Source organism: Zea mays, chromosome 1 (assembly GCF_902167145.1).
Source record: "Zea mays cultivar B73 chromosome 1, Zm-B73-REFERENCE-NAM-5.0, whole genome shotgun sequence".
Classification (NCBI taxonomy): Eukaryota; Viridiplantae; Streptophyta; class Magnoliopsida; order Poales; family Poaceae; genus Zea; species Zea mays.
Window position 1 is genome coordinate 191,135,007 of NC_050096.1, and position 72,089 is coordinate 191,207,095.

A 72,089-nucleotide genomic window follows, 5' to 3' on the forward strand; every position below is an offset into this window, starting at 1 on the left:
AACTTCACAAATCTCTAGTTACTAAGTTGCTCCATAGTTCGGCCTACCATCCTCAAACAAGTGGACAAACTGAGAGAGTAAATCAAATACTTGAAGACATGTTGCGGGCATGTGTCCTAGAATTTCCGTAGAAATGGGATGACTGTCTGCCCTTGGCAGAATTTTCGTATAATAACAGCTATCAAGAGAGCATCAAGATGACACCATTTGAAGCCATGTACGGACGACGGTGTTGGACACCCTTAAACTGGTCTGAACCTAGAGAACGGTGGTATTTCAGGCGCGATTTAGTCAAAGAAACGGAAGCAAAGGTTCAACGGATAAGGCACCACTTGAAAGAAGCTCAAGCTCGGCAGAAAAGTTATGCAGACAAACGACGCCGACCCTTGTTCTTTCAAGTCAATGATTATGTGTACCTAAAAGTATCACCAACAAAGGGTGTAATCCGTTTTGGGGTAAGAGGAAAGCTTGCACCCCGATACATTGGTCTGTTCCCTATTCTTGAACAATGTGGACCCATGGCATACCGACTCCAACTACCAGAAACATTGTCTTCAGTGCATAATGTGTTCAATGTATCTCAACTGAAGAAGTGCCTTTGGGTTCCGGATCGAACCATTGATGTAGAGGATGTTGTCTTACAACCACACTTGACCTATTCAGAACATCCTATTCGAGTCTTGGACCAGAAGGACCGGATCACCCGAAAAAAGACTCTTAAGTTCTATAAGATACAGTGGAATCAACATACTGAAGATGAAGCTACATGGGAGACTCAAGACTTCTTAGAAAAGAATTTCCCTAGCTTTTTAGCTTCATGTAACTTGTAAGATATGTACATTGGATTGTAAAGGAGAAATAAACCCCATACCACCCCCTGCCTTGTAAGACAATTAAGGAAATAAAGATGTGACGTGTTTCCTTTTCCATTACTTACCCTAGGACCTTAAATCTCGGGACAAGATTCTTTTATGGGGGAAAGGATCTAACACCCCTAGTGTTACTGGCACTAAAACTTGAGCATAACATCATGAGCATTGGCGTATCATGTGTTTGTTACACCTAGAGTGCATTCACTAGGTACAAATTTCAAACAAGTTGTAATGATGTGACTTGATGTGTGGTTAACCCTAGGGCAGGGTACTTAACCCCAAATTAGGGCTTATAGATGAAAATGAAGCCAAAATGAGTAAAGATCTCATAAGCCCTGATAAATGTTCATAAGATATCACCTTTGATGAACTTTAGTGGCACTAGAACCCTAAAGTACTCAAAACCCTAAAAAGACCCCTAGAAAACCCTAAATTGGAACCCTAGGGGGGTAATTGTAAATCCTAGGTATTTTTGGACCAAAGTGTAAATATCAAAGTAAAATAGCACCTCAAACCCACTATCTGTCATATTGGATAATTTGCAAGTTGAATAGTGGAATTTGGGCCTATTTGCAAAAAGCACCCCATAAGCCATATATCCCTAAGTCTGAAATTCATTGAATAGGGTCAACTTTGGAGCTCTATATCTCCCAATTCATAAGGAAGTTGCCCTAGGTCAACACATCAACTTTGTAGAGCTATGTTAGGAGTACAACTTTGCTTAAGTGAATAAGCCCTGGTGTTGTACAAAAATAGGAGATAAAAAGGTTTGAAGTCTGGCTATCAGACCACCCTAAAACTGAATCGGGACTGACAGTAAGGTCAGATGAACTTTGGAGTCAGATTTGAGTTTAAACCAGTGATTTTTTGATTGGGGATGCTATAGCAAAATTGAAGATGAATTGTAGACCAACAACTTTGTTACAGGTGGATTAACAAGTTGTTATATAGGAATCAGAGATCTAAGCTTAGCAAAACACTCGGTCAGGCGCTCTGATGAGAAGTCTGATGGTACAGTATCTGAAAAATATCCCAGGTGCACTGAACCTCGCCGTCGGCGATCCCCCTCCTGGATTCACGCCGGCCGTCGTGATTCATGCCTTGTATGTATGGATTACGCTCGATGATAAAAAGATCTCGCCGCGGATGAACTCGAGACACTGTGGCCGCTCTGTCGCTCGCCCACTTGCGCCAGCGACGTGGCCAAGCGACCGTCGTCGAGGTATGCGTCGTTCGCCATGATCACGACACGCTATGACCCTTTAACCACGTCGTAGTGAATTGCCTTAGCATGTCTATTCGTCGCCGGTGGCCTTGCCACGGTGAAGGCCACGGTATCACCTGCGCTAGTGACTTTCCTTCTCTCCAACCGTCGCGCGTCTTCTCCAAATTAGCCACCACCGCTCATGAATCCTATAAATTGCCGCCCCAGTGAACTCCGCTAGGTAATTACGCATCCAATGCACCGGTCCTTACCTCGGATTATCCACTAGAGCCTCCCAATTTCTCTCTTCCCCTAATTCGGTTCTCCGCGCCGCCGCGTGTAAGCTCGCCGTGGCCAACACTCTACAGGTCCGTTCACGCCCTCTGTTCCCTCATTTTTCAGTACCCTTATGTGCCCTTGATGCTTCTTGACCCGGCCAATTAAGCTAGAACGTGTAAGATCACCAGGAACGCCTCGGTTCATCCGTAGTTTGCGCCATCACCTGGACAGAGAGATTCCGACCCAAATTGGTGCAATTTGTTGAGGGGAAATGGTCGTTAGGGATTGGATTAGGTGTCAGCCATACCTGAGCGCCGGTCGTTGCGTTATTCGGCTGGTACAGGCTCGTTGGAGCCACTGCTCCGCCGTTCAGCATCGTGGACATGGCGTTGTGAAGGAATAGAAGTGCGAGGGTCTCGATGCAATTGTCAGTGACTCATGGAAATAGTGCTATGGACTCTATTCAAGTTGTTTAAATCACCAGGGGCCTTTGCGCAAAGTCATCAGCGCAGGCGCGTGCGGGGGCGCATTTTCGCCTGTCATGGGCCGGCTCAGACCAGATTGAGTCCATTACTGTTTATACTTTCTCTTTTTCTTTTTCTGCTAGGGTTAGAGAATTCATGGAAAATTGTAGAAAAATAATAAAAATATGAGACCAATTTTGCTGGACTCCTAAATTTCTCTAGTATTTAATAAAAATAGTTCCAAGATTTTTAGCCTAAACTAAGAATTATTCAGTATTTAAAAGTGGTTAAACATATACCTTTGGAATTTTAGAAAATACTTGGTAACTCCAAAAATCACAAAACCTTTTTAGATAAGTCCAATATGGTACTTAGAACACTTGGGTAAAGTTTGACATGTTTTGGACATTGTTTGATTCCTAAACCCAAAACCCTAGCCTGCTAGGTAATAATTGCCTTAAGGAAATATGATACTAACTCTAAAAACCCTAGTTTCCCTAGTGCACCGTGAAGGAATTTTGTATTCAAGACATAACTTGATATACCCTTATTATATTGCATTTTCATAAGCATCACATGAGCATTCATGGTTATATATGGTTATGTATAGAGAACGAGAAAGAAGTAGTGGTTGAAGAAGAAGAAGAAGCTACACCACCACCTGAGAATCCACCTGCCAAGAACTGTTCTTATTTTGATATCTGTGGAACAGAGCCTGAATCGCCTACAAAACAAGGCAAGCCCCGGTGCATTTGCCACCTCCTTGCTGTTTTCAAAGTTTTATCACTTGATATGATGCATTAGGTGATAGGAGTTGCGAGCTAAACTGTGACACCCGGTTCCAGGGGGCAGAACCGAGCGCATAGCATATGTGTGCCAGGATCCATTTCCACACATATGTTGACGTCACAAGTGTAATATATCAAAAGACAATGCAATAAAGGCGTAAAGAGAGTAGAATACATTATTACATCATCTGAAACATTGTATCTTTAACAAGTATCACATCAAAGTAAAGCGGAAATAAATAACATGGGCAATCTCCCACTGGAAGATGACCGGCGTATCGTTAGACTTAGAATTCATCGTCATCAAAATCTCCATCAAAGTCTCCAGCATCGCCCTCTGATCAAAATATTAGCAAGGGTGAGCTCACTTATGGTCGGTGTTAGACTACCCGTCTAGGGTTTGTGTTATTCCCCTTGTAATGACCATTATACCCCCTGTGTAATGGGTCTGGCCCAGTTACTCACTCTATTAATATCACTCCCAACCCTGGTTAGGGTATGGTTCCTATTCTAATATGGTATCAGCTTTGGTTTAGGTTTAGGTCCTCTCCCTGCCCAGCCGCCAGGGGCTTCTCCCTGCCCTGCCGCCGCCGGCCCCCTGCCCAGCCGCCGCCGGCCCAGGGCCTTCTTCCCCAGCCACCGGAGCTCCCTGCGCCGGCCTCTCCTCCCCCTCCCTCCCTGCTGCGCCACCGGTTCCGCGCGCGCCTGCCCCTGCGCAGCCGCCGCCGGCCCCCTGCTCCCTCTCTCCGGCCGCGACCACGTCCGCGCCCAGGCCGCCAGGTGCCAGCCGCGACCGCGCCAGGCCGCAGGACCCGGCCGCGCCAGCGCCAGGCCGCCGCCGCTCGGGTGCTTCCTGCCCAGGCCACCGCGCTGCCTGCCGGACCGCGCCCGGACGCAGAGCCCACCGCCGCCCTCTGGCCGGCCACAGCCGCGGCCTCGCCCGGTCGACGCAGGACGCCGCCGCGCCCTCCCCGATTCGCCGCGCCGCCCTCTGGCCAGACGCAGCCACGCCCGGTCAACGCCCCGCCAGGTCGCCGTGCCTTCAGCAGGTCCCCGCCCGACTGCAGCACTCCTCTGCCCTGCTGCGTACACGCCCGATGGACGCACCTGCCGCCGCCACGGCCGGATTCACCGTCGGGGACATCACCGGCCCAAGCACACACCCCCCCATCGCCCCTGCTGCACCCAGCAGCGAGCTCACCCATGGGGGGCCCCCTACATCGCCGGCCTTGGTCCGATCCACGCCTCCTCCCCGCTGCCCCTGCGTCGCAGCTCCCCACCGGGCTTTCCCGCCTTCGCTTCACCGACCTGGAGTCACCGTGTCGCGCCCTCCACCGACTCCCCGCTCGTCGGCACCCTCGCCACGATCCAGGCCGCTGTGACGGCCTCGCGGGAGCGCGAGCGCGCTGCCTCCCTCGCCCTGGAGCGTGAGCGTGCCCTGGGCGCCACTCTGACCACCCAGATGGCCACCACGCAGCGCCTCCTCGGTCGTCCGCCACTCGCCGATGCGGAGCCCCCAGCGGACCCCCACTCCTCCGACCTCGACGCCGACCTCATCGCTGCTCTCCACGCTCAAGCCGCCGGCCTGCACAACATCCGGGCCCTCGTGTCCGTGGTGTTGGATCCAGCATCTTCCCACTACCCCCGGTGGCGAGGACAGGTCCTTCTCACGCTGCGGCGGTTCGTCCTCGACGATCACGTCCTCATCGACCACGACGCTCCTCCGCCTCGCTCCTGGTGCCTCATGGACAGCGTTGTCCTCTTGTGGCTCCACGGCACCATCACCGTTGAGCTGCAGGACATCATCCGCGATCAGGCGGACACTGCACGCCAGGCGTGGCTCGCTCTCGAGGACCAGTTCCTCAGGAATCGGGATGCGCGGGCGCTCCACCTCGACGCCCAGTTCCACCTGTTCTCTCAGGGGGACCTCTCCGTGGGAGAATACTGCCGCCAGATGAAGGGACTGGCTGACTCTCTCCACGATCTCGGCGAGCCAGTTGCCGATCGTACCCTGGTGCTGAACCTCCTGCGTGGCCTCAACCCCCGCTACGGCCACCTGAAGGCTCTCATCAAGAGGAGCGTGCCCTTCCCCACCTTCCACGCCGTGCGGAACGAGCTTCTCCTCGAGGAGCTCACCATGGCGAATGAGGCACCCACCCCTGCCTCGGCCCTCTACAGCGCTCCTGCCAGTGGTCAGCCGCCTTCAGGGGGCCAGGCCACCCGTCCTCCGTCGACCGGGGCTCCCACCCGCCCCCACCTGCCGTCCCGGCGGCCCCTCGTCCGACTTCCACGACCGACGGGGGTCGTCGCTCCCGCAAGGGCGGCCGTGGGAGCGGCGGCTCCTCTCGTGGCGGTCCCTCCGGCCGGGGTGGCGGCCACGCGTGGCCGTCATTCTACAACCCCTGGACCGGGACCATCGCCATGTGGCCGGGCCAGGCACCGAGTACCCCCCGTCCTCCGGCGCCAGCCCTCCTGACTACACCTCACTACGACGCACCTCCTTATGGTGTTCCCGTCGTGCCCCAGGCTCCGCCCGCGCTCCTGCCCTCGGGGACCCACACCTCGACGCCTTGGTCCCCACCGGCCGGTGGTTGGGACAGCGCCTCCCTCGCTGCTGCCTTCACCACCATGGCGATGACCCCACCCCCCTCCGACTGGGTGATCGACTCCGGTGCCTCGTACCACACCACTCCCACGGCAGGCACGCTCTCTCGCTCTCATCCCCCCTCCCCTCTCACCCATCCTCGATCATCGTTGGAAACGGTTCCACTCTGCCAGTCACCTCAGTAGGTGCCTCGGTTCTCCCTGGGCCGTTCTACCTCAACGATGTTCTCGTAGCTCCCCACATCACTCACAATCTTCTTTCTATTCGTCGATTCACCACTGACAACTCCTGTTCCATTGAGTTTGACCCCTCTGGTTTTTCTGTGAAGGATCTGGCCACCAGGACCCTTCTCGCCCGCTGTGACAGCCCGGGGCCTCTCTACACGCTCCAGCCCTCCACCGCCGGCGTGTCTCCACCTCCTGCCCTGGTCTCCACCACCTCCTCCACCACATGGCATCGACGTCTCGGCCATCCTGGACCCGACGTCATGACCAAGATTACCAGTAGTCTAGATCTTTCATGTAGTAGGGGACATTTTGAGGGTCTCTGTCATGCTTGTCAGTTAGGCCGACATACTCGTCTCCCATTTACTACTTCTTCTTCTCGGGCTGAGCAGGCTTTTGACCTGACTCATTGTGATCTTTGGACCTCCCCTGTACTCAGTCTTTCTGGCTATAAATATTATTTGGTGATTTTGGATGATTTTTCCCATTTTCTCTGGACCTTCCCGCTTCGGTTGAAGTCGGACACATTCACCACCCTCACACACTTCTTCACCTGGGTATCCACTCAGTTTCATCGCCCGGTCCGTGCTCTGCAGTGTGACAATGGCAGCGAGTTTGATAACAACGCCTCTCGCTCCTTCTTCCTCACTCATGGCGTCCAGTTGCGTCTCTCGTGCCCCTACACTTCTGCACAGAACGGCCGAGCCGAACGCATGATCTGCACCACCACTAATATGCTCCGCTGCCTCCTCTTCCAGGCGTCTCTCCCTGCCAGCTACTGGGCAGAGGCCCTGCACACTGCCACCCACCTCCTCAACCGTCTTCCCTCGAAGGCGGTACGCCACCCTACCCCCCACTTCGCCCTATACGGCACAACCCCTTCCTATGACCACCTTCGCGTGTTCGGCTGTGCCTGCTACCCTAACACTTCCGCTATCGCTCCCCATAAACTTTCTCCTCGCTCCACCCGCTGTCTATTCCTTGGCTACTCCCCTGACCACAAGGGGTACCAGTGTCTGGACCTCACCTCCCACCGCATCATCATCTCTCATCATGTCATCTTTGACGAAGATGTGTTTCCCCTTGCTGGCTCCACCCCACCCACCGATCTTGACTCCCTCCTCGAGTCCGATCCGATTCCCCCCCCCCACCTTCGGCTCCCTGTCTTGCGCCGTTACCTGCTCCTCGTGCGGCCCCCACGACCTCTTCCGCGCCACGCGCGGCCCCGTCGACCCCGCCTGCACCACGCGCGGCCCCGTCGACCCCGCCTGCGCCACGCGCGGCCCCGTCGACTCCGGTTCGATTCACCAACCCCGCCCTCGTCTACCATCGCCGCGGCCACGCCACTACCTCGGTGCCCCCCGACTCGGGCCCGTCGACGAGCGCGGCCCGATTCGCCGACCCCACCGTCGTCTATCACCGCCGTGAGCCGGCCCCACCAGCCGCTCCCGACGTTCCGGCGGCTCACTCCGAGTCGTCCGTATACCACCCGGTCGCCATCCTCCGCGACCCCAGGCACGTCCACCCGATGGTGACTCGGCGCGCTGCTGGCGTTCTCCGCCCCGTCGACCGGCTCATCCTGGCAACCGCTACGACTAGCACTCCACCCGACGCTTCCCCGGTACCCTCCTCCGTTCGCACTGCCCTCGCCGACCCACATTGGCGTCGCGCTATGGAGGAGGAGTACGCGGCCCTCTTGGCCAACCACACCTGGGACCTGGTGCCGCGTCCACCAGGCACCAACGTGGTCACCGGCAAGTGGCTATTTCGCCACAAGCTAACCTCGGACGGCTCCCTCGACCGCTACAAGGCCCGTTGGGTCCTTCGGGGCTTCACCCAGCGCCCCGGAGTGGACTACGACGAGACCTTCAGCCCTGTCGTCAAGTTCGCCACTGTTCGCGCCGTCCTCTCCCTCGCCCTCTCCCGCGACTGGGCGATCCATCAGCTCGATGTCAAGAATGCCTTCCTCCATGGCACTCTGACGGAGACTGTCTACTGCAGCCAGCCCACTGGCTTCGTCGACGCTGACCGTCCGGACCTGGTTTGCCGGCTGAACCGGTCCCTGTACGGCCTCAAGCAGGCGCCACGGGCTTGGTACAGTCGCTTCGCCTCCTACCTGGCCTCCGTCGGCTTCGTCGAGGCCAAGTCGGACACGTCCCTGTTCATCTACCGGCGCGGCGACGACACCGTCTACCTCCTGCTCTACGTCGACGACATTGTGCTCACGACATCCACCGCCGACCTCCTACACCGCACGATCGTCGCCCTTCAGCGGGAGTTCGCGATGAAGGACCTGGGGCCCCTCCACCATGTCCTCGGCATCACCGCCGAACGTTGGCCTCAGGGTCTCTTCCTCCACCAGCGCCAGTACGCCATCGACATCCTGGAGCGGGCTGGCATGTCTGACTGCAAGCCCTACTCCACGCCTGTCGACACTCAGGCGAAGCTCTCTGAGGACGACGGGCCTCCGGTCGCCGACGCGACGGCATACCGGAGCCTCACCGGCGCGCTCCAGTACCTCACGTTCTCCAGGCCCGACATCGCCTACGTCGTCCAGCAGGTGTGCCTGCATATGCACACTCCGCGGGAGCCCCATCTCACTGCGCTCAAGCGGATTCTACGCTACCTCCGCGGCTCCCTCGACTACGGCCTCCTACTCCGCCCATCCCCGACGTCGGAGCTCGTGGTCTACACCGACGCTGACTGGGCTGGCTGTCCCGACACGCGCCGGTCCACCTCCGGCTACGCCGTCTTCCTGGGCGCCAACCTCGTCTCTTGGGCCGCCAAGAGGCAGCCCGTCGTCTCTCGCTCCAGCGCTGAGGCCGAGTACCGTGTCGTGGCCAACGGCGTGGCCGAGGCCTCCTGGCTGCGCCAGCTCCTCCACGAGCTTCACAGTCCCCTCCTGCGCGCCACCCTCGTCTACTGCGACAACGTCAGCGCGGTCTACCTCTCCACCAACCCCGTGCAGCATCAGCGCACGAAGCATGTGGAGATCGACCTGCACTTCGTCCGCGAGCGTGTCGCTGCCGGTGACGTCCGCGTTCTCAGCGTCCCCACCACGCTTCAGTTTGCCGACATCTTCACCAAGGGGTTACTGTCGAGTGTCTTTTTAGACTTTCGATCCAGTCTCAACATCTGTACAGGATAGAGTTGTGACTGCGGGGGGTGTTAGACTACCCGTCTAGGGTTTGTGTTATTCCCCTTGTAATGACCGTTATACCCCCTGTGTAATGGGCCTGGCCCAGTTACTCACTCTATTAATATCACTCCCAACCCTGGTTAGGGTATGGTTCCTATTCTAATAGTCGGGGCTCAGCAAGAGGGGGAAAAATTAATGCAGGTATAACAAGGTGAGGCTAAGGTTGAGCAGTAAGCATTTTTGTTGGTCAATATTTTATTAACAACACCTATCTTACTAATAAGTGTGAATCCCAAATATCCCATTTTAACAAAGGAATATGAATATAACAAAAAATACTTAAGTGAAACCACTTAAGCAAATCATTGGCAGACTATCAGATCTCAATTTAATTCCATCTTCAAGTTCAATTATCATGTGAGGAGTCCAGGTCGCTCATAACCAGGAGCACGGTTGATATATCAGTTTTACACTCTGCAGAGGTGGTACAACTTTACCCACAAGCCATGTATCTCATCTAGCCCGGGTTGATCGGACTCTTAAACACTGCCGAGGTGAATGGCTAGAGATCCACTATGAGGCTTTCACAAATTACACTTAATACGAAGCAACCCGCTAAGGTTTCTAAAGCCGATGGTGGTGACCCCCTGGGTGAGGTACCTTAGCCAAGAATACGTCCCCATGATAACATGGGCTGCCAACACCACCGCTCCCCCTCTTGCCCATATTTCAGGTAAGGTTGCCAGGCACTAAGCATATAAAGCTAATTACCAAAGCCAGAGCCATGATAACACTCATGGTTGCACTGTTATCCTGGGTGGTCACTCCATGTTCCAATTAATATGTAATAATATTGTTTTAACCATCGGGTTAATGTCATAATTGCTAATTAAATTTTTAGAACATTAATACCAATTAATGAGTGACATCAAAAATCATTAAGTTGAGCAGTAGCACAAATTTGCAAAGCTTAGTAATTTCTCAGGGTAAACAAGGAATACAGTTGGTAAATCTAGAAAATCCTTAATTAGGTAATACCCATCAAATTATGCAGTATATCAAAAAGTAAACATTATTATATGCAATGAATGGGTACAAAAAGAATATGTAGAGGGAGAATCCACTTGCCTTGCTCAAAAGCGTCTTGCGGATCGTCCTCGAACGAATTCGGATCCTCTACCACACAATCAGCTTCTAATAACGTCGTACGTTGCCATACAAAGAGAAAACATACACAAATAAATAAACATGCACCATTACATAAACATACACCATTACATACACATTAACACATCGCACTTATCACACCTTAAATACGTCCTAAACGCGTAAATACTTATTAATTCAATTATAGCTATTATTGTGAGTCCTAAATGGTGAATTTATGAGTGGGTGCTATAAATACAGTTTTAACTAGTATTAATATGTTTTAACATCGTCAATTAAAATAAAAGATAGTTATTGTCTTTAATACTAATAAATCGACTAGTAAATTTTATTCTTTTTATTCCTAACTTGAATTGTTGAGTATGGCTAAAAACGAATCTATTATTATTAATATTCTAAAAATCCATATAAATTACTAATTGGACTTTTTATAACATAACCGGGGTTATTTTGACCTAAACAGGTATTTTACTAACTCTAAGAATTTAAGTGCTATACTTGCGAACATATTTATTTGGCTAGTAAATATCTACTTTCCATACTACCGGTGGTATTTTCTCCTTTCTTTCTAAAAGAAAAAATATTAATAATATAATCGGATATAAATCATCTAAAATCCTATAACGTTTATATGACATGAATCCTATACTATTTTCTAAATCCATTAAAATGCACCTATGACTATAATTCTCCAAATAGTTTCTAAAGTTCCTTGTGGCCAAATTTAACTACAACATTTCCTATCTAGTGTTTTTATCACCAATGTGTGACTACTAAATTCTCGTCATATTTCTCTAATCCAAAAATAAACGCATCGACTAACATGAACAATCACGGTGTACTACATATCTATCAAAAAATCCATAACGCGCTCGTATGAATTTTGGATCACACATGTTCGTATTACAACAACATAAATATACAATTCATGAATCGAATCAAAAGTATTTTATAAAATACACAAATTAATTTGGGTCATCTTCAACCTTGGGTTCGTACGTGTGACGGGAAGGACTCAACGGGGTTTCGGCCGGGTGGAGAAGAGCGGGGGTTCGGTCTTCGGATGGCGGGTGCATGGCTCCAGCGATGAACGGCGAACTCTGGCGACGAACGGCGAGCTCCAGCGACCACAGCGAACTCCGGTGATGAACGGCGAGTGAGAGAGTGTGAGGAATGAGAGAGAGCTCGGGTAGGGGAGAAAGAGAGGAGAGGGCGCTCAGTTTTATAGGGAGCAGGAGGGAGAAGGAGAGTCGGCCAGGGAGAGAAGAACGGTCGGCGTCTTCAAGACCATTGATGCGTCAGTTTCTCTCCATGGTGTTAATGGCGAGCAAATGGGAGAGGGAGAAGAAACGGTCGCGTGAAGCTCCTTAATGTCAAGGACGAACGGACGGCGGGGCAGGCGCGCGGTCGGTCGGGGTCGCGGACGTCGGACACGGACGGGCTCGTGCAGGTGCGGTCGCGTCCCTGGCGGCGCGCAAGCAGGGCAGGAGCGGCGCGCCCAGGCGCGAGACCGGCGGATGGGGCGGCTTGGCCACGGTGGGGCCGGCTGGCTGCCAGGGGTCGCGGGCTTGGGGTAGGGCGGCTTGGCCGCGGTGGGGCCGGCCGGTGCAGGGCGCGCGGCTTCGCGCTGTCGGGGCGGCTTCCAGGCGCGCGTGAGGGAGAGCAAGGGAGAGAAGAGAGAAGGAGGGAGAGAGAGAGAATAGGGGGAGAGGGAGAGACTGCAGGGAGCGGCGGTGGCTAGGAGAGCCTGGCGTGCGCGCGACTAGGGTTTGGGGTGGCTGGGCCCCTAGTGGGCCGGTTAGGTTAGGTCTTTCTTTTTTTTAATTACGAAATGAATTTTGAAAGAGCTCAAAAATTTCATAAAAATTCACCAAAATTATTTATAAATAAAATACTTGTTTTTAGACTAATAACTATTATATTATTTAATTATTATATTAATTACTAGGATTTTCTTTTAAAAAGAATTGCTAAAAAAACATCTGATCATCAATCATGCGCATACAGAGAAAAATGATTCCAAGTGCAAATAAATAATTAAACAATTAAAAAAATTATTATCCTAATTACCATAATGACTAAATTCATTATTTTTAGTTGATGGCTTTTATGGTGTTACAAACCTACCCCTCTTAAAAGAATCTCGTCCTCGAGATTAAGAAACTTTCGAGAATAACTGGGGGAATTCTGCTCTGAGTTCATCTTCTCTCTCCCAAGTGGCCTCATCTTCCGAATGATGACTCCGCTGAACCTTGCACATGTTAATGACTTTACTCCATGTAATTATGCGAGATGTTTCTAGAATTCTGACTGGGTACTCCGAATAAGTCAAATCCTCATTGACATTCAGTTCTTCCATGGGTAACTGTTCCTCCGGTACTCTTAAGCACTTCTTAAGTTGTGACACGTGAAATACGTCATGCACATCCGATAATCTATCGGGTAGCTCTAACTGGTAGGTTACTTCACCTTTTCTTTCCAAAATCTTGAATGGGCCGATATAGCGAGGAGATAATTTTCCCTTAACCTTAAACCTTTTCATTCCTCTCATCGGTGAAACTTTAAGGTATACGAAGTCTCCTACTTCAAACATCAACTCTCTTCTTCTATTATCAGCATAGCTTTTCTGTCTTGACTGTGCTGTCTTCAAATTTTCTCTGATAATCTGCACTTGCTTTTCCGCCTCTTGGAGAATTTTTGGACCAAATACTTGACTTTCTCTAGTCTGATTCCAATAAAGCGGTGTTCTACACTTTCGTCCATATAGTGCTTCCAATGGTGCCATCTTTAGACTTGCCTGATAACTTTTGTTATACAAGAATTCTGCATAAGGCAAACTTTTATCCTAGCTTCTACCATGCTTTAGAGCGCAAGCTCTTAGCATATCTTCCAACACTTGGTTTGTCCTTTCCGTTTGCCCATCCGTTTGCGGATGATAAGCTGAACTAAATTTTAGCTTGGTATCCATGGACTCATGTAGTCTTTTACAAAAGCGCGAGGTAAATTGGGTTCCTCGATCTGATACGATCTTCTTCGGTACTCCATGTAGACAAACAATCCTTGACATGTATAACTCTGCTAACTGGGCTCCAGAGTATGTTGTCTTCACAGGTATAAAGTGTGCCACTTTAGTCAACCTGTCTACTATGACCCATATTGAATCATAGCCATCCCGAGTACGGGGTAGTCCAACTATGAAATCCATACTTATTTCTTCCCATTTCCATTCAGGTACCTTGAGAGGTTGTAGTAATCCTACTGGTCTTTGGTGTTCGGCTTTAACTCGCTGACACACGTCACATAATGCAACATGAGTAGCAACATCTCTTTTCAATCCGTACCACCAATACTTTTCCTTAAGATCCTGGTACATCTTTGTACTTCCAGGGTGAATAGAGTAAGCTGAATCATGAGCTTCTCTCAAAATAAGTTGATGCAGGTGTTCGATTTCTAGTACGCAGATTCTCTTCTTAAACCATACTATGCCTTGATCATCTTTCGTGAAATCTGGGGCTTTTCCCAAACCAATCAAAATTTTAATTTCCTTAATTTTCTCATCGGACTCTTGTCCTTTACGAATCTCTTCTTCCAAAGTAGATTCAACTTCCATAACCGTTGCTTCTACATTATTGAGCATACCAAGGTTGAATTGTTCCATTTCCCAGCACAATTCCTGTGACATCAAATGAGTAGTGATGTTGTTCACTTGACCCTTACGGCTCAAAGCATCAGCCACTACATTTGCTTTTCCTGGGTGATATTGTATTTACAAATCATAGTCCTTAATCAACTCAAGCCATCTTCTCTGTCTCAGGTTGAGTTCTTTCTGAGTGAATATGTATTTCAAGCTTTTGTGATCCGTGAAGATTTTGCACTTGTTTCCAATCATATAGTGTCTCCAAATATTCAAAGCATGCACTACGGTAGCTAGTTCCAGATCATGCGTAGGATAATTCTTCTCATGCTTTCTCAACTGCCTTGAGACATAAGCTATCACTTTTCCTTCTTACATTAGCACACATCAAAGTCCACGGTGTGATGCATCGCAATACACATCAAATCCCTTGTGGATGTCTGGCATTAACAATATTGGTGCAGTGGTTAACCTTTTCTTGAGTTCTTCAAAACAATTCTGACAAGCTTCATCCCACTTGAACTCTTTACCTTTCTCCAATAGAGAGGTAAGAGGTTTCACCAACTTGGAAAAACCTTCAATAAATCTTCTATAGTATCCTGTCAATCCAAGAAAACTTCTGATCTTGGACGCATCCTTTGGTTGCTTCCAATCCAGTATCTCACTTATCTTTCCTGGGTCCACTTTAATTCCACCATCGGTAACGGTATGCCCTAAGAAAGCAACTTCCTTAAGCCAAAAATCACACTTTGAGAACTTTGCATATAGCTGGTTGTCACGAAGCTTTTGTAAGACTAGCCTTAGATGATCTTCATGTGTTTCTTCATTCGGAGAGTATATCAGTATGTCGTCAATGAATACGACCACAAACTGATCCAGATATTCCATGAATACTTTATTCATCAAGTTCATAAAGTATGTTGGTGCATTAGTCAGTCCAAACGACATGACCAAAAACTCATATAATCCATATCTCGTCGTGAAGGCTGTCTTGGGTACATCTTCTGCTCGAACTTTTAACTGGTGATATCCCGATCTTAGATCTATCTTCGAGAATATCTTAGCTCCCTTCATCTGATCAAATAAATCTTCAATCCAAGGTAATGGGTATTTATTCTTGATGGTTACTTCATTCAAACTTCTATAATCAACACACATTCTCCTCGAACCATCCTTCTTGTTCACAAATAGAACTGGGGCTCCCCAAGGGGATGAACTTGGGCGAATGAAACCTTTTTCTATTAATTCTTATATTTGTTTCTTCAGTTCTACTAAATCCTTGACATCCATTCTATAAGGTCTTTTCGAGATAGGTGCGGTTCTGGGTAATAATTCAATAGAAAACTCTATATCACGGTCAGGTGGCATACCTGGTAATTCCTCCGGAAATACATCTGAGTACTCACACACTACCTTGATATTTTCCAAGGGCTTTTCTTCCAAGTGATTGATCACTGTCTTTCCTTTTGCATCTGTTGACTTATCTATGCTAACTTGGATTCTTTCACCTTGGGGGCTTGTCAACTTAATTGTTCCGTTGGCACACTGTATCACTCCATCACAGCTCTTCAACCAATTGCATCCAAGAATCACATCAATACCATTGGATCCTAGGACCACTGGGTTGACTGAAAAATCTATTCCTTGAATCTTGATATTAACATGGGGGCATGAGTGTGTGGCCTTCATGTCACCTCCCGGTGAACTAATGTGTAACATCTTCTTAAGGGGGTACTTAGGTATGTTGTGCTTTTCCACAAATGACTCAGTTATAAATGAATGTGATGCTCTAGAGTCAAATAAAACTGATACAGGTATGGAGTTAACAAGGAACATACCATACACTATGTCGGCATCCTCAGGTACTGATTCTGCGGTGACATGATTGACCCTTCCTCTACTCTGGTTCTGCAGAGTCTTGATCTGTGCAGATCCACGAGCGGTGGTGTTCTGGTCATTTCTCTAGTTATTGCTTTTCTGGGGTGTCTACTGGTTGCGCCTTGAGCAGTTGTTAGCATAGTGGCCTAGCTCACCGCACTTGAAACAGCCATTGGGTTGGACTGGTGCGTTGTTGCTTCTGGCCTGCGTATTAACGGTGCCACCTTGACGATTCTGTGAACTCCCGCCAGACCTCTGGTTGGTCTGGGAGTTGCTCCTTTGTTGGTTCTGATTTTGATTATTTCTCTGGCCTTGCTGTCCAAAGAGTTGCATTTGATAATTGTTTCCGCCTTGATTTCCAGAGCGGAACTATGAACCTTGAGCGTTGTTCGGGCGGGTGTTCCTGCTAGACTGACCTTGAAACTTCCTTTTATGGTCAGATAATTCCCTTCTTTTACTTTCAAGGCCAATTACCTTGTTCAGCAGTGTCTGGAAATTGAGGAAGGTATGACTCTGAAGTTGATAATTCAGAGGTCCAATCAATCCTTCCAAGAAACGCTCTTGGCGCTTCTCATCTGTGTCCACTTCTTCTGGTGTGTAGCGTGAAAGCTGAGTAAAGCGATCACGATACTCACTGACCGACATATTCCCTTGAGTAAGGGAAAGGAATTCCTTCTTCTTCAACTTCATAATTCCCGAAGGAATGTGATGAGCGCAGAAGTTCGTTTGGAACTCCTGCCAAGTTATAGTATCCGCGTTGGGATGTGCCGCTGTGAAGGCATCCCACCAGTCAGACGCGGCTCCCTCGAGTCTTCCCAACGCGTACAAGACCTTCTCCCGGTCGTTGCACTGGGTGATGTCAAGCTTCTTTCCAATGACTTTGAGCCAGTCATCGGCATCCAGAGGATCAACCGCATGGGAGAATGTTGGCGGATGATGACTCATAAAATCCTGGTGCTTATCTCTGGCCAGGGGTGCATTCTGTTGTTGCTGCTGATGCTGTTGATTCAGCTGGTTCTACTAAATCTGCTGAACAGTTGCAGTAAGACCCTGCAGGAACTGCATCTGGGCGGCGATGAACTGCTCCATGTTGGGATTCGGTGGTGGTGGTGGTATCTGTTGACCACGCTGGTTCCGGTTGTTGTTGGGTCCTTGACGAGCATTCACCATCTGATTGGTTAGGAAGTGAAATCCTTAAAAAAGTGAGGAGTAGAAAAGATTCTAGAGGGGAGTATCCTAAGTTTATTATTTTTTATATGCTCTTATGGCCATCATTCCATAAGACCATTACACTCAAACAAAAATCCAACTCAAACATGTCAATCAACACCATCACATGGTTGTTATTTATTAATAAGATAACTTAAAAAGAGTATCATCATCTGACGCGAAGACTAACTTATTACATCATAACTTAAAATTCTTAAAGCAGCCTAGTGACGGATCCGGGCTCCCCATAGCGTAGCCTCTTGCGGGGAGGAGACAACACCATGGCGGGGACCTAGGCTTTGGGCGGATCCAGTCCTTGAAGTTGGGCTTCCAGGGCTCCTAGCATGGGCATTCTCCAGCTCCAAGTGCACCCTAGAGAGATCCAGGGTGGCACTGTCTAGGTCAGTGTTGAGACCGGCCACTACACCAGCTAGGGTGTTGAGGTGATCCTCACCAGCTTCACCTGGGACGATGCTGGTCTGGCTTCCTCCACTTAGACGCAGAGGAAGATGCCTGAACCTCATGTCCTGTAGCTGCTGCCGGTAGGTACGGCTAAGAGACCACATGGTCTGTCTGGCAGCGTCGCTGAACGAGGCAGCGTAGGTGGATAGCGGTGTTAGGGACTCATGAGCAGACAGAGTCCTGAATCCCCTATCCCCTACATCCATCACCCTGACATGGATGCGAGTGATGTAGTAGCAAGCCCGGGGAGGCTCGCTCACTCTCCTTGTTTCGTACAGGGGGTGGACATAGGTGCCTAGCGCGTGCAGCACGTCTTGCAGCAGGTTGGGGAAGTGCCCCGTCTCGAACATTGATGTGTAATGTTTGACAACTGGACCAAACCCCATGAAGTAGTCCTGTTGGGCATAGTTAGCTTCCTCGTTGACGTGTTCGTCTCCTCCTTCTTCATCGTCATCATCCTTGTCATCATCGTCCCCAGAGTCATCGGGGTCGTCGCCTCTGGGTGCAGGTGCTTGGATGGCTGGTGCAGGCAGTGCCGATGTCGATGACCTAGCTGCAAAGGCCAGGGACTCTGCCAACGGGGTGGGCGTCGGTAGCTGTTCCTCCGAGCTGTCCTCCAGGATGACTCCATTCTTCACTCGGACGTGAGGGAGGTCCACTGGAACTTCCTTGACTACCACTGGGTAGACTTGGATTTGCCAGGGCGAAGGGGCGTAGCTGGTGTTGACATGGGTAGTTTGGAGGGTACGAACCATCTACAAGAGAAATGTCAACTCAGTTGAAATTTTAAAGAGGTAAGGCTGATAAAATAATTTATAAGAATGAAATTAGCAAGTTTTGAACAAACTAGGCTTTCCATTTCTAACTAGTCTAACGACCTAGGGTCAGCATAGCTTTGATACCACTTCTATCACACCCGGTTCCAGGGGGCAGAACCGAGCGTATAGCACATGTGTGCTAGGATCCATTTCCACACATATGTTGACGTCACAAGTGTAATATATCAAAAGACAATGCAATAAAGGCGTAAAGAGAGTAGAATACTTTATTACATCATCTGAAACATTATATCTTTAACAAGTATCACATCAAAGTAAAGCGGAAATAAATAACATGGGCAATCTCCCACAGGAAGATGACCGGCGTATCGTTAGACTTAGAATTCATCGTCGTCAAAATCTCCATCAAAGTCTCCAGCATCACCCTTTGATCAAAATATTAGCAAGGGTGAGCTCACTTATGGTCGGGGCTCAGCAAGTGGGGGAAAAATTAATGCGGGTATAACAAGGTGAGGCTAAGGTTGAGCAGTAAGCATTTTAGTTGGTCAATATTTTATTAACAACACCTGTCTTACTAATAAGTGTGAATCCCAAATATCCCATTTTAACAAAGCAATATGAATATAACAAAAACACTTAAGTGAAACCACTTAAGCAAATCATTGGCAGATCATCGGATCTCAATTTAATTCCGTCTTCAAGTTCAATTATCATGTGAGGAGTCCAGGTCGCTCATAACCGGGAGCACGGCTGATATATCAGTTTTACACTCTGCATAAGTGGTACAACTTTACTCACAAGCCATGTATCCCATCTAGCCCGGGTTGATCGGACCCTTAAACACTGCCGAGGTGAATGGCTAGGGATCCATTATGAGGCTTTCACAAATTACACTTAATACGAAGCAACCCGCTAAGATTTCTAAAGCCGATGGTGGTGACCCCCTGGGTGAGGTACCTTAGCCAAGAATACGTCCATATGATAACATGGGCTGCCAACACCACCGCTCCCCCTCTTGCCCATATTTCAGGTAAGGTTGCCAGGCACTAAGCATATAAAGCTAATTACCAAAGCCAGAGCCATGATAGCACTCGTGGTTGCACTGTTATCCTGGGTGGTCACTCCATGTTCCAATTAATATGTAATAATGTTGTTTTAACCATCGGGTTAATGTCATAATTGCCAATTAAATTTTTGGAACATTAATACCAATTAATGAGTGACATCAAAAATCATTAAGTTGAGCGGTAGCACAAATTTGCAAAGCTTAGTAATTTTCCAGGGTAAACAAGGAATACAGTTGGTAAATCTAGGAAATCCTTAATTAGGTAATACCCATCAAATTATGTAGTATATCAAAAAGTAAACATTATTATATGCAATGAATGGGTACAAAAAGAATATGCAGAGGGAGAATCCACTTGCCTTGCTCAAAAGCGTCTTGCGGATCGTCCTCGAACGAATTCGGATCCTCTACCACACAATCAGCTTCTAATAACGTTGTACGTTGCCATACAAAGAGAAAACATACACCAATAAATAAACATGCACCATTACATAAACATACACCATTACATACACATTAACACATCGCACTTATCACATCTTAAATACGTCCTAAACGCGTAAATACTTATTAATTCAATTATAGCTATTATTGTGAGTCCTAAAAGGTGAATTTATGAGTGGGTGCTATAAATACAATTTTAACTAGTATTAATATGTTTTAACATCATCAATGAAAATAAATGATAGTTATTGTCTTTAATACTAGTAAATCGACTATTAATTTTTATTCTTTTTATTCCTAACTTGAATTGTTGAGTATGGCTAGAAATGAATCTATTAATATTAATATTCTAAAAATCCATATAAATTACTAATTGGACTTTTTATAACATAAGCGGGGTTATTTTGACCTAAACAGGTATTTTACTAACTCTAAGAATTTAAGTGATATACTTGCGAACATGTTTATTTGGCTAGTAAAAATCTACTGGTATTTTCTCCTTTCTTTCTAAAAGAAAAATATTAATAATATAATCGGATATAAATCATCTAAAATCCTATAACGTTTATATGACATGAATCCTATACTATTTTTTAAATCCATTAAAATGCACCTATGACTATAATTCTCCAAATAGTTTCTAAAGTTCCTTGTGGCCAAATTTAACTACAACATTTCCTATCTAGTGTTTTTATCACCAACGTGTGACTACTAAATTATCGTCATATTTCTCTAATCCAAAAATCAATGCATCGACTAACATGAACAATCACGGTGTACTACATATCTACCCAAAATTCCATAACACGCTCGTATGAATTTCGGATCACACATGTTCATATTACAACAACATAAATATACAATTCATGAATCGAATCAAAAGTATTTTATAAAATACACAAATTAATTTGGGTCGTCTTCAACCTTGGGTTCGTACGTGTGATGGGGAGGACTCGACGGGGTTTCGATCGGGTGGAGAAGAGCGGGGGTTCGGTCTTCGGATGGCGGGTGCGTGGCTCCAGCGATGAACGGCGAACTCCGGTGACGAACGGCGAGCTCCGGCGACCACGGCGAACTCCGGTGACGAATGGCGAGCGAGAGAGTGCGAGGAATGAGAGAGAGCTCGGGTAGGGGAGAAAGAGAGGAGAGGGCGCTCGGTTTTATAGGGAATAGAAGGGAGAAGGAGAGTCGGCTAGGGAGAGAAGAACGGTTGGCGTCTTCAAGACCATTGATGCGTCGGTTTCTCTCCATGGCTTTAATGGAGAGCAAATGGGAGAGGGAGAAGAAACGGTCACGTGAAGCTCCTTAATGTCATGGATGAACGGATGGCGGGGCAGGCGCGCGGTCGGTCGGGGTCACGGACGTCGGACACGGCCGAGCTCGTGCAGGTGCGGTCGCGTCCCTGGCGGCGCGCAAGCAGGGCAGGAGCGGCGCGCCCAAGCGTGGGACCGGTGAGTGGGGCAGCTCGGCCGCGGTGGGGCCGGCCAGCTGCCTGGGGTCACGGGCTTGGGGTAGGGCGGCTTGGCCGTGGTGGGGCCGGCCAGTGCAGGGCGCGCGGCTTCACGCCGTCGGGGCGGCTTCCAGGCACGCGTGAGGGAGAGCAAGGGAGAGAAGAGAGAAGGAGGGAGAGAGAGAGAATAGGGGGAGAGGGAGAGACTGCAGAGAGCGGCGGCAGTTAGGAGAGCCTGGCGCGCGCGACTAGGGTTTGGGGTGGTTGGGCCCCTAGTGGGCCGGTTAGGTTAGGTCTTTCTTTTTTTAAAATTTCGAAATGAATTTTGAAAGAGCTCAAAAAATTCATAAAAATTCACCAAAATTATTTATAAATAAAATACTTGTTTTAAGCTAATAACTGTTATATTATTTAATTATTATATTAATTACTAGGATTTTCTTTTAAAAAGAATTGCTAAAAAACATCCGATCATCAATCATGCGCATACAGAGAAAAATGATTCCAAGTGCAAATAAATAATTAAACCATTAAAAAAATTATTATCCTAATTACCATAATGACTAAATTCATTATTTTTAGTTGATGGCTTTTATGGTGTTACATAAACCAATTGATGCATTTCCTTCCTTGGAACTGTTTACCATTCCTTGATTACCTGTTTTATTAAAAGGTTTTCTAATGCTTAGTCTTGCTTTAGCAAACAAAAAAGTTTTGTTTTAAACCAAAGGTGATGCTTCAAAGGGAAGGGGATGTTTTCAAAAAGAAAAACTTGATGGTGGATCCATCATGGCCGTGATGGGTTCAGCATCAGAAAACATGTACCTCTGCCAGGTACCGAACTTTGGGTTTAAATGATAAAGCTGAGACCGGACGAGTGACTTGCACTAGAAGAGAGTCTCGGTGTAGTGCCTCCGTCTGAGTCGGTTAAGGACCGTGTCGATGTAGGTTTGATGATCGAGGACCTTTTAACTAGTCACATGCCTCGTCATGGGTAAGCTTTGCCTCGGGTAGACTAATACCAGAAAGGCCAACACGCAATGGGAGTGGAGAGATGGCGAGAGTAGCATGTACCCTCCGTGGCAAGAGGCTGGACGGTGGTGTATCTGTGCTCTCGGTTGGCGTGAACACGGTCTGGTCTTAAGAAACCCGGTGGCGAGTTGACATATGCAAGGGTTAAGTGATACATATGTCGTGTGATTGGAGATCCCCAGCTGGGTATTAATCGATTCGTATCGCTGTTACTTCTCGGACATGAAGACTTGGTCACTGACTTACATGTAGCATTCTAGTGAACTAAAAGGGGTGATAAAAGATGGCTAGTATAGGCCAAGTGCTTGAACTAGGGTAGAAGGAACTCTAGATTTAGTTAATGACTTAACTTGCTAATAAAACTGGATTTTTAAGGATCCACTATTAGTAAGAATTTTTGCAAACAGAGTCTTGATATTTGATCAACCTTACCTTGACTCCCTCAAGCCAGCATATCCTTGAGAGTCTTTTATTTTGACGGGTAAGACTTGCGAAAGTACACTTCGTACTCAGGGTTTTCGAACCCATGTTGTTGTAGGTGAGGAAACAACAGACTTTTGTTGTTTTTGTTCTAAGGTGGTGCCCAAGGAAGAATCACAGTAGTAAATTCGCGGGAGGAAGTTGGCCTCCCACTTGAAAAACAATATACTTTTATGCGGGAGGGGTTTTTGCCTCCCAAGTCTGTAATAATACTTATGCACTCATAGACCCTGGTTTTGTAATAACTATAATACTCTTTCTCTATATTTGAATAATTGTAAACTAAGTTATTGTAATTGCTTCCGCTTATTCGTTCCTCCAATGTGTTGTAATATCTGCGTGACGGGTGAAGCGCTCTTGGGCGAGGAAATAAGGATACTGAAAGTCGCCTAGAGGGGGGTGAATAGGGCGAATCTGAAATTTACAAAGTTTAAGCACAACTACAAGCCGGGGTTAGCGTTAGAATTAAAATCGAGTCCAAGAGAGAGGGCAAAAACAAACCACAAGTAAATAAAGAATGTGACACGATGATTTGTTTTACTGAGGTTCGGTTCTTGCAAACCTACTCCCCGTTGAGGTGGTCACAAAGACCGGGTCTCTTTCAACCTTTTCCCTCTCTCAATTGGTCACTTAGACCGAGTGAGCTTCTCTTCTCAATCAAACGGGACACAAAGTCCCTGCAAGGATCACCACACAATTGGTGTCTCTTGCCTCGGTTACAATTGAGATGAACACAAGAAAGAATGAGAAGGAAAAGAAGCAATCCAAGCGCAAGAGCTCAAATGAACACAAGTCACTCTCTCTCACTAGTCACTATTGATTGGAATTGAACTAGAGACTTGGGAGAGGATTTGATCTCTTTTGTGTGTCTTGTATTGAATGCTATAGCTCTTGTAATGTGTTGGAAGGTGGAAAACTTGGATGCCATGAATGGTGGAGTGGTTGGGGTATTTATAGCCCCAACCACCAAACTAGCCGTTTGGTGGAGGCTGCTGTCGAATGGCGCACCGACAGTCCGGTGCGCCACCAGACACTGTCCGGTGTGCCAGCCACGTCACCCGACCGTTAGGGTTCGACCGTTGGAGCTTCTGTCTTCTGGGCCACCGGACATGTTCTGTAGACTGTCTGATGCGCCTTCTAGCGCTGCTCTGACTCTGGCGCGCAATGTAGCACATTGAATGCGGATGCAGACGACCGTTGGCGCTGAAGTAGCCGTTGCTCCGCTGGCACATCGGACAGTCCGGTGAATTTTAGCGGAGTGGCTCCCAGAATTCCCGAGACTGGCGAGTTTGGAGTTGGAGTTCCCTGGTGCACTGGACACTGTCCGGTGGTGCACCGGACACTGTCCGGTAGCACACCGGACAGTCCGGTGCGCCAGACCAGGGTTGCCTTCGGTTATCTTTTGCTCCTTTTGTTTGAACCCTTTCTTTTGACTTGTATTGGTTTATTGTGAACCTTTGGCACCTGTAAAACTTATAATCTAGAGCAAACTAGTTAGTCCAATTATTTGTGTTGGGCAATTCAACCACCAAAATCAATTAGGAAAAGGTGTAAGCCTATTTCGCTTTCAGATACAGATACCGAACTTGTCAAGTAATTATGTGCATCTACAGGGTTGTCCAAGGTCCGCAGGACAAGGACAGCTATAGGTGGGCCTAATAACTTGGGAGGTTCCGTCACAGGATGCGTCTCGGAGAATTCCAAGTATGAGGTTTCGCGTGGTCCTTGTGGAGGATCTCTCCTAACATGCTGTTGGAACTGATTACCCGCCATCTCATGTAGGAAGTGGGTATTATCTGCAGTAGCATTGACCAAGGCAGCGATAGCCTCAACCAGTGTCGGTGGTACAGGCGGTGGGTTGGGAGTTTCTTCCCGACCACGGGAAGTCCCTGCACCGTCTGCGCGTGAGTCCGTGATGGCATCTGAGGCAAAGAAACATTTGGGAAAAATATAACATGCCAGTACATACCATCATATTACATTACCAAAATGTAATTATACAGACTCCAGCATACAACCCGACTTCATTACTTATCTTACATAAGTATTATACCTAAACTATACTATTCTAGTCTTCATCGTCTTTGGTTGCTTCACTGTCTGCTGCAGGAGACCGCTCGTCAGCCAGGTTCATAGAAGGAGGGGGCTTAAAAAGGTCCAACTCCCCCTCAGGTCCTGCATTTGCTGTTCCCGAGGGTCCAGCTTCCATTGCAGTAGCGTCGGAAGGCACGTCCGGGTGCAGTCGAGCATACAGCACATGAACTTCTTCATGTAATGTATTACAATATGCTTGTAGGTTATCGATGGCCGCGTCAAGCTCATCCACATGGGCTCGAGCTTTTGCTTCGCGGTGCCAAGCGATCAAACGTGAGTTAATGGCCCAGTCGATGGCCGAATCTCGCTCTAAGATCTCAAACCTCAAGCGACTGACTTCAGCTGACAGTTCAGCTATACGCTGACTGTCCTGCTCTTGTGCCTTGTTCCGATGGCGTAGCTCTGATTGGAGTTACTCCACTTTAGCTTCCAGATCTCCAATAGGGTCATTGGAGTCACTACTGCTCCCTTCATGTCTGGGGGCTAACTGATGACGAGGCACGCCAAAGGGTCTAGTAGATTTGCGTGTAGTTTTCCTTATACATGTCATATCTCCATAAAAGGGGAAGATTTATTGTGACACCCCAGGTGTGTATTTCGTGTTACGTCGGGAGATTTATCCTGATCTCGGATGCTCAGTGAAAATTTCTATTTCTTGCTCGCGTATGTCTCTGACAATCCAGACTATTTATTCTCATTTCACCGGATTCGGAGTTATTCGGTCTCACAGAAGGCCGAATTTGGAACCTACTAAAACTTTTTATTCTTGGCACGAATGCAAACTCGGTAATCAATCTCGAACTATAAATCTCGTCTAAAGCTCATTTAATCATACGCTCGGCAGTTGCTAGTCGAACTGTGTCCGAATCCAATTTCTCGATGTTCGATCTATGTCCAAAAATTAATCCAAGTTTGTACTCTCAAGTGGAATCTCCAATGTGTTGTCCCCTAATAAATTTTTATCTAACTCGGCTTAAAATCTCTGTGTCCAATCTAAATTCGAAAATCAACATCGTCAATGATTTTTATTAATCCGACTCGTTTTATTTCGATGCCGAATCCGAAGCCGATCGCTCTCGATTCATTTTATTCCTACTTATGCGCGAGAATTTAATTTCCAAGCGACACCCAAATAAAATGTTTCGGTTCATTTTATTCCGTAGCCTTTCGTTCGTCTGGATATCAGTTTGCTTTGTTCCCTGTGTTGGTCTTAGCCAACGAGTGAGCGCTACGCAAATCGGCTAACAGATGACCACTCCTCTCCAACCAATAAATTGTCACCGTCCTAATAGGCAAATCATACGGGAGCTCTTGTCTCAGAGAAATAAAATAAAGATTACTTAGCTCCTAAACAATCAGCCATTTTCTCTTTAAATAGTTCACCAGCATCTATTTTCTTTTCTCCCGCACGCCACGGCCTACTCTGGCTAGCAGCCAATGCCTGGCCACCAGCTACGCCAACCAATGGCTGCATGTCGCACCTGCTCGCCAGTAGCTGCAGCCGGCCAGTGGGTAAGCCGCCCCTTTTCGACCAATGTCGTGTGCTGCTAACCCCTTTTATCTCCCTTCTCTGCTCCTTCTGCTGACCTACGCATGGTGAGCCCAGGACACTAGCGTAGGCTCCGTCTTCCCCACCGTCTCTTCTTCTTCCCCCAAGCTCGTCCATGGCCACCTCCCCGCCATCTCCCTCAGCACACGCCGAGCTCCCCTCCGATCTGTTCAGAGCAGGGAGCAGCAGCTCCCATTCCCCAGCAACATATTCCTCGCCGGCGCCCCCTGCTCGGAGCCTCCCATAGCGCAATCACCCATGGTTGAGGTTCCCCCTGCTTGGCCTCGCTTCCGTGGGCGCTAGCAGCAGAAGCTCCCAAGCACAGAGCCATTCTTCCCCAAGGCGCGGGTGCCATTTCTCCCATGGCCGAGCTCACCACCTGCCAGGACAAGCCGGACCCCTCTGCTCCTCCATGGCTGTGAGCTCGACGTCCTCTTCTTCCTCCTTCGATGGGCAGCTCGGCTCCCTCTGCTCCATTCCCCCACTCGGCACCCAACTTTCTACAGGAGCTTGCCAATGCTCTCCTCCCCCCACTCAGCACTCCTCTTCCCTTTCCTCTGTCATGGGCGCATGTAGCCCTAAGCTCCATGGTCAGATCCCCGTCTCCCCCATCGACGCTAGGTATTCGAACCTGCACCCTGTCAACTTCCCCAGGGCAAAGACTCGGTGCCCCCTTCTCTGTCCCTACTCCTCCCTCTATGGATATTCCCATGGCACAGTTCCCCAACTGGCTTTCTACCTCCGCTAAGCAGCAATTGTTCCCTGCTCACGAGCTCGCCGTCGGGACTCCTAAGTCACTGCATGCCCCTGCCCAAGCTCCAAATCCATGGCCACAATCCTCATCGGAAGCGACGCTAGCCACGAGCCTCACTGCTCCTTGTGCATAGTTGCTGTTGTCCATCGCCTTGAAGTTCCTCCGTCATCGTGCTGCTTCTTCGCCGCTCCTCCATAGCACGCCCTCCCCGACAGAACACCGTCGATCTCCATTTTGGACTGTTGTGGCCATGTGAATGGGGTGTTCGACGAAATGCTAAGTAGGGCAGCGAGTCGTGGAGAGCATCATCGATCTTGATGTTCTCGTCATTTTCTCATGCAACCCCGCCGCCCATGCAGCTCCAGCACGCCGATGCCGTCTCCTAGCTCGTCCCTGCCGTGTCCATCGCTGTCCCATGCCTCGCTGTGCTGCGCTAGCCGCAGTAGCACACTGCCCCTATGTCTTACCCTTGTCATGCTTGCGTGTTGTTCGACAAAATGCCCAGCAGCAGCATCTCGGTGTCTAGTGTCATCGCTTTTGGTGCCCTGCTCCATTCCTGCCCGTTGACGCTATCCTTCCTGTTGTTTTGCCACACAAAACAGCAGCCGCAACAGCTCCTCCGTGGCGCGTGCTCCACCTTGTTGCGTCGTGGTGCCCGTTGTGCTCCTTTGGCTTTGCTCTGCTCTCCGGTACACGTTGGCGCGTTCATCTCCATGCCATGTGTGCAGCGGTATCGACCGAGTTGTTTATGGTAAGCCGATTTGTTGTTTCGGGTAGTGTTCGATTAACGGATATAATATATTTTGGTAATCACAATGATTCTTTATGTGTTGCACAAATGCGTCGTGGTTATATTAAATCGTGGTTAAACGCCTTGTCATAAAATAGTGTGTTGGTTGTCGCAACTTTTAATGTGTAGGGTATGCTTAGTGTTCCAAGCAGTGGCCAATAAGTAGTCTACATTATTTTGTATTATATATATAAATTTGTTGGCGAAAGTATGCACAGAGTTTGCCATTGAACAAGTGTGCTGGAGTATGTTACATCAAGTGTTGCGCCAGGTGGATGGAAATGTTCCGAATAAATGTTGCAATATGGTTGTATTCGTGACAAGGAGGTGTAGGTTTTACTCGACTAGAAGTTTGGTTGATGTGGCTAGGCATTGCTTTGACTTGTGTGGTGAGGTGATGACATGCCAAAGTAGTCATCGCTTCCTCTATGTTTATAAGTCGAGCCGTGACGATACACATTATGTGTTCGTTAAATTATGCTTTGCATATAGTGTATGGCTGTGCTCACGATTTCGATTAGACACATCGGGTGGTCAAGTAGGTTCGTGATACAAGTTGTGTAATGGAGTTAGTTTGTTTTAGAATGATTATTGAAATGCTCAGTTCATATGATAAACATGTATGTGTTCACGATTTGGGAAGTAAGTGCATGGTGGTTGCGAGTTGGAGATTAGTGGTTTACGATTCGTATGATTTGGTTGAAGTGCGAATATACACGTAAATACGTATGTTTATAAAAAAATGTTGTAGTGTATGTTGTGTCTTGGATTGCGATAATAATGGGCTAGTCGACGTGTATGTTATTTAGCGAGCTATGTAGTTGCTCTAGTTAGCCGAATTGTTAGACGGCTTTGGTTAAGCTCGTGATCATGATGATTGGCTTGTTGTAGTCTAAATGTGCATGGTTATGGTCGCGGATGAAAGGTAGTAGTGTTTATGTGATGTCTAAGTTAAAATGCAAATTAGTGTGTGAAGGGCGCATCGATAAACGTATATGTACCGGGTAAGATTATTGCGGTAGATGCGTTGTTAATTGTGAATGGAAATTCTAGGCACGAAATAACTTGGTAAAAAGTTGGTAAGTCTACTTGTGGGTCCTAACTTGATTGTTTTAACTTTAACAAATGGTAAAGTGTTAGAATGGTTCAAGTCTCTAGAACGCGGCGATTCTTGAAGTAATTAGGAGCTGAATTTTTATTAGTTGCTGTTTTGAGCTGCACGCACTGTTTTCATCGTGCTGTATGTTTGATGGAGTAAATTATGTTTTCTGTAGAAAAGCCATATAGAAAAGTTGTAGATAACTTTATTATATTACTTGTGTTAAAATCTGACAGCCATAAGTCTGACCGTTTAGAAGTTACGCATTTTACAAATTCAGTAACTGAATCTGTCCAATTTCAGTACAGATTTCAGAGATTGAATTGTTTGCTTAAGTTAATGTTACAATCTGTTCATGGTCGTCATAAGAAAGTTGTAGATGTTTTTCTTATCTTTGTTGTGCTAAAAGTTCATAACCATAGGACTGATAGTTTAAGAGTTATGAATTTTACAAACTGGTTGCTATGTTCTGTCCACTGTCAGAACAGATTTTGAAAACTGAATTGTTTGACTTGGTTAAACATAAAATCTCTTCTTGGTGATTATAAAAGTTGTGTAGTACTTTTGCTAGGCTTTCCAAAAAGTCTTGGATCACTCTTTTTGGGGATTTTAAGGTTAAGTTATGGATATTTAAAATGTCAAGACTGAATCTGTCCAGTTCTAGATAGCAAAGCCTTCTTAGTGTATTTTACCCTTGACACATATTAAACCAGCCAGGGATGTTTATAAATAATTTGTAGAACATTTAATTATATTTCTATAAAGTCTAGGATCACTTTGTTTGGATGTCTGAATCTTTAGTTGTGAATTTTCGAAGTTGTAAGTCTGAATCTGTCCAAATCTGGACAGAGCTGTCGTGTTATCACTTTTTGACCTTGCTAAGTGTTGAATCATATTGAGATGATAATACCAAAGTTGTAGAGAACTTCTTAAGCTTTCCAGAAAATCCTAGTTTTCTATTTTTGGATTAATATTTGAAGAGTTATGATTAAAACAAGTAACTGATGTGTTGCTGTCCAAAAATCTGCAAGTGCTTATTTGATTGTTTAGTTCACCATTTTTGCTAAAAATGTTTGGTTAGCTCTTAATTAATGTAGACTTGCCATGGCTAAGTTTGAGATAACGTATGTGTCCTGTTTTATATGTTTCTTTCTCTAGTTGATTGTGATGTCGTATTTGTGTTGCGTAAGTATCTAAAATGGTGTTGTCTTTTTAATAGTGAACGCTAATAACGTACAACTAGCTAGCGCTTGCGTATAGTCGTTGCAGTGTCTTACTAATTAGTGTTTAGTTCGCTATCATGCATTGGAATATCTTGTGATATTTTTCATTGAGTTCATACATATGCATATTGCATCTTATTAGGACCGAGAGATGACGATCGAGCAAGTGATGTGGTGCCAACCACAAGAGGCAATTGGTGGACGGCCTAGAGAATAATGGACTTAACCAGTGGATGCTCGCCAAGCGAGTATCCCCTAGCAAACACTATCTAGTGTTGAATTCTAGGCAAGCCCCGGTTTTATGCATAACCGTTTATATATGCTATTTTACTACACTTAATGTTTGTAGGCTTATACCGTGCACTTAAGTATAGGAGTTGGTTGAAACCCTAGTTGCATGAACCCAGGATTCCTTTTGAGATGGATACTAGTATGCTAGGTCGAGTAGCTGCTATGCTAAATCAGGATCTCGGTAGAAGTCGAGTGATTTTTCTTGCACTCGCGCGAGGTCAGGAATTGGTTGTATCCATTTTGATAACAGAATGATGATGGTCTGTGGACACGGATCCATAGGGATGCGCTGTCTACGAGACGAAATTGGAATAAGGATTAACGTGCGGATACCTGTGTCAAGCGTTTGAACGTACTAAACACATGTCGGGAAATATGGTAACCGGTAAACCTAGTACCTGAGTGAAGCCGGGCACGGACTTTTCTCCTCACTTGTCCTGTGACGTGGTCTCCCATTCTAGATCTGATGGGTACAAGTGCGGTCACTGCACGGCGGCAGCCGAGATCAGTGGAGCATTGTACGCCAAGGCGGTGAGCCCTGGCCGCGAACGGGGGATCGATGGGGACGGTTGATATGTGTGGGGACAGAGTGCCCTGACATGTCGTGTGTTTAGGTTTACCTTGCAAGGTTAAAACTCGATTCAAATCGTCTGCTTCTCGCAGCTAATGAGACTGTTTGATCCATGGTACTGCATTGAGTAATAAGTGGAAATGAGGTTACTTTCAAAAGATGTTGATTGACTAAATTGCTTGATACCATGTATGGATAGTTAGGTGCTCATCTAGTCTAAATTATTATTCTAGAACTTGAAAAGCTAAAACTTGTTTTTAGACTCAGCTAGTGCTTTTGGCAAACCAAACCCCTCAGCCAAACAGCTTCATGGTCTAGAGGTAGAGGAGTAGACTCCTCACATCGGGTAAGTCTAGCTGAGTATTAGTATACTCAGCCTTGCTTGTGGCATAATTTTTGTAGGTACTTCCTTGATTTGGTTGATGGTGTGACTTGGCTTTCATCCCTGCCACTAGGATAGATGGTCGAGTGGGTTACTGCTTCCACAGGAGAGGACCAGGAGGAGTAGCGTGGCCAGGCTTCGCCATGTTACTCGGTTTTCTCCGTTAGTTATTTCCGCTGCATTAAAATTTATGGTTACTATTTCTAAAACTCCAATAATGTAATCACTATTGATACTTCTTAAATTTGTGGTATTATGCTTTATTGTATTTCTCTGTGCCTCACCTTCGAGTTAGCTAGTGGTATTCGATCCTGGATAAGTGGCTTTATCAGACTAGATCCGAGGGACTGACGGGTTATTCCGGTTTAAGTGTGTTGCTGCCTTTAAAGGTGCGACTTGGGCATTTAAGCTGGAATAATTCGGGCGGTTGCGCCACAGCTGGTATCGGAGCAAATACCATTATAGAGAAGTCAATAAGTCAGGAATACCAACTTTTTAAAAGTAAAACTTGCTTAGAAACCAATGTTGGATAGATCGTCGGGACGATAAGGATAGACCTAGGACGTGAAGCCTCAGGAATAGATGGGTAGCTAGGTGGCTATTTATATAGGCCAGTAAGGCTACTACTATTATTAATAAGGCTGCTGTAGAAGCACCCGGAAAAAGTAGTTAGGTCTAAGAAGACGACTAGAATGAGCATGCATCATGATTGTCGCATCATTGTCTCTTGTGCACCAACATACTTCTCTCGCCTTTATTCCAATAATAAGAAATTGTGAATAATGTGCTGTATTGCTATGAACTGAAAAAAATGTCTTATCCTGTGTGTCATGATAGTCTTGACTAGGTTGTGTTATGTACTTCTCTTGTCTTGCTACCTAGGAAATGTTTTAGTTGTTCGACCCTTTTTGCCCCCCAACCAGCAAATATATATATATATAATGTTGTTTGTTTCGCTCATGAAAAGACCCTCGTCCAAACAACCTTGAGTTTAGCAAGTGAAACCTCTTAAAAAATCCTGCTTGTGTTGGTATTTTCTAGCCCTTGAATCTTTTACACTTGAATTTACACCTACACAACTTGTAGATTCCCATAGCTTGACCCCTAAATCGACTAAAGCTTCCTTGTGCACTTGTTATGTCAAAAAAAATGTTGTTTGGTGTCTAGTTGCGCAAACCCTATTAAGGCCATGTTTCTTTCCATAGATCCTATCCCGAACCTTCATAACCTTTTTGGTGCTCATCCTAATCGATCTCATGCGACTACCTCTCTTTTCACCTGGATCTGGAAATCTTTTTCTTATGAATCATGTTGTGGCTTTATCATCCGAATCTCTAGATCCTTCATTGATTCTGCCCCATTATCTGGTTATCTGCTATAACCTGTTCTCAAGTACCGGATGTCGATCAATCTAATCTCTCATTTCTGATCGTTCTCATACCCCCTTCTCTGCGGATCATGACGTTGTTTTATCGATTTTATCTCTAAGCAGTGTATCCATTTGGTTCAATGGATTATGCTGTTGACTTTAGTTCTCTCATGTCTTAGCAAGTTGCCAATCTTGATCTCATTGTTGGTTCCCCTCATATCCACTCTCATATAAATCTCTGACCTGATAATCTCCGTGTCAATCATAAAATAATTCTCTGAGTTGAAGAAAATTCTCATGTGATGCTCTTTTGCCAACAATCTTTACTTCAACTTCAATCACATTTTCTGAGCCATATTCTCATGGGCTCCATCTATCTGTGCTATGTGGATTTCTCATTGTTTGTGTTTGGTAATGGTATTATGGCTAACGACTGATGGTGCCGCGACAAAACCGAGAGCCTCCTATGGTGCACACATCGTTGAGCTGCTTGGCACGCGCTAGTATCGCGGTTAATAGTCGTGATCCATTATGGAACTACACCGGTGTGCTGTGTTTTGTGAACATTCTCTCAGAGTGATCATGGCATTTTGTCTCAATATGTCATGGTATTCGGTCCAAATCTATCTGTCGTATCGTGTCACATACCATCTCATGGATTTGCATCTATCATCAGCCTAGGAGTTACATGCTTCTCCACCCTTGAAGATCTTTGTCCGAATCTCGGGACGAGATACTTTTAAGGGGGGAAGGCTGTGACACCCCAGGTGTCTATTTCGTGTTACGTCGGGAGATTTATCCTAATCTCGGATGCTCAGTGAAAATTTATATTTCTCGCTTGCGTATGTCTCTGACTATCCAGACTATTTATTCTCATTTCACCGGATTCAGAGTTATTCAGTCTCACAAAAGGCCGAATTTGGAACCTACTAAAACTTTTTATTCTTGGCACGAATGCAAACTCAGTAATCAATCACGAACTATAAATCTCGTCTAAAGCTCATTTAATCATACGCTCAACAGTTGCTAGTCGAACTGTGTCTGAATCCAATTTCTCGATGTTCGATCTATGTCCAAAAATTAATCCGAGTTCGTACTCTCAAGTGGAATCTCCAATGTGTTGTCCCCTAATAAAGTTTTATCCAACTCGGCTTAAAATCTCTATGTCCAATCTAAATTCGGAAATCAACATCGGAAATGATTTTTTTTAATCCAACTCGTTTTATTTCGATGTCGAATCCGAAGCCGACCGACCTCGATTCATTTTATTCCTACTTATGCGCGAGAATTTAATTTCTAAGCGACACCCAAATAAAATGTTTTGGTTCATTTTATTCTGTAGCCTTTCGTTCGTCCGGACGTCAGTTCGCTTCGTTCCCTGTGTCGGTCTCAGCCAACGAGTGAGCGCTGCGCAAATCGGCTAACAGATGACCACTCCTCTCCAACCATAAAATTATCACCGTCCTAATAGGCAAATCATACGGGAGCTCTTGTCTCAGAGAAATAAAATAAAGATTACTTAGCTCCTAAACAATCAGCCCTTTTTCTCTTTAAATAGTTCACCAGCATCTGTTTTCTTTTCTCCCACACGCCATGGCCTGCTCTAGCTAGCAGCCAATGCCTGGCCACCGGCTACGCTAGCCAATGGCTGCATGCCGCACCTGCTCGCCAGTAGCTGCAGCCGGCCAGTGGGTAATGCCACCCCTTTTCGACCAATGTCGTGTGCTGCTAACCCCTTTTATCTCCCTTCTGCTGACCTACGCACTGTGAGCCCAGGACACTAGCGTAGGCTCTTTCTTCCCCACCGTCTCTTCTTCTTCCCCCAAGCTCGTCCATGGCCACATCCCCGCCATCTCCCTCAGCACACGCTGAGCTCCCCTCCGATCTGTTCAGAGCAGGGAGTAGCAGCTCCCATTCCCCAGCAACACTTCCTCGTCGGTGCCCCCTGCTCAGAGCCTCCCATGGCGTAATCACCCATGGCCGAGGTTCCCCCTGCTTGGCCTCGCTTCCATGGGCGCTAGCAGCAGAAGCTCCCAAGCACAGATCCATTCTTCCCCAAGGCGCGGGCGCCATTTCTCCCATGGCCGAGCTCACCACCTGCCAGGACAAGCCGGACCCCTCTGCTCCTCCATGGTTGTGAGCTCGACGTCCCCTTCTTCCTCCTCTAATGGGCAGCTCGGCTCCCTCTACTCCATTCCCCCACTCGGCACCCAACTTTCTACATGAGCTTGCCAACGCTCTCCTCCCCCCACTCAGCACTCCTGTTCCCATTCCTCTATCATGGGCGCATGCAGTCGTAAGCTCCATGGTCAGATCCCCATCTCCCCCATCGAAGCTAGGTATTCGAACCTGCACCCTGTCAACTTCCCTAGGGCAAAGACTCGGCGCCCCCTTCTCTGTCCCTACTCCTCCCTCTATGGATATTCCCATGGCGCAGTTCCCCAGCCGGCTTACTGCCTCCGGCAAGCAGCAATTGTTCCCTACTCGCGAGCTCACCGTCGGGACTCCCAAGTCGCTGCATGCCCCTGCCCAAGCTCCAAATCCATGGCCGAAATCCTCACCGGAAGCGACGCTAGCCGCAAGCCTCACTGCTGTTGTCCATCGCCTTGAAGTTCCTCCGTCATCGTGCTACTTCTTTGCCGCTCCTCCATAGCACGCCCTCCCCGATAGCTCACCATTGATCTCCATTTTGGACTGTTGTGGCCATGTGAATGGGGTGTTCGATGAAATGCTAAGTAGGGCAGCGTGTCATGGAGAGCATCATCGATCTTGATGTGCTCGTCATTTTCTTGTGCAACCCCGCCGCGCATGCAGCTCCACCATGCCGATGTCGTCTCCCAGCTCGTCCCTGCCGTGTCCATCATTGTCCCATGCCTCGCTGTGCTGCGCTAGCCACAGCAGCACACTGCCCCTATGTCTTACCCTTGTCGTGCTTGCGTGTTGTTCAACAAAATGCCCAGCAGCAGCATCCCGGTGTCTAGTGTCATCGCTTTTGGTGCCCTGCTCCATTCCTGCCCGTTGACGCTATCCTTCCGATTTTTTTGCCACATAAAACAACAGCCGCAACAGCTCCTCCGTGGCGCGTGCTCCACCTTGTTGCGTCATGGTCCCCGTCGTGCTCCTTCGGCTTCGCTCTGCTCTCCGGTACATGTTGGCACGTTCATCTCCACGCCATGTGTGCAGCGGTATCGACCGAGTTGTTTATGGTAAGCCGATTTGTTGTTTCAGGTAGTGTTCAATTAACGGATATAATATATTTTGTAATCACAATGATTCTTTATGTGTTGCACAAATGCGTCGTGGTTATATTAAATCGTGGTTAAACGCCTTGTCATAAAATAGTGTGTTGGTTGTCGCAACTTTTAATGTGTAGGGTATGCTTAGTGTTCCAAGTAGCAGCCAATAAGTAGTCTACATTATTTTGTATTATATATATATATAAATTTGCTGGCGTAAGTATGCACAAAGAGTTTGCCATTGAACATGTGTGCTGGAGTATGTTACATCAAGTGTTGCGCCAGGTGGATGGAAGTGTTCCGAATACATGCCGCAATATGGTTGTATTCGTGACAAGAAGGTGTAGGTTTTACTCGACTAGAAGTTTGGTTGATGTGGCTAGGCATTGCTTTGGCTTGTGTGATGAGGTGATGACATGCCAAAGTAGTCATCGTTTCCTCTATATTTATAAGTCGAGTCGTGACGATACACATTATGCGTTCATTAAATTATGCTTTGCATATAGTGTATGGTTGTGCTCACGATTTTGATTAGACACATCGGGTGGTCAAGTAGGTTTTTGATACAAGTTGTGTAATGGAGTTGTTCATATGATAAACATGTATGTGTTCACGATTTGGGAAGTAAGTGCATGGTGGTTGCGAGTTGGAGATTAGTGGTTTACGGTTCGTATGATTTGGTCGAAGTGCGAATATACGCATAAATACGTATGTTTATAAAAAATGTTGTAGTGTATGTTGTGTCTCGGATTGCGATAATAATGGGCTAGCTGACGTGTATGTTATTTAGCGGGCTATGTCGTTGCTCTAGTTAGCCAAATTGTTAGACGGCTTTGGTTAAACTCATGATCATGATGATTGGCTTGTTGTAGTCTAAATGTGCATGGTTATGGTCACAGATGAAAGGTAGTAGTGTTCATGTGATGTCTAAGTTAAAATGCAAATTAGTGTGTGAAGGGCGCATCGATAAACATATATGTACCGGGTAAGATTATTGTGGTAGATGCGTTGTTAATTGTGAATGGAAATTCTAGGCACGAAATAACTTGGATAAAAAGTTAGTAAGTCTACTTGTGGGTCCAAATTTGATTGTTTTAACTCTAACAAATGGTAAAATGTTAGAATAGTTCAAGTCTCTAGAACGCGGCAATTCTTGAAGTAATTAGGAGCTGAAGTTTTATTAGTTGTTGTTTTGGGCTGTATGTATGTTTGATGGACTAAATTATATTTTCTGTAGAAAAGCCATATATAAAAGTTGTAGATAACTTTATTATCTTACTTGTGTTAAAATCTGACAGCCATAAGTCTGATCGTTTAGAAGTTACGTTTTTTTACAAATTCAGTAACTGAATCTATCCAATTTCAGTATAGATTTCAGAGATTGAATTGTTTGCTTAAGTTAATGTTACAATCTGTTCATGGTCATTATAAGAAAGTTGTATTTTTCTTATCTTCCTTCTGTTAAAATTTCATAACCATAGGGCTGATAGTTTAAGAGTTATGAATTTTACAAACTGGTTGCTGTGTTCTCTCCACTGTCAGAACAGATTTCAAAAACTGAATTGTTTGACTTGGTTAAACATAGAATCGCTTCTTGGTGATTATAAAAGTTATGTAGTACTTTTGCTAGTCTTTCCAAAAAATCTTGGATCACTCTTTTTGGGGATCTGAAGATTAAGTTATGGATGTTTAAAATGTGAAGACTGAATCTGTCCAGTTCTGGACAGCAAAGCCTTCATAGTGTATTTTACCCTTGACACATATTAAACCAGCCAGGGATGTTTATAAATAATTTGTAGAATATTTAATTATCTTTCTAGAAAGTCTAGGATCAATTTGTTTGGATGTCTGAATCTTTAGTTGTGAATTTTTGAAGTTGCAAGTCTGAATCTGTCCAAATCTGGACAAAGCTATCGTGTTAGCTCTTTTTGACCTTGCTAAGTGTTGAATCATGTTGAGATGATAATACCAAAGTTGTAGAGCACTTCTTAAGCTTTCCAGAAAATCCTAGTTTGCTATTTTTGGATTAATATTTGAAGAGTTATGATTAACACAAATAACTGATGTGTTGCTGTCCAAAAATCTGCAAGTGCTTATTTGATTATTTAGTTCACCCTTTTTGCTAAAAATGTTTGGTTAGCTCTTAATTAATGTAGACTTTCCATGGCTAAGTTTGAGATAACATATGTGTCCTGTTTATATGTTTCTTTCTCTAGTTGATTGTGATGTCGTATTTGTGTTGCGTAAGTATCTAAAATGTTGTCGTCTTTTTAAAGGTGTTAATAATGAACGCCGATAACGTACGACTAGCTAGCACTTGTGTATAGTCGTTGCAGTGTCTTACTAATTAGTGTTTAGTTCGCTATCATGTATTGGAATATCTTGTGATATTTTTCATTGTGTTCATACATATGCATATTGCATCTCATTAGGACCGAGAGATGACGATCGAGCAAGTGATGTGGTGCCAACCACAAGAGGCAATTGGTGGACGGCCTGAAGAATAATGGACTTAACCAGTGGATGCTCGCCAAGCGATTATCTCCCAGCAAACACTATCTAGTGTTGAATTCCAGGCAAGCCCCGGTTTTATGCATAACCATTTATATATGCTATTTTACTACACTTATTGTTTGTAGGTTTGTACCGTGCACTTAAGTGTAGGAGTTGGTTGAAAACCTAGTTGCATGAACTCAGGATTCCTTTTGAGATGGATACTAGTATGCTAGGTCGAGTAGTTGCTATGCTAAATCAGGATCTCGGTAAAAGTCGAGTCATTTTTCTAGCACTCACGCGAGGTCAAGAATTGGTTGTATCCATTTTGATAACAGAATGATGATGGTCTATGGACACGGATCCATGGGGATGCGCTCTCTACGAGACGAAAATGGAATAAGGATTAATGTGCGGATACATGTGTCAAGCGTTTGAACGTACTAAACACATGTCGGGAAATATGGTAACCGGTAAACCTAGTACCTGAGTGAAGCCGGGCACGGACTTTTCTCCTCACTTGTCCTGAGACGTGGTCTCCCATTCTAGATCTGGTGGGTACAAGTGCGGTCACTGCACGGCAGCAGCCGAGGTCAGTGGAGCATTGTACGCCAGGGCGGTGAGCCCTGGCCGCGAACGAGGGATCGATGGGGAAGGTTGATATGTGTGGGGACAGAGTGCCCTGACATGTCGTGTGTTTAGGTTTACCTTGCAAGGTTAAAACTCGATTCGAATCGTCTACTTCTCGCAGCTAATGAGATTGCTTGATCCATTGTACTGCATTGAGTAATAAGTGGAAATGAGGTTACTTTCAAACGATGTTGATTGACTAAATTGCTTGATACCTGAAAGTTCCCTTTGCTCGGGAACAGGATCTGGATGTCGCCTAGAGGGGGGTGAATAGGCGAATAAAAAATTATCACTTTAGTTCTTACTCTACTCAAAGACCAGATCGCAGTGGAATGAAAGATCCTTCGAGTAGGTTGCAGCGGAATAGAAGATCCTGTCTTAGAATGCCCTGCACTTCAAATATAACTTGTACCACAGATAAGTGTTGAAGTGCAGATATAAAAAGTGAGTAAGACAGAGAGTCAGCACACAATACAGAGCGAAGCACACAGACGCAGGAATTTATCCCGAGGTTCAGCCAAGCCTGAAATGCTTGCCTAGTCCTCGTTGGAGTTAGCCACACCTGGGCTTGGAGTCTATTTCAACTCCCTCCTCCGTTTGCTCAGATCTGTCAGTATGACAGATAGAGCCTTCCACTATGTTGAGTTGAGTTACAACAAAGCCGCGGCTGCTTACAATCTTCTTGACAGCACTCCGGCGGAGTAACAATGCGCTCAAGACTTTGCTCTAGCTCTTTGCAGCACCTCTCCACTCTCTAAAGGCTTATAACTTTGCCTTCACACAAACTAGAGAGATTTACACAAGAGGGAGAGAGAGAATCGATCCGAGTGATGTATACAATTGTTGGCTGCACTTGTGTTGTTGTTTGAGGCGCCTAGGGGTCCCTTTTATAGCCCCAAATGGCCTAGGAGCCGTTAGAGCTTCATTTGGAAGCTCCCAGCCTTCCCTGGTTGCGGGTGCACCGGACTGTCCGGTGGCGCACCGGACAGTGAACAGTAACGGATCTGATCGACAGTTTCCTTCTCTGGAACAGCTAGCCGTTGGTGCACCGGACAGGTTACTATTCACTGTCCTGTGCACCGGACAGGTCACTATTCACTGTCCTGTGCACCGGACACAGCTACTATTCACTGTCCTGTGCACCGGACGCTGCGACTATTCACTGTCCTGTGCACCGGACGCTGCGACTATTCGCTGTCCTATGCACCGGACACAGTTACTATTCACTGTCCTGTGCACCGGACAGCTACTATTCACTGTCCTGTGCACCAGCCAACATCACACTAAGTGCTTTTTCCTCCGTTCTTTCTCCGTTTGACTTCAACTTTTGGGAGGATTTTCCTGAGACTTAAACAAACACATTTAGAGTATAATCCAATTGATTTAGTCCTAGAAACTTACATCTTTTTTGTTCTTCTCCTAGCTTTTCTGTTTCTCCTCCAGCAGAGCTCAGAATGGTACTTTCTCTACAGAAAGAGTTAGAGAGCAAACCAAAGCACCAAACTTGTAGTAAGAGGTGTATGCAAAATGGTTGAACACTCAAACCTTACATACTTAACCTTTTTCATCGTTTTACCCAATTTGGCTTGTTTAAGGTCGATGTTGGACTCTAAACCATCAAGTCAACTTGACTTGATCTAGATTGACATATCTGAGCCCCAACCCCCGTTCACTTCTCGAGCTTGATCTTGAGCCTTATGACTTACACCACATAATTGTAGATGTTACCTCATTAGTTGTAAGTCATGTCCTTATGTAGTGATCCTTGATGCACCATAACTCTTCTTAACTCGATCAACCTTGACTTTGCAAGTCTTCTTCTTCACCCCTGGCTTTGGGTTCCTGGTCTCCTTGACCTTCTCCCGTGCACTCGGTACCTCGAACCTCTTCTTGCCTCCATCCTTGGCTTGATCGATTGTCTCTGAGTTACGTACACCGAGTCTCACTTAAGCAATGTCCATCTTACTTGTGATGTCCATTATCTATAGATAATCCAGTCTTTGGACCATCACACCTGTTCACTTGTGTTGAACCCTGTTAGCTTTGCATTAAGCACCTGTTCAACACTTAGCACACTTGTTAGTCCTTTAATTGGGTTGTCATCCAAACCACCAAAACCCACAAGAGAGCTTTCAATCTCCCCCTTTTTGGTGATTGATGGCAACACAATTAAAGCTTACACAACAATAAGATTTAAAGCACAAATTTTGAATTCTAAGTTTATAGAATGCTCCCCCTAAATATGTGCTTACATTAAAATCTTAACTTTGGCTTTAAATGCCAAAATGCACATACTTAGGCTAATTCGAAGCATTGCTACACCTTAGCACCTGTGGGATGCATTGTGTGAAGAATCAAACTGTGATGCATATAACACACAAATGCACAGAATCAGAGTTAAACACCAATTAAATAAATATACCATAGGAATATCAACCTACCACTATTCACCATTAAGATACCGATTTAAAGCGCCAGAACCACATGAATATCTATCACAGGATAAACACAGTAGATACCAATTGATTCATATCAATGGAAGCACTAATTTTGCATTATCACCATATAATACAACAAGAAGCATATGATAAGTATTATCAACAAACTAACACATTTTTCTTTAAGATCAAAGGAACTCAAGGAAACCCCTTTGAGTCCTTTAGCACACAAAAAATTAATCTTCACCCTTAAGATAAGCTTTCCTCTCAGGTCGAGGTAAGCTTTAATGCACAAATTCTCCCCCTTTGACATCAAACACCAAAACCATATTCAAGCAAGAACATAGGATGATGTCAAGGGACAGCAGGGTATTAAGCAGGGAAAATGCAACACACTAACATTACTCCCCCTTACACATTAAACATATGCAACACAAGCATTGGAGAAAAATTAAGGTACAAATACGCAAAAAGGTCAATACCTCCTTTTGTACCTTTACCATGTTATGGTGTACTTTCCATCTAAGTAGGCGGAGTTCCTTTTGTCATCAATTCAAGATTTCCATCTTGAAAGTTTTATCTCTAGGGAGCTCCTTTACACTTATGTCTGATCCTTTATCCTGACCTTTTCTTGTTGCTAAGATACAAAACTTAGAACAAGTTATAGTATTGTGGCACAAGATGAAGCTTCTATTCTAGTGATTACCAAAAGATACCAATTGAAGCACACTACCAAGGCTACCAATTGAAAAATCATCACTGTCATAGCTCCATGATATTTAAAGATAAGCATCTAGGATCACCAACTATTATAGAGCACGAGCAACCTTTAAATACGTAATTACTCACAACTTTAGATACCAATTACTCGACTTGTGGAGGTACCCAAGTCCTGATCGCTCCATTTCTGGCTTATCTTCCCTTTTCCACCTTGAGACAATATAGGATCACTCAAAAAACAGTTAGTCTCAAAAGACACAAGTTATGTGTGCTCCCCCTAAAGTTGTGCATGAAGTATTTGAATGACTTGAACCTTGCACATTCTAGCATCCTCAGAAGTAAAGGGAAACATACCTTGGTCTAGGCATAATATATCAATTACATCACAAAAAGATACCAATTGACTAGATGAGATAATACAACTTATGACTAGTGGAAACAATGCATGCCTCATGATATATAACATTTAAAAACACCAAGACACGCTTCACACATGATGATCATTGCAACACATATACCAATTGAAAAACGACAAGATCATACATATAAAGCACAATGTCTAAGCACACCATGATTAAGAAGTATTTTCTTAGGTACACCAAAGGAAACAACATTTTAAAGCATAAAGCACCTAAGCCAAGATACTACCAATTGAAAGGCAAGAACATAGCTATGATCACAATCAACGAAACTTCAAGATATTCAATGAAATTGCATAGTTCCATTCTCCATACCTTTGCCTTTTACCTGAATGCCATGAGATTCATTCTTTTAGGTAGTGTGTAGTGAGAGCACCTGTTGTCGCCAATTTAGGGCTCCTTTTGCTCATGCACCTCATAGCTCGAGAGGGTGCATTGGAGACACAACATGGATTTCTTGTTTTGGTATACACAGAGCACCAAGACAAAGTAATCATGTGAACATGGACTAAACAAAACTATCATGCTTGCACATAGGTTAATCATTAAAAAAACACATAGCATGACTTACAAAAAGATACATGTTTATCCACATACACTAAGAGAGTTAATCATGGTGGATATATCAAATGAAAAGCTACCCATTGAATGATTCAAGAGATATTCCCTATAAAGCACACAGTTACGATTAAGCAAGCATGATTATGATCTTGGAAATCATGGATCATTAATTGAAAGATATTCAACACAAGCAATCTCAAAAGCATAACTACTCCAAGGATAGGTATAGCACGACAATCCAACTTAAAAGCAATGCTGATTAGAAATAATGCACTTAAGATACACGGGTACCGTCCTTTGGAGAGCAAGTTGCAGATTCTCATCAAAGTCCTTCGCTTGATTCACCAATAATGATCAAGGACATCTACAACTTATTTAACTCGAGATGAACATGGGATTAGTATTGCACAATAATTCAACCTTGGGTCAATAAATAGACATTAAAATTGATAGCTTAAGCATAGAGTTTGAATTAACCATCTTAAGCTCTCCTAGGGTCTCCAGTCCATCTCGAGGCACCTGCATGGTCTAGTTGGCACGGTTTGGTACCCATCTCGAGATGGGTCCATAACGTTCATCTAAAAGGGCCTTTGGTACCCAAATAGCAGTTGTGCTAGTTCTAGGTGATCTCATTACTGATCTAGCACAAGTGTATGATTTGGGTCTCCTAAGCGAATAAGATTGAGATAAATTTACTTGTTTAGGAACCTTACCCTTCTTACATACCTTAGGTAGATGACCATGCTCACCACACATGTAGCAGAAGCGTCGCTCAACCTGACTTGACACTTGTTGTTTGTCTTTTTGCTTAGTGAGGGTCATCTTGGAGGGTGCACGTCTTTGATTCTTCATGAGCGGACATGAAGTGATCATATGGTCCTTATCGTTGCATCCAAAGCATCTCCTCATTCCTTCATCCTTGTCTTTGTGTGGACAAGACGCAATGAAGTGACCTAATTCCTTGCACTTGAAGCACCTCCTTTTTCCTCTTCCCTTTTTGCTCTTGGATGACATAGAGAGATGATCAGTGCAAACAACATGACTAATTGAATTTTTACCTTTTTCCTTGTTCATGTTGATTTCTTCATTTATTGCTTTAGGAACATCCTTCTTATGGAGTTCAACACTTGCTGCGGTTTCTCCCGTCTCAAGCTTCTTCACCACGCGTCCGTGGATATCTTGAGGAGGTTGAGCAATGCGTCTTCTCCTTAGTTGCTTTGCTTTCTTGTTCCTTTCTTTTGATCCTGCAGCTTGATGGTCATTCAAAAATTTGCTTTCTTTTGAGCAACAGGGGTTAGCACATGGTGATATATTATCTAAATGTGCACATGTGCAAGAACGAGGTTCACATAAATTTAAGTTTGAAATTACAACCTCATGAGCAACATTAAGCATGATATGGTCATCAACTAATTCATTATGAGAATAAGATAGCATATCATATTTTTCACTTAGAGCAAGTTTTTCTAAATTTATCATTTCTACTTGACTCTTAAGCATAGAATTCTCAGTTTTAAGTTGAGCAACATCAGATAATACATCATGATTATTTCTTTGCTCAAATAAAATAGATTCATACCGTTGGACCAAATTATCATGAGAGCACTTTAGCTCCTCATGTTCTTTGGTCATCTTCTCCAGGCTATCGTTGGTTTTGATGAGAGTCTCCTCTAGCCTGAGAAGCGTCTCGCCTTGTTCCTTGTTCCTACTCAACAACTTAACCAAGAGCACTTTGTCTTCTTTGTTGAGATTGGTGTAGAACCGGCGAATCTCCTCTTCTTCCACATCACCGGTCTCATTTTCCCTGTCATTATTATTAGTGGAAGCAATATAGGAAAATGTACCTTGTGGTGATGAAGACTCATCCTCGCTATCATCCTCATATTCCTCCTCATCATCGCTTTCGTCTCCACTATCATTGTTAGCAATAAGACATTTATAACTAGTGGAAGACAAACCTGTCGGTGAGGTGGATTCATCGTTTGGTTGCCATCGTTTTTCTTCTCCCTTTGAAAGGTTAGTACCACAAGCAACATAGGGAGTAGAAGTAGTACAATTGGCCACAAAATATTTTTCTTTAATCCTATTCCATAAATCATGAGCATCAACAAATAAATCATTATCACTACTCATGATGGCAAAATAAGCACCTCTAGAAAGAGATTCAACTAAGATGTTGCAAGCACGGTGATTGAGAGATAAACATCTTAGTTCATCATTAGAGGGATTTTTACTAATATCAGATGGAAAAATACTTCTACTAAAGATCTGTCTCAAATCAGAATCAACACTCATGAAAGCATTATAAATAGAGACAGACCAAGATTTGTAATTAGAGCCATCGCCTAAAAGAATTTCTACAGTTACCTCTTGTGACGACATCGTTATCTCCGGACGGCTAAGCCCACACTGGAGAGGCCTAGCTTTGATACCAATTGAAAGTTCCCTTTGCCCGGGAACAGGATCTGGATGTCGCCTAGAGGGGGGGTGAATAGGCGAATAAAAAATTATCACTTTAGTTCTTACTCTACTCAAAGACCAGATCGCAGTGGAATGAAAGATCCTTCGAGTAGGTTGCAGCGGAATAGAAGATCCTGTCTCAGAATGCCCTGCACTTCAAATATAACTTGTACCACAGATAAGTGTTGAAGTGCAGATATAAAAAGTGAGTAAGACAGAGAGTCAGCACACAATACAGAGCGAAGCACACAGACGCAGGAATTTATCCCGAGGTTCGGCCAAGCCTGAAATGCTTGCCTAGTCCTCGTTGGAGTTAGCCACACCTGGGCTTGGAGTCTATTTCAACTCCCTCCTCCGTTTGCTCAAATCTGTCAGTATGACCGATAGAGCCTTCCACTATGTTGAGTTGGGTTACAACAAAGCCGCGGCTGCTTACAATCTTCTTGACAGCACTCCGGTGGAGTAACAATGCGCTCAAGACTTTGCTCTAGCTCTTTGCAGCACCTCTCCACTCTCTAAAGGCTTATAACTTTGCCTTCACACAAACTAGAGAGATTTACACAAGAGGGAGAGAGAGAATCGATCCGAGTGATGTATACAATTGTTGGCTGCACTTGCGTTGTTGTTTGAGGCGCCTAGGGGTCCCTTTTATAGCCCCAAATGGCCTAGGAGCCGTTAGAGCTTCATTTGGAAGCTCCCAGCCTTCCCTGGTTGCGGGTGCACCGGACTGTCCGGTGGCGCACCGGACAGTGAACAGTAACGGATCTGATGGACAGTTTCCTTCTCTGGAACAGCTAGCCGTTGGTGCACCGGACAGGTTACTATTCACTATCCTGTGCACCGGACAGGTCACTATTCACTGTCCTGTGCACCGGACACAGCTACTATTCACTGTCCTGTGCACCGGACGCTGCGACTATTCACTGTCCTGTGCACCGGACGCTGCGACTATTCGCTGTCCTGTGCACCGGACACAGTTACTATTCACTGTCCTGTGCACCGGACAGAGTTACTATTCACTGTCCTGTGCACCGGACAGCTACTATTCACTGTCCTGTGCACCAGCCAACAACACATTAAGTGCTTTTTCCTCCGTTCTTTCTCCGTTTGACTTCAACTTTTGGGAGGATTTTCCTGAGACTTAAACAAACACATTTAGAGTATAATCCAATTGATTTAGTCCTAGAAACTTACATCTTTTTTGTTCTTCTCCTAGCTTTTCTGTTTCTCCTCCAGCAGAGCTCAGAATGGTACTTTCTCTACAGAAAGAGTTAGAGAGCAAACCAAAGCACCAAACTTGTAGTAAGAGGTGTATGCAAAATGGTTGAACACTCAAACCTTACAAACTGAACCTTTTTCATCGTTTTACCCAATTTGGCTTGTTTGATGTCGATGTTGGACTCTAAACCATCAAGTCAACTTGACTTGATCTAGATTGACATATCTGAGCCCCAACCCCCGTTCACTTCTCGAGCTTGATCTTGAGCCTTATGACTTACACCACATAATTGTAGATGTTACCTCATTGGTTGTAAGTCATGTCCTTATGTAGTGATCCTTGATGCACCATAACTCTTCTTAACTCGATCAACCTTGACTTTGCAAGTCTTCTTCTTCACCCCTGGCTTTGGGTTCCTGGTCTCCTTGACCTTCTCCCGTGCACTCAGTACCTCGAACCTCTTCTTGCCTCCATCCTTGGCTTGATCGATTGTCTCTGAGTTACGTACACTGAGTCTCACTTAAGCAATGTCCATCTTACTTGTGATGTCCATTATCTATAGATAATCCAGTCTTTGGACCATCACACCTGTTCACTTGTGTTGAACCCTGTTAGCTTTGCATTAAGCACCTGTTCAACACTTAGCACACTTGTTAGTCCTTTAATTGGGTTGTCATCCAAACCACCAAAACCCACAAGAGAGCTTTCAATACCATGTATGGATAGTTAGGTGCTCATCTAGTCTAAATTATTATTCTAGAACTTGAAAAGCTAAAACTTGTTTTTAGACTCAGTTAGTGCTTTTGGCAAACCAAACCCCTCAGCCAAACAGCTTCATCGTCTAGAGGTAGAGGAGTAGACTCCTCACACCGGGTAAGTCTAGCTGAGTATTAGTATACTCAGCCTTGCTTGTTGCATAATTTTTGTAGGTACTTCCTTGATTTGGTTGATGGTGTGACTTGGCCTTCATCCCTGCCACCGGGATAGATGGTCGAGTGGGTTACTGCTTCCGCAGGAGAGGACCAGGAGGAGTAGCATGGCCAGGCTTCGCCATGTTACTGGGTTTTCTCCGTTAGTTATTTTTGCTGTATTAAAATTTATGGTTACTGTTTCTAAAACTCCAATAATGTAATCACTACTAATACTTCTTAAATTTGTGGTATTATGCTTTATTGTATTTCTCTGTGCCTCACCTTCGAGTGAGCTAGTGGTATTCGATCCTGGATAAGTGGCTTTATCGGACTAGATCCAAGGGACTGACGGGTTATTCCAGTTTAAGTGTGTTGCTGCCTTTAATGGTGCGACTTGGGCATTTAAGCTGGAATAATTCGGGTGGTTCCGCCATATTTATTAGTATAATTTTTAAACATGATGCATGCATAACCCAATAATTACGGAATCAACCTTCGTTGATCCCCAACTTCCTATAGATTGCACTCCATTACCTGGTCTTACCACATAAGAACTTCCAGAAAGTGGCAAGGTAAGAATGAAAGAATATTTCTGGATAAGTATTTGAAATTTTTTTGAAATGCTTCACAATATCTGAAGAGATGGGCTTCGCTCCGATACCAGCTGTGACGGAACCTCCCAAGTTATTAGGCCCACCTACAGTTGTCCTTGTCCTACAGACCTTGGACAACCCTGTAGATGTACATAATTACTCGACAAGTTCGGTATCCGGATCCTCATTTCCTTGCCCAAGAGCGCTTCACCCGTCCCGCAGATATTACAACACATCGGAGGAACGAATAAGCGGAAGCAATTACAATAACTTAGTTTACATTTATTCAAATATAGAGAAAGAGTATTATAGTTATTACAGAACCAGGGTGTATGAGTGCATAAGTAGTATTATTACAAACTTAGGAGGCAAAAATCCTCCAGCATAAAAGTATACTGTTTTTCAAAAGGGAGGCCAACATCCTCCCGCAACCACTTCACTGTCGAGACTCCTCCTTGGGCACCACCTTAGAACAAAAACAACAAAAGTCTGCTGTTTTCTCACCTACAACAACATGGGTTTGAAAACCCTGAGTACGGAGTGTACTTTCGCAAGTCTTACCCGTCAAAATAAAAGACTCTCAAGGAATATGCTGGCTTGAGGGAGTCAAGGTAAGGCTGATCAAAAATCAAGACTCTGTTTGCAAAAATGCCTACTAATAGTGGATCATTAAAAATCCAGTTTTATTAGCAAGTTAAGTCATTACCTGAATCTAGAGTTTCTTCTACCCTAGTTCAAGCACTTGGCCTACACTAGCCATCTTTTATCAATCCTTTTAGTTCACTGGAATGCTACGTGTAGGGCAGTGACCAAGTCTTCATGTCCAAGAAGTAACGACGATCCGAATCGATTAATACCTAGCTGGGGATCTCCAATCACATGACATATGTAGGACTTAACCCTTGCATATGTCAACTCACCACCGGGTTTCTTAAGACTAGACCGGGTTCACGCCAACCGAGAGCACAGATACACCACCGTCCAACCTCTTGCCATGGAGGGTACACGCTACTCTCGCCATCTCTCCATTCCCATTACGTGTTAGCCTTTCTGTTATTCGTCTGCCCGAGGAAAAGCTTACCCATGATGAGGCATGTGACTAGTTAAAAGGTCTTCAATCATCAAGCCTACATCGAGACGGTCCTTATTCGACTCAGACGGAGACACTATACCGAGACTCTCTTCTCGTGCGAGTCACCCGCCCGGTCCCAGCTTTATCATTTAAACCCAAAGCTTGGTACCTGGTAGAGGTACATCTTGTCCGATGTTGAACCCATCACGGCCATGATGGATCCACCATCAAGTTTTATTTTTGAAAACATCACATTCCACATGAAGCATCACCTTTTTGCTTAAAATAAAACATTTGTTTTTCTAAAGAAGGACTAAGCATTAGAAAATCTTTTAATAAAACAGGTAATCAAGGAATGGTAAACAGTTTCAAGGAAGGAAATGCATCAATTGGTTTACCACACAACTCCTATCACCTAATGCATCATATCAAGTGATAAAAGTTTAAAACAGCAAGGAGGTGGCAAATGCACCAGGGCTTGCCTTGTTTTTGTAGGGGAGTCGGGCTCTGTTCCACAAATATCAAAGTAAAAACAGTTCCCGGCAGGTGGATTCTCAGGTGGTGGTGTAGCTTCTTCTTCTTCAACCACTACTTCTTCCTCATTCTCTATACATAACCATATATAACCATGAATGCTTATGTGATGCTTATGGAAATGCAATGATAATAAGGGTATATCAAGTTATGATCTTGAATACAATTTTCCTTCACGGTGCACTAGGGAAACTAGGGTCTTCTAGGTTAATATCTCATTTTTCTAAGGCAATTATTAACTAGAAGACTAGGGTTTTAGGTTTCGAGAATGAAACAATGTCCAAAGCATATCAAACTTTACCCATGGGTTCTAAGTACCATATTGGACTTACCTAAAAAGTTTTGTGATTTTTGGAGTTACCAAGTATTTTCTAAAATTCCAAAGGTATAGGCTTAACCCCTTTTAAATACTGAATAATTCCTAGTTTGGGCTAAAAATCTTGGAACTATTTTTTTTAAATACTAAAGAAATTTAGGAGTCCAACAAAATTGGTCTCATATTTTTAGCATTTTCTATAATTTTCTACAAATTCTCTAATCTGTCAGCAAAAAGAAAAGGAGAAACAATAAACAGTGTTGGGCTCAATTTAGCCCAAGTTGGCCCACGGCAGGCGAAACGTGCCCGCGCGTGCCCGCTTTGCCAGGTTTGCACAGAGGACCCTATCGATTTGAAAACCCCATAAGGAGTCCTTAGCATTATTTCTCTTTGTCACTGACATTCGCAGTTAGGCCCTTCCCTTTCTATTCCTTCGCAGGGTGAGGTCCTCGACCATGGACGGCGGAGCAGTGGCTCCGGCGAGCCTGTACTGGCCGGAAAACACAACAACCGGCGCTCAGGTATGGCCGACACCTAATTCAACCCCTAACGACTATTACCCCTGAAACAATTGCAAAGTTCTAGATCCTAATCTCTCTGTCCACGGTGAGAGTGCGAACTATGGATGAACCGAGGCATTCCCGGTGATCCTACGCGTTCTAGCTCAATTGGCTGGGTCGAGAAGCATCAAGGGCACACAAGGGTACTGAAACGAGGGAACAGAGGGCGTGAACGGGCCTTAAGACGGCGGTCCACGACGTGATAGCTTACGACGGCGCGAAGAAGCGAATTGGGGGAAGAGAGAAATTGGGAGGCTCTGGTGGATAATCCGAGGCAATGACTGGTGCGTTGGATGCGTAATTACCTAGCGGAGTTCACTGGGGCGGCAATTTATAGGTTCCATCGGTGGTGGCAGTTAATTTTGAGAAGACGCGCGGCGGGCGGAGAGAGGGGTAGTCACTAGCGTAAGTGATTCGTGGCTTTCACCGTGGCTTGACCACCAGTGATGACCGGACATGCTAAGGCAAGTCACTGCGACATGGTAGAGCACCTAGGCACGTGGCACCCGAGCGATAGGCGGCCAACTCTGGCGAGGTTATCTGGACCGACCGTGAGGCAAGTGGGTACGACGGTCAGGGCAAAACAGTGTCCTAAGCCCATCCCCAGCGCCCAATTTTTCACTGGGGATCGTTATCCGCATTCAATCGGGCGTGAATCGCGACGCCGGCGCGAATCCGGGCGCGAGATCACCGGCGGCGAGGGGGCTAGACCTGTGATCTTATTCAGTCACTGTACCATGGCAAGCACCATCAGAGTGTCTGATAGAGTGATTTCAGGAGCCAGGATCTTTGATTTTTATGTAGCAACTACTTAATCTATTTGTATCAAAGTTGTAGCTCTATATAACACCTACAATTCGACTATAGTGATCTTGCTCATTTGCTTAATCCCTCGAGCTTGAATCGAGTCCAAAGTTCATCAGAACTCACTGTCAGTCAGTATTCAGTCTCAGGGTGGTCTGATAGCCAGACTTTAAACCTATTTATCTCCCATTTTTGTACAACACCAAGGCTTAATCACTTAAGCAAAGCTATACTCCTATCTTAACTTTACAAGTTTGCCATATTGACTTAGGGCAAAATCCCAATGGATTTAGAGATATAAAGCTCTAAAGTTGATCCCATTCAACTGAATTTCAGACTTAGCCACATAATGCTCATGTGACACTTTTGCAATTAAGTCCAAATTCTACTATTCTACTTGCAAATTCTCCAACATGAAGGATAGTTGGTTTGAGGTGCTCTTTTACTTTGATATTTGCACTTTGGTCCAAAAGTGCACAAAATTTACAATTACCCCCTTAGGGTTTTAATTAGGGTTTCTACGGTTTGTTTTTAGGGTTTTGGGCACATTAGGGATTTGGTGCCACCAAAGTCCATCAAATGTGATACCTTAGGAATATTTCTCATGACTTTTGGGGTTTTTAGCTTATTTGGGCTTCACTTACATCCATAAGCCCTAACTCAGGGTTTAGTACCCTACCCTAAGGTTAACCACTCATCAAGTCCTAACATCACAACTTGATTGAAAATTTTACCTAGTGAATACATTCTAGGTGTAACAACCATATAAAATGTCAATGCACATGATGTTATGCTCAAGTTTTGGTGCTAGTAACACCAGGGGTGTTACAGGGACGATGTGTGGGCCGGGGGCCGCGGGGGGTATGTGTTATGGGTGTCGTGCCTAAATGTGCTTTAACCCTAATCGTGTCGTGCCCATACTGGCCCAGCATGCCCACTCGTCGGCCCAAGCACAACACTAGGGATCGGGGCGTGCCAGCATGGGCCCAGAACCGATCATGCCGTGCCGTGCCCCGTGCTTGCCCGGTTAACTAGGCTTTGTTGGCCATCTATAGAGCTACGATAGCTGGCATTTTTTTACTCACATTTGCAGTTTTGTCAATTCAGATTTACGCTTAGAAAGAAAGAAAAGAAAAGACGTTATGAGGTAGAGGTCCAATTGTTCAGTACTCCAGTCAGTGTTTAATGCCGCACCGTTCTTGCGCATGTGCCCGCACGGAACTGGTTCATAGTAATTAGCTACGATGGCGGACTACGTGTATGGCCCCGGGCGGACCCACCTGTTCATGCCGGGCCCCGTGAACATCCCGGACCCCGTGATCCGCGCCATGAACGGGCAGAACGAGGACTACCGCTCGCCGGCGGTGCCGGCGCTGACCAAGGTCCTGCTGGAGGATGTGAAGAAGATCTTCAAGACCACGACGGGCACGCCCTTCATGATCCCGACGACGGGGATGGGCGCGTGGGAGAGCGCGCTGACTAACACGCTGTCCCGGGCGACAGGGTCGTGTCCTTCCTCATCGGGCAGTTCAGCCTGCTGTGAATCGACCAGCAGCGGTGCCTGGGCTTCGACGTGGACGCGGTGGAGAGCGAGTGGGGCCAGGGCGCCGACCTGGCCACGCTGGAGCGTAGGCTCCGCGACGACGCGCCGCGGCACGCCATCAAGGCCGTGGCCATCGTGTTGGAACTCTCAAGGCTCACACACGCAAGAAACGAAACACACTGAAGGTAGAAGAAGAACAGAACACACTAGCAAATGGCGCAGAAACACCTTGACAGCGCACTCACGCGGTGTACTTTCTCTATTTTTTCACCGCAATCTGAGCAGTACAGGGTGCCTTTTATAGGCTGAGCAACACACAACGGAGCCACAAATTCCACTCGCACGATCCGTCCGGCCAGGTCACGCGCACGACGCGCTCCAACGCGCACAACGCGGACGTCCTGGCAACGGCCTGTGCTGACTGCTTCACCCGCGACGTACGCGGTAAGCTGACAGACTCCTCACCTATCCTCCACATGCAAGCACGCACGCACCACTCAGCTAGCTAGTGACCAGCACCATGCGCTCACACCCACGGAGCTAGCAGTTGCACTGCATGCACACACATGCACAACTGCCACGACTCCACACACGCGCCAGGATTATTCTAACAATCTCCCCCTAATCCTAGCGCCGCGTCCCGCACTCACAGGAGCATCGCTTCTTCATCGGCCTTGGCTAGCAGTGCCTCCTCCTCCTTCTTACGGCAGTCCCGCGCGAAGTGGCCGCGGTTACCACAGTTGAAGCACTTGCCAATCGTCGACTTCTTCTTTTTTCGAGCTTTCCACTCGGCCTCCGTGAGGAGGAGCTGGTCGTCGCGCCGTTCGCCGCCAGCACGAGTGCGCCGCTGGAACGCTCATCGAACGCCTTCAGTCTGCCGAGCGCCTCCTCGAACGCCATCATCTCGACGTCGCAAAAACTGCTCGATGCCCACGACGGCGGGGAAGAGCCGATCCAGGACGGTGTCGAGGAGCTTTTTCACCATGGCAGCGTCGTCGAGCGTCGCGCCAAGCCCGGCGTAACGCGCCGCCATATCGCTGATTTTGCCGGCGTAGTCGTCCAATGCCTCCCCGTCCTCCATGTATAGCTTGTCGAACTCCCCCTTGAGCGTGGCGAGGCGTGTCGTCTTGACCCGATCCACCCCGACGAAACGAGTCTTGAGGCTCGCCCACACCTCCGCCGCCGTTTTCTTGGTGGAGACCTGCATCAAGATGTCATCGGGCAGAGCTTGGAGAAGTTGTGCCCGCGCCGTCTTGTTCTTCATCGCGTTCACCTCGCCACCATCTGGTGGAGACACGGCCTCCCAGAGACCTTGCGCGTCGAGGATCGACTCCACCTTGATCGCCCACGCCGTGTAGCTTGCCGGCGACAGCACCGGGTATGACATGGAGACCGAACTCCCCCCGGCGCCATGCGGAACCATCGCCATAGCTTCGGACTCGAGGTAGTAGCGCAGGATCTTGGGCATAAAATGGTTCCAGTACCAATTGTTGGAACTCTCAAGGCTCACACACGCAAGAAATGAAAAACACGGAAGGTAGAAGAAGAACAGAACACACTAGCAAATGGCGCAGAAACACCTTGACAGCGCACTCACGCTGTGTACTTTCTCTATTTTTTTCACCGCAATCTGAGCAGTACAGGGTGCCTTTTATAGGCTGAGCAACACACAACGGAGCCACAAATTCCACTCGCACGATCCGTCCGGCCAGGTCACGCGCACGACGCGCTCCAACGCGCACAACGCGGACGTCCTGACAACGGCCTGTGCTGACGGCTTCACCCGCGACGTACGCGGCAAGCTGACAGACTCCTCACCTATCCTCCACATGCAAGCACACACACACCACTCAGCTAGCTAGTGACCAGCACCATGCGCTCACACCCACGGAGCTAGCAGTTGCACTGCATGCACACACATGCACAACTGCCACGACTCCACACACGCGCCAGGATTATTCTAACACATCGTGCACAACTATAGATGGCCAACAGGCCGGCCCGGCACGACCCGGCACGGGCCCGGGGAAGCACGGCCCATCAGCAAACGGGTCGGCCCGGGTATACGGGCTGAACAGGCCATGCCTAGAGAGCCCACGTGCCTGGCCGTTGGCCCAGGCACGGCCCTCTGGGCCACTTTTCGTGCTGGGCCCGCCCGCTAGGCACGCTCAAAGAAATGGGCCGTGCCAGCACCAGCCCGCTAATGTTCCCAAACAGCAGAAAATATAGATAAATTTAACCAAAGTTAAAAAACAGCAGAAAATATGGACAAATATAATAAATGAGCTGTTTTGTGCAATGTTGCCTCATTAAAAACCTTTCTAGGTAAAACTCACCCTTATGAGAAACCCTAGAAAGGAAAAAAGAGTGCAGCCAGCTCAAAGTTTAATCACTAAGTTTGTATCTGTTACAAATCTATATTACAATACAAAATGACTATCTCACAATCACTCAATGACAAAGGCACAAAGCAGTGAAAGCACAGATCAGATGACCACATCACAGTCTAGAAGACTAGAACTAAGTAGTAAATACCAAAAGTCACTAAGCAGCAACAGGTTCATCTTCATCAAGGAATAAGTTCTGGAATGAGTCCTCAAGCTCTGGATTGTCAACAGCATGTTGTTCTCTCTTTTCTCCTAATTCTCATCTTTTAAGCAAGTCAGCATCTCCACATTCTCAGGCAATAAGCGTCGTCGTCGCTCCTCAATTATCCTCCCTGTCAAACTGAAACAAGACTCCGAAGAGACAATAGATACATGAACAGACATAATATCCCTTGCCATTATGGATAAAACTGGATATGTTAGCTTGTGGTCACGCCACCAGAGAAGTATATCAAAATCATCCTCATAAGAAGTGACATTGCACTACAACACTTATGGTCTTCTATGACGAAGAGTCGATGACAATAGAATAATTCGTCATTAGATCATCTTGTTTATGACGATTTTCAGAAGTTGACTCAGTATAGTGACGAAAATTTAACCACCGTCATTAAAACTGTCATAACATACTCTAACATCATGTTTATGACAATTTTCTATGATAAAATATAATTCATCATAAGAATAAATCGTCATAACTTTGTCAACACAATAATTATGATGATATTACATGACTATACACATATGTTATAACATATGTTGTATTTTTTTAAAAAAATACTATTATCCATGTTAGCTCGTGTGACCCACCAAAATAGTAGGTCCCATTGCAATATAAGTTTTCATGTTAGTCATGTTCGCAATATGGTTACCATAACATGTTTTTCATAATAAATAGATAAAATCTCAAATAAAAAAAATAAAAAAAACTTAAATACGAATGACTTCAAACTATAACCTAAGGTTTGGCCAAAGCCTTTTCCACCACTAGAATTTTGACATATTTGTTGGTAAAGAAGTATCTTATTTATATTGTATCCACAGGTTTATTGTCAGGATAATTTTGCCCTAGTATTAAAGGGAATATGGCTTCTTCTTTCGTCTGCAAGCTATTTAGTTCTAGCATGTGGACCCAATAGTTCAAATACCGTATAGAAACCTTCAACATTAGGAAATGTCGGACGCTCGATCTGACTAGCCTAGACATGTGACCGTACGTTATGTTATTAGCTGCGTACAAAGACATATTTTACAATGGTACTTTAATATTATTCCTGTCCACTATCATGTGATTTAGAATAATATACAAATATATTATATATATATAAATATATGAACTTAATTAGTTTTGCCTAAATTATAATTATTAAAATGGAATTGAATTCCAACGAAACAAACGGGGCATTATGGTAATTATTAATTTCCAACCGAGAAAAGTTAGTATCAATTTCCATCCACCTTTTCATAAGCCAACAAAAGTTAGCATATTATATGGAGAACATATCCACTGCACATGAAGGTTTAATATATATAGCGAACATATTAAATCCTCATAATCCATCTTACATCCATGGTCTTCCCATGCATTTCTGCTATGCAATGCACTGAATATTTTACGGAAAATAGCCTTCACCACCCTCGTCCTTCTCTGTTTTCTTTTTATCATAAACCCCCTCCTTGATCACCTTTCCTAACCGCTAAACTTATTAGATCCACCCTCACCAACCAGCCGCCTGACGTTCGAGCCGCACCGGCCCTAAACCCTTCCACCTCCAGCCGCCATAACTGTAATCCCTTCCACCATCAGCTGTCCCTCCGTTCGAGCCGTCGACGCCCTAACCCTATCACCTTCTGGCCGCCCAAATCCCTTTCGGCTCCTGCCGCCCTCTGTTTAAGGCGCAGACCATGGAGTCGTCGGTTATGGCGGCACAGACCATGGAGTCACAGGCTATGATGGCGCAGGTCTTAGTCTTTAGGCCATGGAGTCGCAGTCAGGCGTTCAAGATGCTCTGAGACTTGTGTCAGGTTCTTCCAACATGCATGATGGATTCAGTACACCAAAAAAATTAATATCCTTCTGACATCGGTGAGCTGCTCTTTGCTTTGGTTTGTTCTGCTGCCATATTGATAAATTCATGTAATGCCTCGTTGCAGCTGTCCATCTGTGTACTTGATTGTGATGATAAATTGAAGCCAGTAATTGGAACGTCATTTGGTTCTCTAGAGGAGGTGGAAGAATTGTACAAGATATATGCTCTTGAGAATTTTATTGGCTGCAACATTCCAGAACATATCGAAATCCATCCACCATCCGATGTTCACTCCCAGTAAAAACATCAAGAAATCCAAAGAACTATTTAAATCGTGTAAAGGGAAAAATAGTAAAGTGAGACGAAGGTAGTCAAACAGTCATATTGCTAAAGTATTACAGGTATGAGAAAGAATCCAACAACATGTTGAGGAGCTTCTACAGTGTTATTGGCATGGGAATTTTGTTAGCTTCTATAGTGCTATTGGTATGTTGAGGAGCTTCAACCAGGTATGGAATTTTTAACTCTAGCGAGAGTTTTTAGTTGTCACACACTAATGGCTGAATTGGGGAAAGTAGTAACTGAAAATGAGAGTAACCAGCATCAACAATAGATTGCTTTCAAAATTCAGGAGGATAGATCCTTGTTTTGTACAACATTTTTTTAAGTATAAGAGTTTTAAAATAGAACATAGCAGCATGAAAGGCTTATTTTTTCCAGAACATAGTTTAATAGACTTAATAAGTTTAAACGACCCATAATTCTGGTGCTCTATTCTGTAAGTATAAGAGTTTTAAAGTAGAACATAGCAGCATGAAAGGCTTATTTTTTTCCAGAACATAGTTTAATAGACTTAATAAGTTCAAATGACCCATAATTCTGGTGTTCTATTCTGTCTTTTATCTGTTGGGTCATTAAAATCTATAGACTTTAGCGTCCTATCTTGTCATGTGTTAGTGACGTATGAAATCATTTGGAGTCGATGGGAAGATTAATAGCCAAAAATGTTAGAAGATCATGCTTGTTTAGACCTCTATGTTGTACGGACCAGCAGGTTTGAAATGATGTTGTCACTGATCCTTGTTCTCAACTGTTGTATTAAGCAAGTACTACCATGGGGAAGTGGGGTGGGACTAGTCCAAATGTTGTAGTTACTAGAGTTAGCAAGCAGAGGAATTGGTAATGGTGATGCATTCTCAACTTCTTATGTGTGCTTGTCGTTCGATCGTCCATCAGTTTTTAGACGTACAAAACATATCACCGCATTGACGTCCATGGCTGCGAGTACAGTACAGTGGTCGGCCGGTTCCAAGTTTACAAACAGCAAGCAGTACTAGTGAGTAGGTGACATTAGCAGTACAAGCCCTGAAACCTGCAACTAAGCACGATAGAGAGTAGGGGTGGAGCTCAGGCTCGTCCATCTCGGTTAGGTGGAAATGGCCGGCATATGTGTTTCTTTCATGCTTTACTGCATCCTGTATTTTTATTTTGTTGCACTGGCACGACCGCCTGGCACTGGCACTGGCACCCCGCGTACTGATCTGATGCTGTAATAGCACGTAGCATGCGTTCAGATTAGTTAGGATAGGGAGCTGAGCTCGCTGCCAACAAGGTCAATACTAGCATCCATTTTTTTGCAAACTAGGACACAATCAGGTGAAAAGCTTGAGCTGCATTCTTTGTCTATTTAACTTTATTAGTTCTGTTTGTTTCGTGGTATGCTGTTATTTACATGTAAGCCCTAGAGATTCTTTTATTGATGTTAAACAATTACTTTTGGATGCTCCTGAAACATGCTTCTATGCATGATACAATTTGATATTGCATACTGAAGTCAGCTCATCAGTTAGAAGACTACAATGAAATATCTGAAATAGCAGATATAACTTCTAGTGGATGTTCACTGGAGATGGTTGCTAGTATGTAACAACTTCTAGTTTCTTCTCTATTGTCATATATAGTGCTTATTTTCTGGAGCTAACGTAAATGTTCTTTCAGCAACATACAATGAGAGGTCTATTAGGTCACATCTCTGACGTGTGAAGGGGCTACTATCTCTGTCTAGTCTTTATGTTTCCCTGTCAACGTCCTTAGCTCTGCTTCAGGAGTCTGCTCAAGGAAAATTAGCAGGTACATCAGGTCTAATGTTTTTTGATCTGCAGTTGTACTTATAACTTATATTTGGTGTAAACGCCTCAAGTAATGTTTATAGTACTATATGCATTTTGTTTTTTGAATGGTTTGGTGCAAGTATGACTCGACTACTGCCTAAAATTAGTTTTGCCACACTTTTGTGGAAAGAAAAATTGCTAGATAGACTCAAGTGATCTCTAGCTAAAACTCTAGTCTATATTAAGTGTTCCATGATGCTAAACAAATTATACCGATTTGTTTGTCTTGTTTAAACTTGTCCTATTGGCTGCATTGAGGTTGTTTTAGGGTTTAGGAAATGAATGGTAGAATGTTTAGTCCTTACATCTGCATGATCTTATATCAAGATTCTGTGTAGAATGTTTAGTCCTTTACTTCTTTATTTGGCCATTATATCTTTATGTTGTGATGATGATTTTTTCTCATCTTTTCCATGTATAGGACTTATATATGTGATCTCTGTTCACTGATGTGGCTGGAGCGTCATGTCAACTGCTCACCCTCCCCCTAACAAATTAAACTACACGGATGAGTGGAGCTTCATGTTGGATGATCCATGCACCTTTTAAGTTTTGGAACGTCGTACTCAAATGTAGCTTGTGTTGGTTGAACCTATTGTACTTTCTTTTGGATTTAAATTATATGATATTTAAACATTTTTTATGTTTAATACTTGTGTTGGATGCTTTATGCTTCAAATAATCATCACAATTCGTTTGATGTTTAATACTTGTGTTGGATGCTTTATGGTTCAAATATTCGTCACAATTCGTTTGACATGTACCTAAAATGACACCTCCCATCTCATCCCACTTGTGACGAAACTAATTGTCATAATTTTTTTGACACGTCAACTGCCATGTCATCCTCCTTATGACAACATATCTGTCACAAAACTGCTACGTGGCAATGGTCCAATGCTACATTGTATGACGTTTTTAGGCCTTGCTTATGACAATTAGAGTGTCATAGATTTTATGACGAATACATTTTAGTCACTATATTTATGACGTTTATTTTCTTTTCGTCATAAAAGTTCTTTTAACACGCACCTTCTGTGACAATGGTTTTTTTGTCACAGAGTCGTCACAACATAAAAGACTATGACCAAAAAACCTCTATTTGTGACGTAATGAGAATGTCATAGAAGGTCACATGTGTTGTAGTGTTGTCACTGTCTAAGTAGGCTGAGAGCTCACAAATAGCAGATGAAGATGAAGCAGAAGGGGTAGAGCTAGGGGGAGGACCAACAACACCTGAACTGGAATCTCCAAATATTCTTCCCCAAGCTTGTTTTCTTTTACCTGTATGAATAGAAGGCTGAGCAGCCCTTTGAGCCCTAACTGCACCAAACTTAGTCTCATATTTAGTAAATAGTTTATACAATTCATTTTTGACATCAACATAATATGTATTGTACTCACACCCAGTGCACTCTCCAAGTAAATGCAACACATTAAAAAAAACCTCTCATCTTAGCTCTAGGGTCCAGAATGAATGCATATGAATATAGCAAAGGTATGTCACTCCAGTATTTAAGGAATTTAAGTTGCATTGGAAACACAATAGTTCTAAGATTTAAATCTCTTTCACATGCTTTCAAATGAGATGCAATTTCCAGAATATGGTGAAGAACTAGTGGACTAGTTGGATAATAAACACCAGACAGAACAACAGTAGAGTCATAGTACAGTTCTAGAAACTCTAAAATCTTCTCAGCAACATACCAATGATTAGGAGGCAACAATTGTGACTCATAATGTGAATTGATGAAGACAGAAAAAACAGTTTTGTATGGGATCAAGTGTTTAAGCATCAAATAAGTAGAATTCCATCTAACATCCATATCCAAGCCAAATTTTCTGGGTCTAACGCCCCTTGCTAAGCAGTACTCTTTAAATGTTGCTATTCTAGAATTAGAAGCATTTAAGAAATTAATTGCAGTTCTAAAATCTTCCAAAAAAGGTTTCAGTCTCTTCATTCCAGATTTAACAATGAGATTAATGATATGACAAGCACAACGTTGATGCATAAGAGTGTAGTTAGAAGAAGGATCAGGACCCAAATAACCAGCAAACAAAGGTGTCAATGTATCCATAGCCTTTGAATTAGAAGAAGCATTGTCTAGAGTGACAGAGAAAATCTTGTCAACCAGACAAAACTCCTGAACCACAACACCAATTCTTTCAGCAATATTTTGACCAGTATGTCTAACCTCAATAAGCCTAAGACCAATGACCTTTTTTTGTAATTCCCAATCAGCATTAACATAATGACAGACAACACTAATGTAGTCCTCCTTAGCATTACCAGACCAAATATCTGAGGTTAATGCAACCGAAGAAGTAGCAAGCAACACAGAATTGATAAGCACATTACGTCGTTCAGTGAAAAGCTTCAGAAGGTCTCTAGTGGTGGTCTGTCAGGACACTTTGGTAAACCTGGGGTTATGAGCACGGGCAATATAATCCTCCCAGGCCTGTGACACCAATACCTAATGGAAGGTCAAGCCTAGCAATCAGACGACACAACTCAGTTCGAGCAAAAATAGGATCATATTCCCAATTGTGTAGAGAACCATCAGGATTGAAAGCAAGCCTAGACTGGACCCTAGCAGCGTGATCAACCTTCTTCCTACAAGCTTTCTGGTGTCTAAGCAAATGCCCAGTACCAGCAGAAGATCTAGCAGATAAACGAGTCTTACACATTCTACAAATAGCAGCAATTCGAACATTGGACCCATTCACTTTCTCAAATACCTCATCAAAATCAACCCAGACAGTAGATTTACGCTTACCAACAGATGAGGTACCAGTACCACCATCGGTGCTGGTGGAGCCGATCGGAGTATCGGTGGTCGTAGCAAGCCCTCCACCAGCGTTGGTCGGATTAGAACTTAGATCGACAGGAGCAGAGGTTAGATCGATACTGAGCAAAGCAGCAACATCAGCCTGGATGTCGTCTTCGTCATCTGGGACAAGCCCTGCCGCGCGAAGGTCGTCGTTGCCGGTGACCGGATTGACATCGTCATCATCCGCCATGGCGACCTTCACCGTGGACGGTCGAACTCCAGTACCGTCCCTCAACGTTGAGCACGCAGTCGCCGTGCCCGATCTACCCCAGAGGAGGAAGACGAGGCATCAGCAACTGACCTACAAAAGAGCAGAACAATATACAGTTAGGGTTAGGGTTAGGGTTTACGAAAGATCTAGGGTTAGGGTTAGGGTTAGGGTTTACCTGTGCTACCGAAGCCCGATGCCGGAGAACACGGGGGCCACCCAGACGACACACGACAGACAGAGACCGATTAGAGACGACGGCGAGCGGGGGAGGGCCGGAGGGGAGGGCGAGACGACAACACGAACTCACATAGTTCACCGAGAGAGAGGAGATTGGATAGGGGAGAGGGGTTAGGGTTAGAGAGGAGCTGGTGGATCGAGGTCACCGGCGTCGGGGACGGAAGCCGAGGTCGCTGGATCGGGGCTGCGCCGCGATGGAGGGGATTCGCCGATTCGCCAAGTCAATCGCCGCCAAGTCGGGAGAGAGAGGGAGCAGGGAGCGAGCGGGTGCGAATGCGAGTGCGAGGGACTGAGAGGTGGGGCCCATGGGGCGAGGAGCCGAAGAGGTAAGGGGGCGGCTGTCCACGGCGTCGGCTACGGGCCCCGACCGGGCTGTCCGCACGGAGCAGGCCGTGCCGTGCCGGCCCACGTGCCTGGCCAGCAGCCCAGGCACGGCCTGCTCCACTGGGCCGTGCCAGCCCGGGCCCATTCCATACGTGCTGGGCCGGGCGCGAACCGGGCCAAAAAAAACAGGCCTCGGGCTGGGTTAACGGGCCCGTGCCTCATGTACATCTATATGCACAACGAGACGGCCACGGGCGTCACCAACGACCTGGCCGCCGTGCGCGCGCTGCTGGACAAGCACGCGCACCCGGCGCTGCTGCTGGTGGACGGCGTGTCGTCCATCTGCGCGCTGGACTTCCGCATGGATGAGTGGGGCGTGGACGTGGCGCTCACGGGCTCGCAGAAGGCGCTGTCGATGCCGACGGGGATGGGCATCGTGTGCGCCAGCCCCAGGGCGCTGGAGGCCAGCAAGACGGCCAGGTCCGTGCGCGTCTTCTTCGACTGGAAGGACTACCTCAGGTTCTACGACATGGGCACGTACTGGCCCTACACGCCCTCCATCCAGCTCCTCTACGGCCTCCGCACCGCGCTCGACCTCATCTTCGAGGAAGGGCTGGACAACGTCGTGAGGAGGCACAACCGCCTTGGGACAGCCACCAGGCTCGCCGTCGAGGCGTGGGGGCTCAGCAACTGCTGCCAGAAGGAGGAGTGGTTCAGCGACACCGTCACCGCCGTCGTCGTGCCGCCCAACATCGACAGCGCCGAGGTCGTCAGGCACGCGTGGAAGCGGTACAACCTCAGCCTCGGCCTCGGCCTCAACAAGGTCGCCGGGAAGGTCTTCAGGATCGGCCATCTCGGCAACCTCAACGAGGTAGTGCACTGCAGGGTTGCGTTACCGTTATATATTGGCAATTCGTTTAATTAATCAGTGCAACGTACTATATCTTGTCTTGATGCTCCCAAAAAAAATTCTTCTCTTCTTTGTCAGCTGCAACTTCTGGGATGTCTGAGCGGTGTGGAGATGGTGCTCAAGGATGTGGGGTACCCAGTGAAGCTAGGTAGCGGCGTGGCGGCCGCGGCGGCGTACCTGTCAAACTCCACGCCGCTCATTCCATCTAGGATCTGAGAACAATGTAAGGGAAGGATATCGCAAACAAGGCCAGCTACAACGAGTGGGCAGACGAACGAACAAAGCGTGCAGACATCTCCGCCTCTGCTGTCTCGTAGAGCGGCTTATTGCCTGCAGTAACGAACTATCTCAGAATGTAAAGTTAAATTTCACACCCAGTTGTTGCTACATAGTAGTAGTATAGTTTTATGAATTACAGGTTTGATTAAACTTCAAATTAATCTACATGTATAGCCCTGCCCAGATTTAACTATAATGGGATCGTAGTACCGATCAACTCTGCTTCTTCCATTACAATAGTAGTTTTTTTGTGATTATTTTGTTGTAATTTGTTTTATCATTTAGGTAGTTTATGCTTAACTTAAAATTTTATATTTTAAATAAAACGATTGGTCAAAGTACGGAAGCAGTAGTAGTTTTTTTTTCCTGAGTCTAAACTAAAATCAGATCATAGGACATGCCATTCTCACAGACAAAAAAAAACACTCTCACAAGTCACAAATCACTGGTATGTATTGCTGTCAAGTCTTTGCGCGATCATAGAATAAGTGTTTCGAAAAACGAAGTACATAACATATACTGTTGTAACTCAATGTAAAATTGGCGAAAAATTCAATAACGAAACCGAAAAACTCCAAGCGAAGTACTGGCTGTTGCGCTGAAGAACATCAGGCAGCTTTGGCGAGCTCCCTGTCGACGGCGACCTTGAGGAAGCTGCCTTCGTCTAGGACCATCTGCACGGGGAGGAAGCCGAGCCCGTTGGCCACGCCGAGCATCACCTCCTTCATCTCCGCACGGAACTCGTGCCGGTCCACCATGCCGCTGCCGTCCCTGTCGAACCGCGCGAACAGGCCGCGGTACAGCGCCCCGAGCTCCTCCGGCGCCACCGCGGCCTCGTCCACGCCGAAGTGCCTCTCCAGCACCCGCAGGCTCATGAGCTCCCCTGCCATCTCGGCGTAGGTGAGCAGGCCGTCGTGGTCGGCGTCCAGCGCGGCGAAGCGGCCGTCCACCGAGGAGTTGAAGGCGCGCTCGTCCTCCACGAAGCTCCGCACCGTGCTCCCGTCCAGGATCTCCACGCTCATCGTCGGATTCCTCTCGCTGTTCGTGTTCCTTGGATGTGTTGGTGTGTGAGTTTGCTCTGGGCTCTCTGCCCTGCCTTTTTTTTATAGAGTCGCGACTGGACGTACCTGGAAAGGGCGCCTGGGCCGACGGTTTCTGCAGACAGGTTGGGCTGGGCCGGTGGGTTTTGACGCCGGTCAGATGCCGTGGGCGCGAGTTGTGTGGCGGGTGCTCGGAACTACGCGAAGTGGCCCGTTCAGCTGTCGTTTCATCGTACCATTACTGGGTCTATTCTATGGAGAAAACGTGTGCCAGGTCGGTTATTAGTTGACGGCAAGTAGTAAACTGGCGGCGTGACAATAAATAGAACTGACGTGGTTCAAAAAGTGATACGATCATCGCAAACTAATTTTCTACATTAATTGTCAGGTACGTATATTCCGAGCAATGGAAACGATACATAAACTACATCTACATAACAAAAAAAACTAAGCGAAGCCATTTTAAAAGTTAAATTTAGAAAAAAATAATAAGATTAAAGGGCATCTCTTCAACAAGCCATTAAAATAAAATAACAGGTTTTACACCTCGGTGGCGACATCAATTTGTTCCTGAGGTTCTACGATGATACTAATGTTAATAATGATGTAGGTCGTTAATAATGAAGTTTCTCTTTTGCCATTGTGTTTACGCCAAAACTTTCCTCGAAGGACAGAATGAACTCCAGATGTGTGCTTGGACCATAGCAAATGAATACATTGTTAAATAACCCTAGTTAGGGTTATGTGGGCAAATACTTGCTTTGCCCCTGAGGGTTCTCACATCTCTATATAAGAAACCTGTACACCCCCTCATAAGATACACTACCGGAAATGAGCGCTTTGCCGAGTGTCCGAAGCACTCGGCGAAGCCCTCAAAACACTCGGCAAAAGCTTTGCCGAGTGTCACACTCGGCAAAGAAGGCTCGGTGAACAGTGCATCGGCAAAGCCTTCTTTGCCGAGAGCTTTTTCTCGGGCACTCGGCAAAGATCTTTGCCGAGTGCCAGAGAGCACTCGGCAAAAAATAACGGCCGTTACGGCGCCGGGGTGACGGAGACGGCGGCTTTGCCGAGTGTTCCTGGTGACACTCGGCAAAGAAGTTATCTTTGCCGAGTGTCGTCCAGGCAGCACTCGACAAAGAGCCCACCAGAGAGGGTCCCCATGCAAAAGTGGCCGTGAACTTAGCATAAGTTACGACCGGTTGCAGGAGCGGACCGAAAACTTCAAGCAACATGCTCACTAAACATGACCGTGAACTTGGCATCCACATGTTTAAAAATTGTATAAAACACAAACAAAGTCAGAAAATCATGAAACTTGTCCACGTGTCATGATATCATATGTACAGGCTGTGATAAAAATTTTAGAATGTTTGGAGAAAGTTGTGAGACACTATGTGTAGAAACCTAAGAGATCCACATTGAAACTCTTTGATTTCATGTGTAGTCCTCTAGGTTTCTACACATAGTGTCTCACAACTTTCTTCAAACATTCTAAAATTTTTATCACAGCCTGTACATATGATATCATGACACGTGGACAAGTTTCATGATTTTCTGACTTTGTTTGTGTTTTATACAATTTTTAAACATGTGGATGTCAAGTTCACGGCCATGTTTAGTGAGCATGTTGCTCGAAGTTTCTGGTACGCTTCTACAATCGGTCGTAACTTATGCTAAGTAACATGGATATCATTTTTTTATGAACGGTTTTCCAAGTTTCGAGTGACCTGCAGTTCAAATTTGAATTTTCCGAAGAAATTCAAATAAACGAACTAAATCTACTAACTATGGAAACTATGTTATAATTGTCCACAAATGATACATGTAGGTCTACATAGTGTAGGAACATACCACAAAAAATTTGGGAGACAAAATTTAAAAAATAAAAATACACTTTGCCGAGTGTCAACAGGTGACACTCGGCAAAGAATGCTTTGCCGAGTGTCAAAAGGGTGACACTCGGCAAAGAAGCCTCTTTGCCGAGTGCCAGCCGTTGGCTCTCGGCAAAGACTGACGGCCGTCAGCTCTGGGACGGCCGCTGACGGCCCTTTGCCGAGAGCCACCTTTGTCGAGTGTTTGACACTCGGCAAACTATTCTTTGCCGAGTGCCGCCCTGTGCCGAGTGTTCAGCACTCGGTAAAGAGGCTCTTTGCCGAGAGCCTAACTTTACCGAGTGCGGCTCTCGGCAAAGCCTTCTTTGCCGAGTGCCCGACAAAAGGCACTCGACAAAGAATACAACACTCGGCAAAGCCTCGGATTCCGGTAGTGATAGAGACCAGAAAGAGGCCAGAGGCCCAACCCTATATCCTGTGTCTCGTGTGTTTCCTTTGTCGTACTTATGGAAAGGGAGACGGGTTCTCTACAGCTTCTTACGCCTCTACTGCTGATGGGAGGGAAGGGAGCGGATCTGGTGATCCGTGGTAACGTAGTTCTCAATACGTTATTAGCACGCTCTACCTCGACGTTGCTACGGGATCAGATCTGCATCAACTCTTCGTCAAGCTGGCAGGTATCTTGGCCTTGCCAAACTGTCCTACGCGACAGGCTTCGATTCTCTCTCTACGTCATCGAGTGGTATGTTTACTGGTTATGATCTATTTATACGATCTGTGCGCCACGAGCTTGCCATCGGTGTCATGGTGTTGCGTCGGCACGGGCTCCTGCGGCAGCTAGTTCTCATTGGAAGATGAGATCGAATCGAAGCACGGCTTCCTCCCCCGCATCGACCTCGGGACCTCGGGCTTACGCGGAGGATTCCTCTCCGACCGGCCAGCAGCAGCGCTTGATGGGAAGTGGCAGCGCTTTGGGGAGGTGGAGCAGAGCACCACGCATGCGGCTGGTTAGGAATTGGCACCGGGTCGTCCGCATCGCGAGGCTGGTCTCCGCGTGATGCATGTGTGGCCATTGCATGGCTGCATGCTGTGAGCCTATGCCTAGTTAATGGGTGCACGTTAGCACTCACATGAAGTACGGCTTCCTTCAGGGGTGGGACCCATTGGCTTGTTTGCTCGCCGTGTGATGGCTGATGGGCTGATGACACATGAATGTGACTATGTGAGTGCATGTATATGCATTGGCCGGAGCTTCACTGGACCTATACCACATGCGCTCTCTGCCGCGTCTCATTGCTTTTGTGTACCCTATATTAGGGGTGTTTGGTTGCTCCTACTAAAGTTTAGCCCGGGTCACATCAAGCGTTTGACTTTTAAATAGGAGTATGAAATATAGACCCAACCAACTGGACTAGATTCGTCTCGTCTTTTAATCTTCGGCTGACAAATTAGTTTTATAATCCGACTACATTTAATACCCGGAACGGAGGTTCAAACATTCGATGTGATAGGGGCTAAATTTTAGTTTGGGGTAACCAAACACCTCCTTAGTGGCTAAAAGTTGACGTATATTTCTTGTTAAAGCTTTCAAAGTTAACTTATCATATAAAGCACTGGTACTATTTATATACATAAGTCCCCGTTGAATTTATATAAATTTATATGCATGCTCCATATTATTTGTTCTATATTTCCAGTTACAAATAACAAAAAGACTAAACATGTTGCAGTTTCTAGCGTAATTAATTATTTCTGCCAGTAAATAATTAGTACAAAATGCACGTTTAATAATGGGAAAATGCCTTTTGCACCTTTTGTGGTGATGCTCATGCATTAATTTTGGTATTTATTTTTTCTGCATTAATAATTATTTCTGGCAGCAAATAATTAACATGAAATAATTAAACTGCATGTGAAGGCTACGTTGGGTATTTTTAAATCGCTCTAAATATTTATGATGTGTTGAACTTTTGGACTCACGTTGAGCGATTAATAATTATTTCTGGCAGCAAATAATTAACATGAAATAATTAAACTGCATGTGAAGGCTACGTTGGGTATTTTTAAATCGCTCTAAATATTTATGATGTGTTGAACTTTTGGACTCACGTTGAGCGATTAAATTGTAAAGTTGGTACTCAGACACGTTGATCATACTACGTTATTAATCGACCAAGTTATGGCATTGGCTGAGCACTGGCTACGCCCTGGCAACACGACGCAGTATTTGTGTCGTACGAACTTGGCTGCGTCATTTGATTGCTATGTCGCACTATCGCTTAATCGGACCACTCTCGTTGAGTCGGACCGCCATCATCGAGTCACGCATTTTTCGCACGCCCTGTAGGCATTGTTTGTCTGTCGTGACTATCGAGCCACAATTGCACCTGTTGCGCATGTTTCATGAACTTGTCATGTACCCCGACTATTGAGCCACAACTGCGCCTGTTGCACTTATTATAAAGGCTTGCTATGCTGTTGTAGCTTTGATGGCCGCACACGCGTTGACATCAAATACGCTAGATCTTGTACTCGCGTGGATTGTGGTGAGTTGTTCAAGCCCCTAAAGTCATATTATGCGCAACCTTCATAAACAATTTTGTTTGGCTCTATATTTTATTTGACTGTGTTGTGTGGCATTATATATTTATATATCACCAAGTGGCCATAAGAACTATATCAAGCTCTATAGTGCTTGGAAATCTGGGAAATTAAATTAAAATACAAAAACACAGATAAGTTAATTCTTTACTCTCTCTCCTCATGCATAAAAGTTTTACCTCAAGTAATCCGAATATATATAATGCATTAAAGCCTTTTTGGCATAGAAGATATCACACATTGGGATTCTATTAGTAAGCAAAAGACATTACCAAATGAATAAAAGGCTATAAATCTTAGTTATACAATGCTCAACCAGATCTTGGCACATTGCTATTTGTTGCTGAATGACTTGAAGCGAACTTTAAGATAAATGACTAGTACCTTAGCAACACGAAGTTGCAAGTACATCAAAAGGTAATTCTGAGAAAAATTTCACTATGTCGGTGTGAAAAAACAATGTGTGTTCCCGTCGAACCACTTCACTCGTCCTGTCTAGGACCTTTATGCTTGTGTTGCATACATCTCTCAGAATTGTAAATACTTATAGTCGCTGAATTGACTTGAAATAGTCCCTTGACGATAATGGTATACAATAAGCCAAATGGTAAAGGTTAGTCCTCAATGGACATATACCTGGAGTTTATGTAGCAAAACTACATTTGATTCCACCCTTTGACATGCTTACCATAATCTATCTCTGATCTACCAGAAGTAAGAAGAGTAGAAAATAGCCTTAAACTCCCACATCACCACAAAGCTTGAAGCTAATTGGGCATTAATATGTTTTGGTCCTTGGCACCAGAAGAGTCATATGTCTTGACCACTAGACTACTAGTGATGACAATTTGTGATAGAAATATGAAGATCTTGTAGAGACCTGTTGTATCCTCTCTACTCCTGATGATTTCTTCGTATGAGAGCAGTAATATTTGTTGTTGAAGATGGATCCTAGGCGGATACCAGTATTGTTTCGTTCTTGCCAAGCAGTTATCATCATTTGCTTCATCAAAAGCTAGTTATATGGTGATTTTTCCCAGATAAAATGAATTCTTGGCCTTGTCTGTTCTATTCCAAAGCTTCTCTTTTTGCTGAACAATGAAGAGATCGAAATAATTCTATATAGAACAATTTGGTATATAATATGAGGAGAAATATTTGCCCTGCTGGCAACACCACAAATAATTAACTATTGTTATAAGTTCTCTCTCAAAATTATTATACCTAAAAATGTTGCATAAATCGATACCCAATTTTAGAATGGTATGAGTAATTGGGTAAACCATGGGCAATGATAAAACGAGCTGGACTATACATTTCTGCACATAAAAAAATCTCTGCTTGGCGGCATTGGCCTGATGACGTGCACTTTACTACCAATATAAACACACACATTTTTCCTATGTGCCTCAAAGCACAATATAACCAG

The 72,089-nt window shown here is 45.4% G+C and overlaps 2 protein-coding genes, 1 long non-coding RNA gene and 3 pseudogenes across 3 annotated transcripts; 5 read left to right on the forward strand and 1 right to left on the reverse strand.

Annotated features, from left to right (window-relative positions):
* Positions 1 to 26,934: 26,934 nt before the first annotated feature.
* LOC109941730 (uncharacterized) lies at positions 26,935 to 27,567 on the forward strand (annotated as a pseudogene).
* Positions 27,568 to 35,132: 7,565 nt separating this feature from the next.
* LOC103641882 (uncharacterized) lies at positions 35,133 to 35,951 on the forward strand (annotated as a pseudogene).
* A 17,557-nt stretch (positions 35,952 to 53,508) lies between these two features.
* On the forward strand, positions 53,509 to 53,990 carry LOC109941734 (serine--glyoxylate aminotransferase-like; annotated as a pseudogene).
* A 3,892-nt stretch (positions 53,991 to 57,882) lies between these two features.
* On the forward strand, positions 57,883 to 61,062 carry LOC103641891 (uncharacterized). Its single transcript, XR_560555.2, has 3 exons — positions 57,883 to 58,280; positions 58,349 to 60,354; positions 60,817 to 61,062. It is a non-coding gene; the product is annotated as an uncharacterized lncRNA (long non-coding RNA).
* Positions 61,063 to 64,237: 3,175 nt separating this feature from the next.
* On the forward strand, positions 64,238 to 65,404 carry LOC103645133 (serine--glyoxylate aminotransferase). Its single transcript, XM_008668249.2, has 2 exons — positions 64,238 to 64,869; positions 64,987 to 65,404. Exons 1-2 carry the CDS (start codon positions 64,360 to 64,362, stop codon positions 65,122 to 65,124), a joined length of 648 nt encoding a protein of 215 aa, XP_008666471.2. The 5' UTR covers positions 64,238 to 64,359; the 3' UTR covers positions 65,125 to 65,404.
* Positions 65,405 to 65,785: 381 nt separating this feature from the next.
* LOC103641900 (Calcium-binding EF hand family protein) lies at positions 65,786 to 66,228 on the reverse strand. Its single transcript, XM_020547209.2, has one exon. It carries the CDS (start codon positions 66,207 to 66,209, stop codon positions 65,796 to 65,798), a length of 414 nt encoding a protein of 137 aa, XP_020402798.1. The 5' UTR covers positions 66,210 to 66,228; the 3' UTR covers positions 65,786 to 65,795.
* Positions 66,229 to 72,089: the final 5,861 nt, after the last annotated feature.

Excerpts from the sequence above, each read along its gene's own strand:
- LOC103645133 (XM_008668249.2), top strand. The coding sequence starts at position 64,360 with ATGGATGAGTGGGGCGTGGACGTGGCGCTCACGGGCTCGCAGAAGGCG. Across the intron at positions 64,870-64,986 it reads ATCTCGGCAACCTCAACGAG|CTGCAACTTCTGGGATGTCT; the intron begins GTAGTGCACTGC and ends CTTCTTTGTCAG.
- LOC103641900 (XM_020547209.2), bottom strand. The coding sequence starts at position 66,209 with ATGAGCGTGGAGATCCTGGACGGGAGCACGGTGCGGAGCTTCGTGGAG.